Source organism: Dermacentor albipictus, chromosome 10 (genome assembly GCF_038994185.2).
Source record: "Dermacentor albipictus isolate Rhodes 1998 colony chromosome 10, USDA_Dalb.pri_finalv2, whole genome shotgun sequence".
Taxonomy (NCBI): domain Eukaryota; kingdom Metazoa; phylum Arthropoda; class Arachnida; order Ixodida; family Ixodidae; genus Dermacentor; species Dermacentor albipictus.
The window spans coordinates 10,905,772-10,977,620 of NC_091830.1; the positions used below are offsets into that span (position 1 = coordinate 10,905,772).

At 46.0% G+C, this 71,849-nt stretch overlaps 1 protein-coding gene across 1 annotated transcript; it reads right to left on the reverse strand.

Moving 5' to 3' along the window:
* Positions 1 to 15,718: 15,718 nt before the first annotated feature.
* On the reverse strand, positions 15,719 to 46,857 carry LOC135917880 (uncharacterized). Its single transcript, XM_070527839.1, has 5 exons — positions 46,722 to 46,857; positions 34,742 to 34,890; positions 24,064 to 24,146; positions 17,639 to 17,731; positions 15,719 to 15,910 (listed from the first exon to the last, which is right to left on the reverse strand). The coding sequence occupies exons 1-5, from the start codon at positions 46,833 to 46,835 to the stop codon at positions 15,777 to 15,779; spliced, it is 573 nt and encodes a 190-aa protein (XP_070383940.1). The 5' UTR covers positions 46,836 to 46,857; the 3' UTR covers positions 15,719 to 15,776.
* Positions 46,858 to 71,849: the final 24,992 nt, after the last annotated feature.

A 71,849-nucleotide genomic window follows, 5' to 3' on the forward strand; every position in this document is an offset into this window, starting at 1 on the left:
TGTTATCGGTAAAGTATTCTCAATAACTATCAAGGCAAACTGAATAAATTCTAAACAGATAACGCCCATCCTTTGCTGTCTAGAACAGGAAGCCAAAAGTTTGCATGGAAATATAAACGGTCATTGTCAGCTTTAGTGAACAGCTTAACGTTTCTAGAAAGCTATTTGCTTTTTTAGGAGAATATTACGCTCGAAGGTGCATATTTCTTGAAGGAAGCATATTTAGGTAAAGTTTCTTGGTTCATTTTATAGTTTTCTTGAGAACACAGCTATTAGCAAGCACATCTTTAGTGATAGCATAGGGGGTTGTACATATGAGCCGACTAGTTGTTTGTGTGTTCACCACAGCGACACGAACATCGGTGTGGAAAATGACTGCCCTGCTCTTTCCGTGCCACTGGAACATTCTCCGACAGGCACTTCAGGGCTAAAATGGCCGCGGTAGAAGTGGACGGCTGTTCTTATCGAGTGTTCCCTCACGGTATCTAAACCTTCATACGCCACATAGCTCTTGCGTGAGAGGACGTGTACATAAAAATTAAGTTATGTGGTTTATCGCCTAGAAAGTGACCTGATGGTTATAAGAGAAGATAATTAACAACGCTGATCGCATGTTGGGTCACTTACGTCGTGACTTTTCAGCAAGCCCCTTCATCTTTAAAGCTCTTGCTACATAAAACACTCATTCGATATAAATCGGAATACGCCACTCCAGTCTGGGATCCCAGCACTAACAATTTGGTTGCCTCTCTAGAAATGGAGCAGAATCGTTCTGCTCGCTTCATCTGTTCCTGTTATAACCGCACTGCCAGTATAACTTCTATGAAGTCTGATATCTCTCTTCCATCTCTAGCATCCCGCCGAAAAAAAATTCGCTTGAACTTTTTCCATCGGCTTTACGATCGCCCGACCCTCCGTGACGAATTCCTTCTTCAGCCACGTTATATATCTGACCGTGTTGACCATCGCTTTAAGGTTGGTATCGAGCCGTCATACTAAAACATTTCTTTACTCTTTTTTACCTGGAACTTCCCAAGATTGGAATCACCTTCCTTCCGGCATTGTTTCCATTATTGATCACACCTGATTTAAATCTGCCTTAGCTAACATTGTATAATTAGGAGTTACCATGCCTCACCATGCCTTGTCATATTGACTATTTTCATATTATGTTTATTATTATTTTATTGTTATTATGTTATTTTGTACCATGTTTATTCTCTACCCACTCCCCTCAGTAATGCTTCGGCCCTGAGGGTAAATAAATAAATAAATAAATAAATAAATAAATAAATAAATAAATAAATAAATAAATATTGCAGTGAAGGCCATGCCGCTTTTTAGCGATATGAATTCTACCAACTGAGGCTCGTTAACTTCTAAAAGAAGCATGGCATATGAAATTTTGCATTCAGTCTCATCATCCTACGGCCGCCTCAACTACGGCTCGAACCTGCGCTGGAGCGACAACGGCACCGAGCGAACGCAGCACGTGGGTTCGTGGTGTTGCCCAATTACCATTTATCTAATTAATGCGGTAAATTTGGCGTCTTGCTGCATATCTTACAAAGGCGGTAGCCCAGAAAAGATAGGGACGAAGACGAGGCCAGAAAGACGAGCACTGAACTTCGAACAACACGATTGTGAATGGTTCACGGATATATACGTGCTGTATGAGCCAGCGGTTATCATTTGCGCATGTGTAGATATGCCAGCTCTTTGTCTGAAAGTGTTATGGAGGCCGTGCTGACACATCTGTCCCCAAGTCTTGAAATTCGCCTGAATGCGCAGAGGGCGAAGTCTATCAAATTAGGTTAGGGTACGGAAAAGGATACTTTGGGCCAAACTGGGACATGTGTTAACGCTAGGTTAAGGGAGCCCGCACACAATGTAAGAAATGCGTGTGGAGGAAAGGATTTTTGAAGGTTTTCTGAAAAGTCATTGTCTGACTTGCAAGGACTGTTCGCCCGGCCTTGAAAACAATTATATTATCGAGATGAGCAAAAACGCGTGTGGCACGGGAAATTGCAGAATCCGAGCTGATTTCTAGACTTGGGGAAATAAGTGTCAGCATGACCCTCATCATGCTTTCAGACAAAGAGCTGGTATACTGGCGCATGCGCAGGTGATAACCCCTGGCTCGAACAGAACGTACGTATTCGTAAACAAGTCGCAATTGTGTAGGAAGGTCAGCGCTCGCCCTTCTCGCCCTGTCTCCGATCGTGTCGTCTTTTGCGCTGCCGGCTTTTCAAAGACCACTTACCTGAATGTCCTGAAAACTTTTTCGTTAAAGGTGGTGAAACGACATTCACAAATGAGAAGGTTGACGTCTTGAAATTCGGCGAAACAGATGAATGAAGCAGCTACTTCGAAAACGTGTTCACAGAAGGAAGCGACACCATTTGAATTTGAATTCTGAGAATCAAATTTTAAGCGCGTCATGACCTTACAAGAACTTTGTTCTCAGTCTAGCAGCTGCGCTATGAGAAACACGAAACACCCACTTCCATATTGTGAATACGGAAGGAAGCTATAGCATTTCTACGTTCACGCGTTGATCTAAACCAAATTTAAGTGTCATGACCTTGCGTGCATCATGTTAAATTAATGTGTATTGTTTAATTAATGTTAATTAATATGAATTATTGCAAGGAAAAGATGAAAAAACAACTTGCTGCAGGTGGGGAACGATACCAGGTCTTCGCATTACGCGTGCGATGCGTAATGCGAAGAAGTGGGATCATTCCCCACCTACGAAAACTTGTTTTTCATCCACTTTAAATGCCTATAATTGACTATTTTCTTTAATATTTTAACATTTTCATCCAATATCTAAGTACAAGTAATTTCTCCTGTGTTTTCCTTGGTGTCTTTGTTTGTTCGCTTCTCATGATCTGATTAATATAAACCAGGCCCCTCGGTTAATCCCTTTATTCTCATTACACAACGAGGGTCTCGAATCCGGCAGCATTGATGCCTTCAGGTAGCATGTGTGGGTATAGTGATCAGTTGCTTTTACCCAGAAAGATCACGTACTCGTGACGCCTGCGGCCAAAAAGATGTTCCGCATCCGCCGCCAAGGTTTGTGAGTGTTGGCGCTGGCTAATACTTCCAAAGTTAGTTCTTGTACTAACACATACATACCCAAGAAAGTAGGTGGGGAAACCGCGCCGCGGTAGCTAAATTAGGTGGAAAATCGCACGCGTAATGCGAAGACGTGGGATCGTTCACCACAAGCGGCAAGTTGTTTTTCGTTGACTTTCATTGCCATTGGTTGATAATTTTCTTTAATTCATTATTTATGTACAAGTAATTTCCCCTATGTTTTCCTTGGTGTCGTTGTTTGCTGGTTTCTCATGATTCGTTGAAGTTAATAACAGAATTTTTAGATGCCTTATCAAAGTGACTTGCTAATACAAGAATGTAGAGGGTAACGTCAGCACGTGTATACAACCTGAACCAGCTTTAGTTGTTGAACCCAACACTAAAAATTGAGAAGTAACATAGAAGTGGTGTCAAAGCCGTGAATAAGCCTAACAAGCAGCTTCATATGGAGAAAACAAGTTGTAGAATTAGCAGATTTACTGTCATAACGGGGAACTCACACTTGCCTTTTTATATGATACAAGTGTTGCCATTGTTTTTATATTATTACCAGGAGCTTTTCCTGTTTTGCTTTTCCAGATATTTTAGTTTTCTCCTCGGCGCTACCGCAAATGGTGTTTCCAATTTGTCGCACTGGACTCAATTAAAAATTCTTGCTGCTCCTCCGTGCCAAAGGAGTGCGCAAGCAGCGTTGTCATGGAAACAATAATTTTGGGTTGCTAATGCTAAGATTGCCTGTGTCGTCATCATTTACTCAGAAAAGGTGATCATACGAAATTATATGGGAAATTTCGAATTCTATTCATTATAAACCCTGTTAAAGTATAAATATAGGCAATAAAGTGAGCACACTTCTATACCAGATTGTAATGGAAAGGGCAACTAAAGTTAAACGTTACAAAGAAGTGTGGCTAAATAATTTTTGACCGAAACGTGGAAATTGGTTCTATATTTATCATCAACATGAAGGCTGATCGAAATAGTTATTCGATGAGAGCAAGTTATTACTTTCGCGTTACATATTTATCTCCTCAAAGTGATCAAATGCTGATGCGGCCACAATAACTTAACCAAGCGAGATGTTCAATTAAGCCACACTGTTACAAGAAAGTCAGCATAACTAAACCTTTATGTTCATCATAATAGTATCTCTTTAGGGACGACGTATTTGTTATGAAATATTGTCAACCTTATTTGATGCTGCTTTCCAGTTACACTTTGGATGTTCTGTTTTTCAACTGCGTTCATAATGAAAGATTACAGCGAATGCGAAAGCATTCCTTGGGGACAATAAAATTACAAAAATTTAACTGAATACAGAAGAAGCAGAAATCAAATATTGTTTTCAGGTGGATTTATTCATTTATTGACATACCCTCAGGGCCATTACGGCTTTAGTAGGGAGTGGTTACAAGCAAAACGTGTATGTTCAACAAACAGAAGTTAATAAATCATATATACAAAAACAAACAACAAATGGCACCTAGATATACAAAGTTAGCTATGGGGTTGTGAGTACAGATTGAACAATGTGAAAAAAAATGGTAATCTGCGATGGTGGCCGTCAAGGGGGGAAGGTGATTCCACTCATTGGAAGTGTGTGGTACAAATGACTGCAACACAGCGTTGGATCTGCATAATGGAATGCCGACCATATGAATGCGATCTAGTGTAGGCGATACATACGGAGGCGGAAAATGAGTTTCCTGCGTAACAGCGGATTACGAAATATCGTATGAAAAGGCACAGACGGAAATTCTTGCGGCGTGATGACAAGGACGGTAAGGCTATGTTTCGTGGCACTGCTACCCGTGGTTTTGTTATATTTAGAGAGAATGAAAGGAGTAGAGTTGTTCTGAACCATTTCCAGTGAGTGCGTTAGGTTTTTTTTACTTGGATCCCAGATTGAAGCAGCATACTCAGGTTAGGGTGGAATTACAGTATAATTAGAGTCGTATAATACAGTCGTGTTACTATACTTACACGTCCACTTGGGTACCATCTTTCCTGTGACCATTTTTCGCCGCTTTAGAACTACTACAACTTTACCGCTCAATGCAGTACACACTGAGATTTAAAACATTTAAATAAATATATAAAAGATGCAAAAGCGTTTAATGCGAATGTACACATAAACATTTATTGCCTACGCGTAAGTTCTGATATCAGTGCGGGTGCTATATTTCTTAACCTTGTTTTTTACTATTCATGTTTATTTGCGAACCTAAGCGTACTTTTGAAGTTTATATCCTTCTGTAATTCAACATAATGGGTAATATTGTTACGGTGAAGTGAAGGAAGACGTTGAATTGGACTAGAGAAAGACGAAGTCTGGCGGTTGCCTGAACGCCATATCCATCATTTGTAAATATAAGTTATTTTACACTCGTGGGCCTGCTTTCTTCCCGCAACATTTTGGTGGAAGGTGCGGGGTACCACCACGGAACTTCGCAGCGGACGTCATCTACCTGCTGCCACAATGGCAAATCAACCGACACAAGCGACAACGCCTCGGCAGCCCGTGCCCACGGTCATCCTCACTCACCCACGGGACCCGGGAACATTTTGTGGCACGGACAACGTCGACGTCGAGGACTGGCTTACGATGTACGAGCGAGTGTGCGACAACAACAGGTGGGATCCTACAATGATGCTTGCAAACGTAATATTTTATCTGAAGGGAACTGCGAAGCAATGGTATGACACACATGAAGCTGACCTAACGAGCTGGGATGTTTGCAAAGAAAAAATGCGAGACCTGTTCGGCAGACCTGTCGGTCGTCAGCTGGCAGCTAAAAAAGAACTTGCGTGCCGCGCTCAGACGTCCACAGAATCCTATGTCGTGTACATACAGGATGTGCTGGCCCTCTGTCGCAAGGCTGATGACAACATGACCGAGGCAGACAAGATTGGCCATATATTGAAAGGTATTGCAGACGATGCCTTCAATCTCTTGATGTGTAAGGATTGTGCCACTGTGGATGCAATTATTAAGGAGTGCCGGCGCTTCGAACAAGCGAAGGGCCGCCGCGTCACTCAAACTTTCGACCGGTTGCCCAATACCGCCGCGACATCTTCTTGCGAAGACCCGCCGCGGTTCGTTCAGCCCGCAGGACCGGAAGAAATAACGCGCATCGTTCGCCGTGAGCTTGAGGCCATGGCCCCGGCTCCCGTTCGTTCAGACTGTCGGGAAAGCGTACCCGCTATCTCCCTTATACAAGCGGTCGTTCGGGAGGAAATAGCAAGTTTGGGCATTCCATCTCTCTGCTCAGTCCGCCATACCAACACCTACCAAATTTCTCCGACCGCTCGCTCCCGGACGCAAAGCTTTCCACCAGTCCGTCGCAACCCAGCTGAATGGCGCACAGCGGATGATAAACCCATCTGTTTTAATTGTTCCGGTATTGGACACATCGCCCGTCATTGCCGCAACCACTGGTCGTCGCCTCCTCGGTGGTCGTCTTCGAGTCACTACAGCCAAGTACCCGACAATCGCACTTTCTCGCCCTATACGCCGACTAGGAACATCAACGCCGACAGTGCTCCACCAAGATCCAGCCGATCCCCGTCTCCGCAAGGTCGTAGGTCCCGTTCGCCTCTCGTTCACCGCTCTTCGTCCCCTTCTGCAACCGGTCGCTTCGCTTCGGGAAACTAGGTGGTGCAGCTCCCGGAGGTGAAGCTGCAACTCCGACCCGGCCCACAAATCCTCTATTGACCCTGCCTACATGTGGAAACCTGCTGGACATTGAGGTCGATGGCGTTCCTGTTAGATCTCTCGTTGATACAGGAGCGCAGCTTTCAGTTATGAGCGCTGCTCTCCGCCGCCGGCTCAAAAAGGTTCTGACCCCCGCCGTACCGTGCACCGTGCGAGTCGCCGATGGGAGTACGTCACCTGTCCTTGGAATGTGCACAGCACGTGTGACCATTGGGGGCCATTATACCGTTGTTCTATTTATCGTCCTTGAACACTGCCCACACGACCTAATTCTCGGCCTCGACTTCCTTTCGAAACACTCTGCCCAAATTGACTGCTCCGCAGGTGTTGTACAGTTGGACCTGCCGCTTCCTGCCGACGCAACCACTTGTGCTCCACACCGCTTATGTGCTGCTGAATTTGCAAGGCTGTCTCCACAGGCTGCTACAAATGTCCTGCTGACGCCCTGTCCTCCCGTACCTGATGGCGAGTACGTCCTGTCGCCGCTTACTGACGTGGTTTTGTCGCGTAATATTGCCCTACCGAGCACCTTAATTCGGATCCGCGAAAACTGCGCTCGCGTGCCCATCCTCAATTTTGGGTTCTCGTCACATGTTTTGCCACACGGTATCGCCATAGCGCATATCACTCCTTTGGAAGAATTTCAGATTTCTTTTTTGACCTCTGAATCCTTCCTCAGTACGAACGGACCTTTGTCATCCACTCCTTCGTACTCGACGCCTGCGGACGATGTTTCTAAGATGATCGCCCCCGACCTTCCTTCCGAGCAAACAACAGCTCTTCGTCATCTCCTGTCATCTTATCGGGACATCTTTGATTTGGACGACCGTCCACTTGGCCAGACATCTGTTGTCACGCATCGCATCAACACCGGTGACGCCAGCCCCATTCATAGGCGGCCATATCGTGTCTCGGCAACAGAAAGGGCCATCATACAGAAAGAAGTCGACAGGATGATGGACAAGGACATCATTGAACCCTCCAGTAGCCCGTGGGCATCACCGGTTGTCTTAGTAAAGAAAAAAGATAACTCGTGGCGCTTCTGCGTTGACTACCGTCACCTCAACCGGATAACAAAGAAGGATGTTTATCCCTTGCCTCGCATTGATGACGCTCTTGACTGCCTTCACGGATCCCAATACTTTTCATCAATTGACCTCCGCTCCGGCTATTGGCAGATTAGCGTCGATGAGATGGACCGCGAGAAAACCGCCTTTGTCACACCGGACGGTCTGTACCAATTTAAAGTCATGCCCTTTGGATTATGCAATGCGCCAGCTACATTCGAGCGCATGATGGACTCTCTCTTGCGCGGCTTGAAGTGGTCTACATGCCTGTGTTACCTCGACGATGTGATTGTGTTTTCGCCGAACTTTGAGAGCCACCTGCGGCGCCTCACAACCATACTCTCCGTGTTTCGCAGGGCTGGCCTTCAGCTAAACTCCTCCAAGTGCCATTTCGGTCGCCGTGAAATTAACATGCTTGGTCATCTCGTCAACGCCGCCGGAATCCAACCTGATCCACAGAAAGTTCACGCCGTGCGAAATTTTCCTGTACCTTGTTCAACGAACGATGTCCGTAGTTTTCTGGGCTTATGCTCTTATTTTCGGCGATTTGTGAAAAATTTTGCGGACATCGCTCACCCTCTCACTGACCTTCTTAAGAAAGACGCCTCTTTCTCTTGGGGACCGCTACAGGAGAAAGCCTTCTCTACCCTGATTGAGCGGCTTACCACTTCCCCGATTCTCTCCCACTTTGACCCTTCTGCGCCCACTGAAGTACGAACTGACGCGAGTGGTCATGGCATCGGCGCTGTCCTCGCTCAGCGTCAACAGGGCCAAGACCGTGTCATCGCTTACGCTAGCCGCCGCCTTTCCACGCCCGAGCGAAATTACTCCATTACTGAGAGAGAATGTCTCGCGCTCGTATGGGCGGTCGCGAAATTTCGCCCGTACCTTTTCGGTCGGAGCTTCTGCGTTGTCACCGACCATCACGCCCTCTGCTGGCTCTCCTCTTTGAAGGACCCAACTGGACGACTTGCACGTTGGGCATTGCGCCTACAAGAATATACATTTTCTATTATATATAAGTCAGGACGCCTGCATAAAGACGCTGACTGCCTGTCCCGCAATCCCGTGGATCAACCGGACGATACCGATGCAGACTCGGACATCAGTATTCTGTCCCTCTCCGGCTTCCTCCACATTGGCGACGAGCAGCGCAAGGATCCTGTTCTTCGAACACTTATGGAACGCCTAAGCTCCTCGCCCAATGACCCGTCCCTTCGGATGTTCACCTTGCGCGATGGAACTTTATACCGTCGTAGCGTTCGTCCTGACGGCCCGGAGCTCCTCCTAGTCGTCCCCAAGCACCTTCGACTCACCGTGCTCCAGCAACTTCATGACGCTCCTACTGCTGGACATCTGGGCGTCACTCGTACTTACGACCACCTGCGGCGCCGCTTCTTCTGGCCTGGCATTTATCGCTCTGTGCGCCGTTATGTCGCTTCTTGCGACCTGTGTCAGCGCCGGAAGACGCCTGCTATGCCTCCCGCTGGTTTGCTTCAACCCATTGATATACCTACAGAGCCCTTCTTCCGTGTGGGCCTCGACCTCCTTGGTCCGTTTCCAATTTCCATCAAAGGAAACAAATGGATTGCTGTAGCAACCGATTATGCCACTAGATATGCCATCGCACGAGCCCTGCCAACCAGCTGCGCTACAGATGTCGCCGACTTCTTACTAAAAGACGTCATCCTGCACCACGGCGCCCCTCGCCAGTTGCTGACGGATCGCGGCCGCTACTTTCTATCGAAGGTCGTTGATGATCTGCTCCGCTCCTGTTCTACAGAACATCGGATTGCTACCGCGTACCACCCTCAAACGAACGGCCTCACCGAGCGACTCAACCGCACACTCACTGAAATGCTCGCCATGTACGTTTCCAACGATCACCGCGACTGGGACGTCGCTTTACCATACGTCACTTTCGCATACAACTCGTCCCGTCACGACACTGCCGGATTCTCACCATTTTTCCTTTTGTACGGCCGCGACCCCACCTTGCCTTTTGACACGTTGCTACCTTCCGCAGTACAGTCACCCAGCACTGCTTACGCTCGCGATGCTATTGACTTAGCCGCCCAGGCCCGAGATGTCGCCCGTCATCGCCTCACAGTCTCGCAAGCTTCTCAAAAGCGACGCTACGACCTTCGGCACCGAGACCACCATTTTTCACCTGGTTCCCTTGTCCTTCTCTGGACGCCTTCACGTCGTGTCGGCTTGTCGGAAAAATTACTGTCCCGTTTTTCTGGTCCGTACCAGATCTTACGCCAACTGTCCGACGTGACCTACGAGATCGCCCCACTCGGTCAGCCTTCCGTGCCTCCCAACTTAACCAGTGATGTTGTTCACGTCACCAGGCTCAAGCCCTATGTCCCCCCAATAAGTGAGGCTGTTTAACTTGCACCGGGACGGAGCTCCCCCACCGGGAGGGTGATGTTACGGTGAAGTGAAGGAAGACGTTGAATTGGACTAGAGAAAGACGAAGTCTGGCGGTTGCCTGAACGCCATATCCATCATTTGTAAATATAAGTTATTTTACACTCGTGGGCCTGCTTTCTTCCCGCAACAATATTGTTAAGAGGATAATAGATAAGGAATAGTAGTCTGCAACAAGCCTTACTCATGACTCTTTTTCCTCATGAATTTGATATATATGGATGGAATATAGAGTGGGCCATAAAACGGAGCCCTGAAACACACTTGGCCTAACAAGGATGGAGTGGGGAATGGCCATTATTGACTTCAATGGCTTCTCCTTCATTGCTGAGGTATTTTTTACGCAATAAACAAGAATAAGCAAGTGGAGAAATACGCTTGTCTTCTAACACATTCCCACCTTGAAGATCACAGTTACACCCGAATAATTGATACCCTCCTAAACAGAGTTTTCTGGAAGTTCTAAAGGACATGACATTTTACTCGTCGTGATAGGAAAAGCTTTACGTGCATGAGTAGAATAAATTATTTGTCTCAATTTATTTGACGCGTGTACGTTTTGAGATTTGTGTTTATTTTTTATTGATATACATTTTTCGGGCCACCATGTGAACATCACTTCTACGTGAACTGTCCTAGCCTGGTTCGTGAGCTTCGTGGAGAGAAACGTCACGAGAAGTTATCTTTTAAAGCATTCAGAACTTATTCTGAAAGTCCGCCTTTTTTAGCGGAAAATAAAGAAAGAAAAGGTAACGATATCGCTTATTCCGTATGGTGAGTTTACGGAATGCGTAAACCACTCCCTATTCGGTACCGACACATGCACACTGAAATCAACGACGACCAAAGGGATAGCGTAACCGCGTCTAATTCAAGCAAAGTGTGTAGCCATGAACCTTATAAGACTATGAGTCATTGCAATTTTTGCTTGCTTACGGGGGTATGAGCCATTGATGATGACAGTTTTCGACATGCTGTTCTGTATGTTGTATGCGTGATTAGGAAGGATTGAAGCACGGTTCGCTTCCCTTTGCGGAGTGCTTTTAGCCTCTGCCTTACGGGCACGGTGAAATACAGTGTATGAATGGGTGTGTGGATGATTACGGGGGTACGGGTCATTGATGAGGCAGCTTTTGTTCACGGAGAAAAAAATGCACGGAACTCTAGCCATATACAGCTTCGCTGTAAAACGGAGCCTGTCACAACTGACGCCGATAGAAAAAAAGCTGTTCCTGATTAGCGTGACATGCGTGACATTAGCGATGGCTCTTGGTCGCGATGGGCTATGACTTCTCGCAACCTCGGGCTTAGCAGCGTGACACTAAAGCCTCTACGTAACCACGGCGGCTGACGATAACACGCTCTGTAGCAACGACCTCTATATTTTCTTGCCCGTTAATTGATACTTTTGCCTACGGAAAAGGATGTGGACGCCAGAAAACTACTTTATATTGACTTTTATTGCGATAGCAGTTATACATACATTCCAGGCGCATTTATGTCGTCGGCGTCGCCGTAAGGTTTTGTATAAAATCCAAGGGTGATAAAATCGTAGCCTCGCGCCGTATGGTTTGTGCGCGAATGAAAGCGTGCCAGGGCGAGCCCGCGAACGCGGCTTAATCTGGCGTGTGCGAGCGAGGAAGGCTTTAGCAAGGCGGGCCGGAAGCGCGCACTTTCCTGTCGCGCATGGTGCACGAGCCCACCCACGGAGTCGCCTACACCATCTCATAGCGATGCCAAACGGTCTCATTTGATCGCGACGGTGCAAATAGGGATCCAAATTTTCAACTACAGTTGACACCTTCAAGCAACTTTCGCACAGCAGTGACTCGCGGCCGAGAAATTCCATTCAAATCGGGCTCGATCGCGATCGAGAGTGCGGCGTGCCTCACCCGTATTGTCTCTTCCAGTGCACGCCGCCTGAGCTTAAAGGTGACAGTAAAGGCAAATATTAAGTTGAACTAAAGCGATAGATAAATGTTCGAGAACGCCTCACGTGGCAATATTTTCGGGAACAGAGCCTTTGTAATCGAGAAATTGAGGTAAATGCAAAAACACCATTAGAGATTCCCCTAGGACATTGAAGTACGTGTAAGTACATTCAATCCCGATGAAGAAAGCGTTCTTCATTATAGTCATGTCACTAGTACTCGACCACTCTTAATGAAAATATAATTGTATTGAATTATAAGAAGAAAGAAAATGTAACTTTTCTCGCTTCATTTATAGTTCCGAAAAAAGAACTCATCCACGTTACTCCTGACAACGGCGCGGGTGGGCGAGAGGTTTCGTTTTCTCCTCTCCGCGCCGTCGGCGCTGTCACATGTCAATAGTTTCGTTATCACATAATGCTGCGTTGGCTTTGGAGGCTAGCCAAACTCACACAAGCGGCAAGTAGTAGAGAGAATGCGAAGACCGTGTGATGACGCGAGATTCCAGAATTGCCCACGCTACTTGACAGTCGAATCCTGCGCTCTCTCTTGACTCAGTTTCTCTGTGGCCGTGCGTTCGCATATTACGCCAAAAACCATAGCGCCGTCTGTCGGGCACTGTTTTACCCGCCGACGGCAGTAAAGGGCGACGATGGCGTATGCAACGTCAGCACTCCCTGGTTGGGCGGCGGGAGATTTGAATTGTGATAAAGGTATTTGGACCCTTAAGATGCAGTTTTTTGGTAAGCTAATTAAGTATTTTCTTGGCACGAAAGAAGCGCTGCCAGGTTTCTGGAATGGTATTTAAACAGTCAACGCCAACTTAGTATTTTCCTTTAGCGTCCCTCTAAGCAAAAACTGGTAGTCCGGTATTCGGCGCTGACCATGCCCAGAGGATGCGACCAGAAACTTGCACCTGGAAGCCAGGTATTGTTGCAGCTATACCACAGCTCTATATATTTTCAGACAGCTCAAAACAGGGCTTATACCTGGCCGGTTTTACAACGGAAGAGCCGATTTTTGCCTCAAGGTGCTCGATATGCTGGCTTGAACCCCATACTCACACATCATTTGCCATGTTTCCGCTTGTCTCTAAATTGCCATATTATACCTTGCATCAAGAGCTCTTCGTTGGGCGTCCATAAACAGTAACGAACTCAATTGTCGCAAGTGCATTCGTTCTTATTCCTTAAAAACGCGTGCCCCCACTCCCTTTCTTCGTGCCATCTGTATTTTTTCGGAATGTAGGTAACGTTATCTCAGGCGTAAACGATGACTAAATTCCGCGTTGTTGCATAATCCCATCAAAAGAAAATTTCCTGCAGCGAACGAATAAAATTCATCAAAAAACGAGCTTTGTAGAATTCAAACACAGGCTATATACACGGGCATCAAAGAAATCGCTGCACATCCATGGCAATACAGTGCTGCGAACTAGGAGCAACACTAAGATGCACGTGAGTTGTGTTTTCAAGAAAACGCACCAGCTGCCGCTTGTGTGAAGAGTCGCGAGCAAATGAGCGCAGCGGAAAGGTCAACAGCGCTCTGTGCAGCTGTGCACAATCTTTCCGTCGTAGTTTTCAACGAGTGTGTGCTGTGTCTCCAAGTGTATACCACGTGCAATGCAAGTTGGAATACGTTCTACTGAAAAAGGACGAACTGTTCGGTTAGTTGGCCTTGCAAAACTGATGATGGGAAAGGGGAATCAGCGGAAGGAAACACACACACACATACTCTCTCTCTCTCTCTCTCTCTCTATCTCTCTCTCTCTCTCTCTCTCTCTCTCTATATATATATATATATATATATATATATATATATATATATATATATATATAAATTCCGAAACATTACGGAGGAATGCATTGGCGTCCCAGTTACCCATATGCTTCAGTACATGAAACGATGTTTTGTTAGCAAATTAACTGGAATGCCAATGCATTTCTCCGAAAAGTTGTGGAATTTATACCTCGAAATTGCTGTCATCTTGAGAATTCGTTTGAAATGGATCCGACTTGCGAATTCCACGGCTAGAATTTGTAAATTGCAATACGGGCCCTAAGCTTAACGAAGATTAATTGTGACGAAATAAGCATAATGACGAAGTGAGGTTAATAAAGAATATTGAAAAAGGTAAATTAATTTAGGATAAAGAAGATAGTCTAATATGTAGTAATTAAGGTGAGATATAGTTATCCCTATACAAGAATAAATAATGGTAGTTAAGAATATTTATCCTCCTTCATTATAAAATATATTTAGAATATTTAGAAAATGGTGTCATCATACGACAACTTAGCCCAATTAAAGGTTAACAATTCTATTAACAAATTTGGTGTTGAATAGTTATCATAGTTATCATTCATAGTTATCATTCATAGCAACTACAGCCGTACATCAAGCGTAACTGCCATGAAAAACTCGTTGCTGCTTGCTCCTCTCTCAGCCCGGCGTAAGTGCTTTCGCCTTGCTTTATTTCATAAACTATATTTCCACAATTCGTACCTACGCGATAATCTAATATCACCTCCTACCTACATTTCCTCTCGCATCGACCATAGCCACAAGGTTGGAATCATTCAGTGCCGCACCAGAAGCTGTAACGAATCATTCATTCCTAGGACCTCTCAGGAATGGAACCACCTTCCCGGCGCAGTTATCGCAATCAAGGACAACTCAAAGTTTCGTTCGGCATTATCAGACATCATTACTCCCGGATGCAATTAACTAACCACATTTGTTGTTTATTGCTGCTTTTTTTATTTATTTGTGTATATTTTTTTTACCCACTCCCCTCTGTAATACTTCGGTCTTGAGGGTACAACAAAATAAATAAAATAAATATTCGAATAATCTATTAAGTAAACTGTAATTTAATTCATTCATTCCCGACGCCGCCCCAGCTGCGGGGGCCACCGGGAACCTTCTCCATCGGCGTCGCCGCCGCTGGGAGGCGGCTCTCAAAAGTTCGGGGTTGATGACCAGCTCTGGGCCGTCCGGCAAGCGGAAGATGCCGCCCGAGTCCGAGCACTTCGAGCCGCCACCTGAGGCCTCCACAACAAAAACTGCCGGACCACTCTTTTTGATAAAGTTTCTTCTTCTTCCATTAAGCAAACGCCACTATACTACGAATAATGAAGTCTAAATAAGCAATTATGTAATCAATTATTCAAACGTCACCATCATGTGACCACACGCGTTCGGAATGTCAGAGAAGCGTGTGTGGAAGGTAAACGATTGGAAAGAATGCTTATTCACTATCCGTCAAGTCGCACTGGGGAGTTTATGCCATAACAATTTTCATTTATCCGAGTTGCAGTGCAGTAGACTATGTTATAATTACAACAAAACTGACCTGACTCCACTCGTGAAAAGCAGGAGTAAGCTAGTTCTGTTTCAACTAATTCAATAACATTATTTAAGACAGCTTTATCTAAGTAAACACATAAAAATGAATGCTTGGACAATTACTTTTATTACTACATGTATATTCTACGCTTAGACACAATTCTGGCGGCTGGCTGATTAGCAGGACGCCTGCTTGCAGGTACTGTTGTAAAGGATTACACTTGTTCCACCGCAGTAATCGTTGTATACGGTTTGGCATCGACTGGAAACGTTTCGATCTGCTGCGCTCTCCGTCACTGCAAGGTAGCACTCTGAAAGAAGGTAAATAAGGCAAAAGCCATAAAGTTAGTTCATTTCAAAGGTTCTTCTCGTGCTGTGTACTTAATGTGTGGGCACTTTTCAACTTGGTTGACTTGCTCAAATCTAGCTTGCTGTGTTGGTAAGGGGACACAGCAAAATGAAAAAGGCCACACAAACGATATCATCACGGTCGTCTCAGCTGCTAACTACAGTTCAGTGTTTTATAGCGTAAGCCTTCTAGGGCTACACCATTCGAAAATCTGTCTTTCTGTAACGCGTAACACGATGCACTTCATAGGCATACGTTTGGCACTATGTGATATATGTGAGAATAACTTGTGTCTACGCATGGATACTGATATTTATGATTATGACTATATATAGTGAGTACTGGTAACGTATTAAGAGTAATCATGGTTAATAAGACTAACAACGTTAATTACAATGAAGAAAGTAAGCCTAAAGACTCCTAAGACTCATATATGGTAAAAAATGTAATAAAGATTAATTGTGATGAGATTACGTAAGCATAATGCCGAATAATTAATTAATACAGTCAGGCTAATTAAAGGTAATTTAGGCTAAATTAATTTTCGCTTGTATATTAATACCATTCCTCTCTGTAATGCCATTGGTCCCTGAGAGTATCATAAATAAGTAAACCTAGCGTAGAGAAATTTGGGTAAATTATTCAAGCCTATTGAAATACAATTAAGGGTACTTTAGATTCACTCAGTGCTCCGGCCGTAGCTCTGGGATGTAGCTTTAAATAATAATAAATATAACTGAGCCTAACATCAATTGAATAAGGTTAACTTGATTAGGGCTAATCAGGATTAACAAAGGGTAATCAGGATTAATTACGAATACACTACTTAAGCGCAATAAATTTTAATGATGGTAACGATGACAAATTCCTATTGAGTTGCTTAACCCTATTTCAGATTAATCTCGATTACATTAACTTCACCCGAGACGATTAATTCCGACTAATAATTAGGAGCACTAATTAAGTCTTTGCGACAGGTCGTGGCCATACTTGCAGCGCGTTGCCTCATCCTCGACACAGTCAGCCGCGGTGTGCGTAACTCGGCCACTCGATGAATTATTCGTTACTGGCGCTCTTTGGCCGTTGTAGCCCTTGGGCCCTAAAACACTATTAACCATCAATTATACTTTGCATGAGTGCGAGAAGAGCGACTGAAAATAATCCTTACGCGCCGTCTGGGAAGCCCCACTGGGGAATTTCTGCACTAATTCTTACGACAAAGGTCAGTGTGGGCACACGGGTCCACTGCACTGCGCATCTGTTGGCATGATACGAATAATTGGTTACATTTACTCGACTCACTAAAGTGTTAATGCGGTGGTGCGTCTCCCCCAGCGCCGATATTGCAACGATGTTACAGAGCTGTTTGCCAAGAGACTGCACGCCCGCAACATGGATTTCGGCATGCATTCTGCTTATGTGGCATTTTTCGGCTCCTCTATTTGAGGAGCAACGTTGTAGTAATGGCAGGCATGTTGCTACTACGCTATATCAAAAAACAAATACGCATAGCATGCATGCAGGACATCTTAGGTGACACGCATTGCGGAATGGCTCCACTGATTGCTGCTGTCATGCGCTCTAGCAATAAGATTCCTTGTACATTCTTGAAAAAAGTAAAAAAGACCGCTTTCACACGCGATATCTCGCTGTAGGCAGGGCTAATGAGTTGCGATGATGAAATACTTACCGCGGTTTGTAGTTTCATTATTAACTCGAACTATGACAAAGCATGTGCGGTTGTCATCCATGGTGACAATCTTGTGATTCATTGGACCCTCATCTGCAGAGCGCATAAGAAAGAAGGGACGGAACAATGGTTACTGGTAAATGGTTGTAAAAATTTTGAGCTTCACTACTGTAAGAAAATTTTTAGAAATGGCTATGGCTTAGTTAGCACTACTGTAGATTGATCAAATTTTCTTCAGAGTGAAAGGCGATGGTCTAGCAAGAATAAATCCGCTTTTAGTCTTCGTCTCGCAGTGTCGTGTCGTGGGCATTTAAACAAGAAGTGCTGTACGTCTTCTTCAGCGCGTTAACGATGGTACATAGGACTGGCTACGCAGTTATATCCGGGCATATAGTTATACATATATGCAGGTAGTGTACAAAAGTTACACAATTACTATTCTCTGTCAACTTTGGTGGCAGTTTAATGTTATGGTCTATGAAGAATAGGTATGAACACTGATTTTAGATCAAGTCAGGTGTTCGTGGTAAGTCGACAGTACACCTGTCTTAGCAGCAGACGGACATCAGTATGCGTAAGAAGATTTAATGTACTTTCATTTTCGAGCCCCTGCTTTGCAGCAGCGTTCGCTACATAGTTTCCATGAATTACGCAGTTTCCCGGTATGTACTGATGCACTGCAATGTGATATCAAGCGCTGGATTTCCTGTGTTCTTTAAGGCTTTCATATATTAAACGTGCATACAAGGCATTTCGGTCTGTCCTCATTAGTGAAGCGAGGGCCTTTGAATCACTGAAAAGAACCCGTATCTCTGTTATCTCTACTGGCGCTATGAATCGCAAAGGTGAGGGGCCACAGAGTTCGGTGACGGCAGACGGTGTCTGTTAACATAATTTAGACTCTTGTTCTAACATCAGGCCCGGTATGACACTTCCGGATACTGATGAAATTGCAACGATCCACCTGTACACACATCAATATACGCTGAATATAAGGAGTAAGTAAGGTACAGTGCAAGTTGCTGCACAGCTATCATGAAAATATCGTTCTTGCCTATGATTCCCTCAATTGACAATTCTACTTTGGGTTCTTGTAATTTCTGTAATAGTGTTACATGAAACATGCTTTTAGCTTCTAGCGCGAAGTGAAACACGGACACAAAAAGGAGCAGACAGGACGAGCGCTCGTCCTGTCTGCTCCTTTCTGTGTCCGTGTTTCACTTCGCGCTAGAAGCCAAAATCATGTTAGCGTACCAACTCGCCCAACTGTCTATCCTTTTGCAGTGTTACATGATCCAGAGTCAGCTTATGAATTTCACTTTTCTCTTTCGATTAAGAAATGCTTTATCGGATGCTCTTCATTTTGCGTTAGAAATCGGTATGCATGTCTACAAGTTTCAACTGTCCGTATAATTACAAAACGCGGATCACAAGGCTCAACAAGAGGACTCAAAGTTGTTCGGACGACACCAAGACACCCTCCAAGCCCTCTCGCTAATAAACGTTGGAGTGTTTGCTCAGAAGTTCGTTAGACAACATGCTGAATGGGATCTACATAAGCTATTTTTGCCTTTGGGTGCACTGTGATTAAACTTGCAGTAGTGATGAGACTGATCATCCCCATATTTCAGCTAATTGGCGAAGCACGTGTATAAGAAGAATGGCTTCCTTTTCAAGCGTACAGATGGGTGAAGCCCACGACTATTGTCAACGCCAGAAATTTCTGCTGTTTTATTGTCATCAAAGCTTTTTCTTCCAAATGAGGCTGAAAATCCTTCAGCTTCCAGCTAGAGAAAGGAAGTGCTGCCGTATTATCGTAAAAGAGATCACTGCCCCTTTTCGTTTAGGAAGTTGTCAATAATATTGATTCCGTCCTGCAACGTCAATTGTAGGTGATCTAGACATAAACCAGGAGCCCATATCCAGACGTCACCTGTGTACAGTGAAGTCTGTAGACCAGCGGGAAGCGCTTGTGGTAAAGCTGCCCTTATGCAAATGGTGAGAAATGGGCTAACTAAGCTGCCCTGCGGAACACCCTGTGTAACGCTATGATATATACTCTCCCCATCATCGGTTTGCATAAAAATTTTCCTCCCATTTGAGAACTGTGAAGTTTATCTCAGTGATCGTATACTTAGAATAGCCTGAAGTAAGCTAACAAGCACATGTATGTGACTACGATGTCAAGTGCTCTCTGAATATCAAGGAAGATGGTGATCGTCAAACTTCTGCTGCAGCGTTAAGGTTTACCTTTGCGACAAGGCCAAGTGCAGCATCCATAGTGTATTTAACGCAATAAATAAATAAATAAAGTTGGGATAGTTGGTGTTAATGCAGTTGCTGTGACATAGTTACTAGCACGAACAAGACTGACGGTAAAAAGGTGAGACAGGACACCGTGCTCTGTCCTGTCCTACCTTTCTTCCGTTAGTCTTGTTCGCGCTAGTAACTATGTAACAGCAAATCCATAGTGCCACGCCGTTTTCGAAATCATGTCACATAATTAGCTAGCACTTTCGCCTTTTCACTTCACAACGGAAGTCGACTGTCCACCATCTTCTCTATTACCTTACGTAAGCAGCTTGTGACGCTTACAGGTCGGAAGAAGTGTAGACAAAGCGGGGTGTTACAAGGGTTAAGGATTGGGTTTACACGTACGAGTTTCAATGAATCTGGAAGTCTGCTTTATCCAGAAGTCTTTAAGTTGCTCTAAAAGCGCCATTTTACCTGCCGGTCCAAAGGTTTTAAAGATCACATATGTGACGCCATCTGTGCCGACAGCTGTCTTTGTACTGCATGACGAAATTGCACATTTGAACTCATCTAAAATAAGCTTACAAACTGGCTATCTGCTGCTCAAAAACATGCACGCAATCTCTGATTTCTGAGAGCTACAGAAAAATTTGATAGTAAGAAATTTTTGCACCAGGTCTGGCTAGCAGCTTACAAAATTATTGACCTTTACCACACACAATCACATCCATATAACTCAGTCGCGAGAGAACAACGTACTGCTTAGCTTAATTGAAAAGTTTTATAACTGACGTAGAAATGTCCACCGACGTTCTGTTTTCATAAGTAAGAACTAGCTGCAATCGTTTGTTCTTGTTCGTGAGCTCATTCTTTTTAGATAAGATGTCCTCTGTTTAACCACAGGACTCACCCACATTCGCTTGATAATCACTTCAATATACGTTGAAAAAGAAAGCAGATTTTACATAAATCATCGACGAGACACCCACCAAGATTACGCGAGCAGTTCTGGAGGCGAAATTGCGTGTTAGCATTCGTTATTGTATTCCGCTCCGTGGCAAAACCGACAAATGCGAACTGGAGCGTAATTATCTCGGCAACTTCACCAGGCATAACCTGTCGTTTATGTCGACTGGCCGCTATCTCAAGGGTATCGAAAGGCGGGCTAATCAAGCATCGGGAAAAGGCGCCGTTTTCCCTGAATCCCGATTAGGAGTGTGTTTTCGTTGACGTAATCGCGTTACCGCAACAAACCGACGTGATTGCTCCATATGAGCTGCGCGTTCTTTATAGAAGGCGCGAGCAGGCAGACGGATCACTCGAATGTACAATTTACTGTTACAAGCTGCTTCTATATTGGAGAAGGACGAGCAGTAGGCGCTGTTTCAACGAAGACGACGACGATGACTAGTTTGGTGGACGCCGTGTGCCTGGATTGCCTGAGCTATGCGACCTCTCGCTGTGAGCTGCGTGGCTCTGTGAGGGCTTCTTTAATTACTCCAGAACACCTCTCGACACTTCTGCTTGTTTTTGATCATTTGATTGCGAGTTTAGATATCGTTACGGTATTGCGCGCTGCAACAAACTAGGATGAGCATCTAGTTATTTGCGCACAGACGGAACTGTTTCGCCGAGCATAACTGGTCCCAAATATCTTCTAAAGAAGCCTCGCCTACGCATGTTCGTTCCAGTAACTTTTTCAGCTGCGTAGAAACTAATTTCTCTGGTTTTATCGGCCAAAACCATAATCTGATGATGAGGCTCGCCATAGTGTAAGGCTCCTGAATATTTCTGTCAACTAGGATACATTAACGTGCGCTCAATGCATAGCACACGCGCTTTTTTGCATTCTACATTCATTGTAATGCGGCCGCAGCGACGAGCATTGAACTCTCGACTTCGAGCTCAGCAACGCGACGCCATAGTCACTAGGCTGCTACAATGGCGTTACTAGGCCACGCCAAGTCAAGCACATTACGGGTAGATATAGCCGTCGTATCTCCAAATTAATGGAGGTCGGCGAGCCAAACTTTGGCTGCAGGTAGTTCAGTCCCTGAAATGATTATGTCAGAGTTCATTATATTGTGTTTCGATGTCTACTGCAGTTCGACTATAAGTGCTGCAATACGCGTCGAAGAGTGCAGGGCTTCGATTGGAAGAAATAACAAAAATGAACAATCAGCAGAAGATTCTATAAAATCAGGATAATGTATCCGAATTTTTAGAAAGCAGCGTTAGTCGCATTAGTACATATTAACAGAAAAGTCGTTGTGCATGGACATCAAAAAGTTATTTTCGTTAATAGGGATGAACTGTTCGAGTTGAAGTTATCGCGGATAAAGATGTTGTGCTACAGGGGGACTGTACCTTGTAACTTATGCTGGAATTTTGTTCACTCTGGCACCACCCGAGTGAAGTAGAGTTTAGAAGCCTTCAAAACGCATGCAAGGGAGACTAACGCTGAGGGCTTATTTGAACAGAGGTGCACCATCCTTTGGACGCCATTCATCCATTCTCTTCCACTCTTCCAGACGGATGACCATTGAAACTTTAGCTGTGTATCGCTCATGAACTTAAGGAGAAGCTGTAACACGTATGAAAATACAGTATTCATGCTTATGAATAAAAGGAGTAACTGTACTGTAATTAGTTGTAATTATTCTGTGAAGGCGAGTTATTAAGATTGCAAGGCAAGACAAAAAGAATCTCCGAGAAGCTAGTAGAGAATCTGTCGTAGCAGTGTTTGAGTATTTTAGCAAGTGACCCCATGTACTGGCGCACATGAGACTAAGAGAGGAATGCACTCTAATTACAAAAGAGTTCGTAATTCTGAAGTTTGCTAGCAGCGCTTCCGCTTGAATTCATACAAAATAGCTCTATGCCCATGCACCGCAAACTTCCAACGTATAGAAATAAATGTTGCTTGATACTGTTTCTATAAACACGCTTGATTCATTAACGTACATGTCAGCTTTAATATCTCTCATGTGCATAGGTTGAAATCAAAATCACATTACAGGACTCTACTATGGGCTATGAGAGGCTCTATTGAGGAGGCTCCGCAATGAATTCAACCCATCTGGGATTTTTGAGGTACATCCAACATGCATACATATATTTCCGCATTCCGCCTTCAGTGGAATACAGCCGTTGCGCACGGAAATTGTGTGTATCGTGGAACCCACGTCATTGTGTTTAGTGGGAAAATGCACCAGCTGTCTCGGTGACCGCAGAAAGTCAGTGTCAAAACGCTGGAGTGAGGAAACGTGGCGACAGCAGCGAACGAACAGACGTTCGTGCAGCCGCTCGCCTCAACGCGAAGTACGCTTCGAAAACACAGCGCAGTGCGAACTCTCTACCCGTCGCAGATGGCTTTCAAGATAGAGCGGCCTAGCCGGACGCACGAGCACGCCCGGGCCTCCCAAAGTAGAACGCGCCCTCCCGTCTACCTACCATCCCCCCGAAGCCTTTTGCGCGACGGAAGGCGGCGCGCTTCTGCCTCACATTCCGCCGTTGCGTGCGAGAGATTCAGCCATGATCAAAGGCTCACCGTTGCACGATTCCACTCGCACATACAGCATATGGCGCGCGGCGACGATTTTATCGCCCTTGGAGTTTATGCGGAACCTCACGGCGACGCCGACGGCAGAAATACTCCTGGAATAACCATATAATTGCTATCGAAATAAAAGCGGCGAGAGGGAAGAGGCATGAGGAGAATAGCGGAGAGGAGGATGCAGCGGAACCAGGAGGCGGAAAGCGGAGGAGTTCATGGCAAAAGGGCGAGTAGAAAAGCGGAGCGCTGGCAGCGACCAGGCATGCGGAGAGCGCGGAAACAAAACGCTGCCGTAGGCTTCGGACCCGCTGCGCATGCGCTACATAGCCTGCAGCGTTGCCGCCGTTAGAAAATGCGCTCTGTGCTATCCACGCGTTCCTGTGTTCACGATTTCTTTTCTGGACAATGAAGGAAGCAACCGAAAGAAATGCCTGCCGCTGCTGCTAAACGCGTTGCCCGAACACAGGCTCACCTAAACAGGTGCGCTCAAAATTCGCATTAAGGAGTATCGTAATTGTCCGAGAATTACGATTCCGTATATGGTTAAGTATATGCACAGTTTTTAAATATTTTTAAAGCCAGAGATTTTTCTATTAGGCATAAAAAGAAATCTTACTTGGGTCTTCCACGTAAATTACCGCATTTGGCTCCTCGTGATTGCCAGTTGTATCAGCGGTCATATTGACTTTGTAGCTGAAGCTGCAAAATACAAGGAAACATGGTACGAAAATGTTTATATATAAAGATGTTTGACGGTCCGGCGAGGTACCTTCTGATTTTATAATCTTTGACATTGAGCGGAATTGATGCAACCGCGCAAATGATACCAGCGTGAGGACGTTTAGCATATTAGTTTTTGTTTTGTTTTTTACTACAATTGGGATACAGCTTGGTGCGTTTTATTTCATTTGCACATATTCTGTGGTTTATTCTGAATTCAGGGCTAGAGACGTACTGTTTCTATATTTGTTATCGTCTTTATGAAACGCTGAAACATTAGATAAACAAAAAGTGATTTCTCTCTTGAACATATCAGTTGTTGGGGCTTTGAAGTGAAAGCACCACATTGCACTTCATTAGCACGGTGTCCTAATGAATCATTCGCAGCGTTACGAACACAGCATACTGAATACCGTTAATCTGGTAGGCGCACTAGAAACGTGGTTATGATAGCAGAGAATTCAGAATTTCGACAAGTGATTTGTGTCACTCTGTACTGCGCCGAGTCCACAGCATTATGTGCTATCTTCGCAGATAGCGTTGGTCAAATTTGTGCAGTGTGATGAATTTTGAGAGCACTGCATATATTTAAGAAATACCTAACAATACGTTCATCTGAGTAGAATTTGTCCAACTCTCACCAGCCGCAAAACCCCGTGAAGTCAATAAATACATAGGGATATAGTTTGTTTTCAATTCATTTCCTTTGCTACCACCTTTATGACCCACAGCATTACAAAATGGCGCATGAAATAGAAAGCAGGTGTTGAAGCAAAATTTAAAGAACAAGAGATCAATAAAATAATAGAATATAAACGAAGAAACCACTGTAATATTAAGCCAACCCCAAACAAACAAGAAAATTGTATAATTACAAGAATAAGTCAAGCGAACTAGCAAAAAATGACTTACACTATGCAACTTAGTAAACGCACGAAGCAGCCGGTGCCTATATTGTGTCAATTTTATTTGACAGAATTGGTTAATTGCGCTGATGATTCTCAATCAGAAAATGACTCGGCTGCTATAATACAGGCTTTCTAGATTGATGCTGCGTGAGCATATTGAACGCATATTTTGCATATTGAACGCGTCCAATGCAACATATGCGTTTTGCATATTGAATCACGTTCAATGCATATTTTGAACGGAATTACTAGAAGGAAATGTGAAGAACGGCGAGAAGGTGAAATGACGTGGGGGGGGGGGGGCAGACGCGGCTTTCTGGAGAGAGAACGTGTGGCTGTTTATATCGGTGACGCTGCCGTGTAATTCTTCATTGGAGTCATTAAATCGAATAGCGTCTTTCTTTTTCTCAGGTTTCAAGTGTGTGGCCAGATTTCCTTAGAAGGGGTGCCACGTGAAAGAAACGCAATGAACTTTCAATCTGAAGTAGCAGTCGTGCGTTAACTTATTTATATCAGGCTATGGGTATCTTAAAACACGTAGCAGTCTATAGAGACTTCGTAACACGTATGCCAAAAGTATTTCGAATATTGGAAAACCATTAGAGTCTACACGTTAATTGTAAGCCTTATTTTTTCGTCGTGTTGCTTAATATTGAAACAACCACCATCACGATGTCGCCGCCATCACGTTCCAAACGGCATTTTGAGAAACGGTTGTCACTGTTTGTAAATCACTTCTAATGTGCAGTAATGTTTCCAATACCCCATACTGCGACTCTTTATCGTAATAGATAAGGGGTTTGTTAAAGTTTTTAATGGCTTTTGAATTGTGCGACCGCCTTTGACCGTTGTAGCGCGTAGCATCGCGTTACTGTGGGAATTTTTCTCTTTTTTTTCTTCCTGCTTTCATTTCCTTTACCCCTTTAAACTGGCTAACCTCCCTGTCTTTCCTTGCTTTTTGTCTCTCTCTCTCATATTGTAATACACTGAAGTAAACTAAATATATATGAATGTTGGTATTTTGAATAACGAGGTTGACCCTATGTCACACGTATTTCATCACGATTCTCTTTCCAGCAATGTGCATTAGCTTACAATTAGGTAGGCTTAGAACCATGCGTCATTTATTGCACCACGCAGCAGTCAACGCTATGGCGGTAGTGTCGTACTGTCGTGTTGGCGTATAACAGGAGTTGACATAGCTACTGGCAATATGTCGAACTTAAATATTTTTAAATTACTTGGCGATTCTTTCTGCGCCATGCTTGATTCCGGAAGGTATACCAGATTGTGGAGCAACGAATGTTGTGTTTTATCGAAATAAATTACTTGCGGTATTTTTGCCAAGTGCTCTAGGCAACACATTAGGCTGCAAGGAAAACCGAGGGATAATTGGTACGTGGAAGCACAGTAGGTATTTACACGATGTATTTACAAGGAGTAGCAAGCACTGACCAACATGGAAGTCAGCCAACATCAAGCAAGGCATGTCGTTGTCCTGAGAACGGCTAAAGGCCGCTTATGCGTACGCCCCACTAGATCCAAGTGTCGACATCTTGTCCGACTAGCCCGTAGCAATATGTTCAACATCCACGCTTACTTGCAGAAAAGAGTGGCGAGCTTCGGCGATTTCCCCTACCATGGACTCATTGACTGCTACAGCAGTTCGCTCTTACAGTATCTCTCTCGTTTGCTTTCTTCATGCATTGCAGCTGTCTCCCCCAAAACAACTTCTTTATGGCGCGCAATGTATTGCTTACTCTTAGTATTGCTTTATGTGTCCATTCACAGACGCCACTATCAAGGTGCGCGCGAGTGTGTGTCTGAATCATAAAGCTTTACACAAATTATCACGTGCGTATAATTCCCAACATCCCACTGATTAGCGCACCCGGCTCCCAACTGCACATTGCCACAGGCGTTTCCGTTTGACCACTAGCGTTTCTGGTGGACGAAGTTTTCTTTTTGTGTGTCTCGTGGTGGAAATGTAACTGAGGAGATAGTTTGGCGACAACGACAAGGCGGCGTAACGAAAAGGACGGACGGGCCGCCGCAACAGACTCCCTTTCGAGCTTCGAAGGGCTGCTTCAGAAGCAGTTTATAGAATAAGCTAGGTAAGGGTACGTTTCTTATTTCTACAGTTTAAAATGAAAACTGTGATTCCTTGGACTACTGTATTTCCTTATTTGAATATGTGCACATTAAATCTCTTTATCGAATTCAACAGATGGTCACCGAATCTAAAAGGTTTGTGGAAATTACATGCAGGATCTGCACTGGACAAATCGATAGTGCATCTCAGTTTAGCGCTGATACGAGCCGTGGTTGAAGACCTTATTGAGTGGGACGTAACCGTAACATTAATCTCAATTTAGGTATATAACACTGAAATAAAAAAATAAAATTACAACAAGTTGAGTAACATGTTTTTGGGACACAGTAAAATATTCACATTACAGTGGCTCGTAGAAGTAAAAGGTTACATAAATAGGCTCCAGAAACTATACGTAACTATGCGAAGCTGCTAATGACGACGAGCGTTGGTAGCCAAATTAGTTTGAACATATAACCAAAAATCACTCTATGAAACCCTATAAATAAAATACAAGCCTGTTGGTATTTATACCAAATTTATTCAATATAACCATTAGCGCTGCAAATATGTGCGTGTCCGCATGGGGACTGCAAGATGACTGCAAATGTATTGACGAAGGAATGTACTGCATCACATAAAGGAAGAATGGCGGGAAGAAACGTACGACACAGCCCAGTACGTACTGCGCTTTGTCCTTTTTTTGCAATTCGTGCGTTTTTTTTTTTGAGGGACGTTACTTGTTCAATATTGCTACGGAATAGTATTACCGATGACGAAGAGGCGAGCAGTACGAAGACGACGACAACGATTGGAGGCTAGCGCGGGCTGTTGCCTCTTGGCCAAGTGCGGCGTATTACGTTGTAAATATACTTGTGTATAGCTTTTCATTTGCGTCCTCTTACGTAACATATCTGGTGGAGGTGGACGTTCCCTGTACCTCGTCACGGAGCTTCGCAGTGGACGGTACGTCGAGCCTAGCTTCATGGCTCCCGGCGATGACAATTCGACTCAGCCGCCTCCGACCTCTCCTGCCACTTCGACGACCTACATCTCTCTCCCTGCTCCTCGTGATCCTGGCGTATTCTCGGGCAAAGATGGGGACGACGTCGACGACTGGATCAGCCTGTACGAACACGTCAGCCGCAATAACCGGTGGGACCCTACTATCATGCTCGCCAACGTAGTCTTTTACCTCGGTGGCACTCCTCGAGTTTGGTTTCGGACGCACGAAGAGGAGCTCACCAGTTGGGATTCGTTCAAGCAAAAGCTCCGAGACTTGTTCGGCAACCCCTACGGTCACAAACTTGCCGCGCAGAAGGCGCTTTCCGGCCGTGTGCAGACGTCAACAAAGCCCTATGTCACGTACATTCAGGACGTCCTGGCTCTGTGCCGCAAAGTTGATGCACACATGCCTGAGTCAGACAAGGTATCCCACATCCTCAAAGGCATTGCCGATGACGCCTTCAACTTGCTCGTGTTCAACAACGTCGCGACGGTGGATGCTGTTATCAAAGAGTGCCGCCGCCTGGAACTCGCTAAAAGCAGACGTATCGATCAGCAGTTTGCCCGTTTGCCCAACACCCCAGCGACTTCTTCCTGTGCCGACGCTCCTCGTCCCAACAACACCGGCGATATTACCAAGATCGTTCGGCGTGAGATTGAGGCCGCCTATCCGGCTGCCTTCGACTCCAGCCCCACCAACGCACCGGCAGTCACGGTTTCCCTGATCCAGGCAGTTGTCCGCCAGGAGTTCGAAAACATGGGCCTTCACACCATCTGCTCGGCCCATCACCCTGATACCCATCCGGCTTCTTCGATTCCGCCCCGTCCCGCATCGTCTTACCCACCACGTTTCCGCAACCCAGCTGAATGGCGCACTGCTGACGACAAGCCCATTTGTTTTCACTGCCGTCGCATCGGGCACATTTCTCGGCACTGTCGAAGTCGCTGGACTTCCCCGACCCGGTCTGCTTATACTGCCTATTCTCGCCCCTCGGGTGGCCCTTCTCGTCCTTATGCCGCACGCTCCGATAATGCCGCCACTGACTCTCCTGCGCCGAACCGCCCCTATTCTCGTTCACCTTCGCCCCAAGGACGACAATCTCGCTCTCCCCAGCCCCGTCGCTCCTTTTCGCCGACTCCCTTCGGACGCCGCTCCCAGCCGGAAAACTGAATGATGCAGCGCCTCGAGGTGACGCTGCATTGCTCCCTACGCCGCCAAATCCTCCACTGACGTTGCCCACTCATCTGAACCTTCTTGACGTGCATGTCGACGGTGTTCCTGTATCTGCTCTTATAGACACTGGGGCGCATTTGTCGGTAATGAGCGCGGACTTTCGTACCCGCCTGAAAAAAATAATCACGCCCGCCACGACGCTTGTTGTCCGTGTCGCCGATGGCGGAACAGCCCCCGTAATTGGTATGTGTGCCGCCCGCGTCTCCTTCGCCGATCGCTCAACAGTCGTGCTATTCACGGTCATCGCCCACTGTCCCCATGACATCATCCTCGGCTTAGACTTCCTCTCCGCACATTCTGCTCTAATTGATTGTTCCGCCAGTACTCTCCGCCTTGACCTGCCTGTTCTGGATCCCGCTGAACCACACCCCAGTCGCCTCAGTTCCGTCGACTTTGTTCGCTTGCCACCTACGGCACTGACTTACGTTGACCTAGCGTCATCCCCACCAGTGCCCGACGGTCACTATATCGCGGCTCCTATACAAGACGTCCTCCTTACACACGGGATCACGGTACCTCATACCGTTTTATCTATTACGGCTAATTGCGTCTGCCTGCCCGTGGTCAATTTTGGCTTGACGACACAAGTGCTGCCACGCGGGATGTCTCTGGCCCAGCTTTGCTCATTCGAAGACCACTCAATAGCATCTATTGAGGTAGACAGCCATTCAGCCGATCCTCCTCTACCATCTCAGTCGACAACTTGCACCATTGCCGACTTACAGAAAATGATTGCGCCCGACATGCCGTCCGAGCACGCTCGTGAGCTCTACCGCGTTCTGTTTTCCTACAACGATATTTTTGACTTTCACGATCGTCCTTTGGCCCAAACTACAACTGTTAAACATCGCATTAATACCGGCGATGCCCCTCCTATTCATCGCCGCCCGTATCGAGTGTCACCGGTTGAGCGTCAAGTTATTCACGCTGAAGTTCGCAAAATGCTTGCCAATAACATCATAGAACCGTCATGTAGTCCATGGGCGTCACCGGTTGTACTGGTAAAAAAAGAAGGATGGCTCATGGCGCTTTTGCGTGGATTATCGGCACCTTAACAGGGTTACCAAAAAGGACGTGTATCCCCTACCTCGGATCGATGACGCCCTTGACTGCCTCCATGGTGCTCGCTACTTCTCTTCTATTGACCTCCGCTCCGGCTACTGGCAGATTGCTGTGGACGATCTCGACCGCGAGAAGACTGCTTTTGTAACTCCGGACGGTCTTTATCAATTCAAAGTGATGCCGTTTGGTCTATGTAACGCTCCTGCCACTTTTGAACGCATGATGGACTCCCTTCTTCACGGTTTCAAATGGTCCATATGCCTGTGCTACTTGGACGACGTCATAGTATTCTCCCCAACGTTCGCTACGCACCTCGAGCGCCTCTCAGCAGTCCTGGACGTTTTTCGGCGAGCCGGTCTGCAACTCAACGCATCGAAGTGCCAATTCGGCCGTCGCCAGATTACCGTCCTTGGGCATCTCGTTGACGCGAACGGAGTGCAACCGGACCCAGGCAAGATTCATGCTGTTGCGCACTTCCCTGTTCCGAAGTGTGTCAAGGATGTGCGCAGCTTCATCGGCCTTTGTTCCTACTTCCGCCGTTTCGTGAAAAATTTCGCGGCCATCGCACGACCACTAACCGAGCTTTTGAAAAAAGACGCCCCTTTCCAGTGGGGCGATAACGAGGCCTCTGCATTCTCGCATCTAATCGACGTTCTCACAACGCCTCCCGTTCTGGCCCATTTCGATCCTTCTGCGCCTACCGAAGTTCGTACTGATGCCAGCGGTCACGGAATTGGCGCAGTACTGGCACAACGCCAGCGCGGCAACGACCGTGTTATCGCTTACGCCAGCAGGCTCCTCTCACCCGCGGAGCGCAACTATTCCATCACTGAGCGTGAGTGTCTGGCCCTAGTTTGGGCGGTTGCGAAGTTCCGCCCATACTTATATGGCCGACCCTTTTCCGTTATCACAGACCATCACGCGCTTTGTTGGTTATGCTCATTGAAAGACCCTTCAGGAAGACTTGGTCGCTGGGCCTTACGCCTCCAAGAATATTCGTTCTCTGTCACCTACAAATCTGGCCGACTACACAAGGACGCTGACTGCCTGTCTCGCTACCCGGTAGACGAGCCTGACGACGCCGACAGTAGTACCGCCGACGGCCTTTTCTCTGTGTCTGCTTTCGCTAACACCGCCGATGAGCAGTACCGAGACCTATCGCTGCGAGTACTCATCGAGCGTCTGCGCTCTACACCTACCGACGCATCCGTTCGCCGATATGTCCTCCAGGGCGGCATTCTGTACCGAAGGAACATCCTTCCTGACGGATCTGATCTTCTTCTTGTCGTGCCAAAACATCTACGACAGACTGTGCTCTTTGAGATGCATGACGCACCTACTGCAGGACATCTTGGCGTAACCCGCACGTACGACCGCGTCCGCCGCCGCTTCTATTGGCCTGGTCTCGCTCGCTCCGTCCGACAGTATGTTGCTGCCTGCGATACCTGCCAGCGTCGGAAAACACCTCAGGTGCTACCTGCCGGTCATCTCCAGCCGATCACTGTCCCTGTGGAACCGTTCTTTCGTGTTGGATTAGACCTCCTCGGTCCCTTTCCCACGTCATCCTCTGGGAACAAATGGGTAGCCGTCGCAACTGATTACGCCAGCCGATACGCTATCACGCGGGCTCTCCCTACCAGTTGCGCCACTGACGTCGCGGACTTCCTCTTGCGTGACATTATCTTACTTCATGGCGCCCCGCGACAGCTGCTCACTGACCGTGGTCGTAACTTCCTCTCGAAAGTTATCGCCGACATTGTACGTTCCTGCTCCACTCAACACAAGCTGACTACCTCATACCATCCTCAAACCAATGGCCTGACAGAGCGGTTAAACCGTACTCTTACCGATATGCTGTCAAAGTACGTTTCCAAGGACCACCGCGACTGGGACATTGCCCTTCCTTACGTCACATTCGCCTATAATTCTTCCCGGCACGACACCGCCAGATTTTCTCCCTTTTATCTGCTCTACGGTCGCGAACCGACCTTGCCCCTTGACACGGCACTTCCTCCTGCTTCGATCTCAACAAGCGAGTATGCGCGCGACGCCATCGCTCTCGCCGACCATGCACGCCAGCTTGCCCGTGCTCGACTGACGGACTCGCAAACCACTCAGCAGCGTCAGTACAACGCCCGCCACCGTGACGTACAGTTTTCGCCTGGTGCGCTCGTGCTCCTCTGGTCGCCCTCCCGTCACGTCGGACTTTCAGAGAAGCTCCTTTCGCGATACACAGGGCCCTACCGCGTGCTGCGCCAGGTGACGCCTGTGACGTACGAAATTGCCCCTATGAGCTCAACCTCGTCATCTACTGTGGCACCTAGTCATGTCGTGCACGTCAGTAGGCTCAAGGCCTACTACACTGTTTCCAAGTCCGGCCTTTAGTCGCTCCGGGACGGCGCTTTTGCCGCCGGGGGTAGTGCTACGGAATAGTATTACCGATGACGAAGAGGCGAGCAGTACGAAGACGACGACAACGATTGGAGGCTAGCGCGGGCTGTTGCCTCTTGGCCAAGTGCGGCGTATTACGTTGTAAATATACTTGTATATAGCTTTTCATTTGCGTCTTCTTACGTAACAATATGAACCAATTAGTCAACAAAATAATAATTCTACAAATTTGTCCGATATGGGGTCTCTAATTATAGGCATGCGTGTCCTTTTCTTCTTTTGCTCTTGCAAATATATATAATCTAATTTCTTGTCAGTCCGCGTTGTTTGTAAGCAAAAGCCAGCAAAGCCTTCGGGCTGCGGAAATCAGCTTTGAGGAAGTGAAAGAGAGAGAGAGAGAGAGATAATTTATTTCAGAGAAGGCAGAGATGTCAGCCAGAAGAAACGCGCTCTAGCCTGCTACTCTGTGCAGTGGGAGGGAGAACGAGGACATAAAGGTGGGATGAGGAATGATGATGACATACAAAGAGGGATGAGCAATGGTGAAAGCAAGTTCAACATTCTGATGACAAACATTCAGAAATCTGATCCATGAAGCCACTATCGGGTTCCGTATCTAGTCTGTAGTCACCAGTTCAAGTGAATCTAAAAATAAAGGCGCTAAGACGAAGCTGGTGTGTGTGCCTCCCCTGCGTGAGCAGCACAAGTGCCAAACAGAAGCTTTACAGCATGTAAAGAGCTGCGATAAGCGGCTCCAGCAAGGCGAGCACCTGCAGGGTACTTTTAGCGACCGGATTCTGGAGACCATCGAGAATCACATCTACTGACTGTACCAGGTGCTTCAGCATTTTCTTAAAGTTTTCCTTCTCATTGTGTACATCTCCTTGCTTGCCCGTAGTGTCACCGGTTTCATTGGCCCTATCATTCTTGGCTTCATGGTCATGCTGTCATGGCCGTGGGTCTAGAGGGCAACAAAGGCCATTCCGTGTCTGTGTCAGCCTGTGGAGGTGAATGTTGGCCGCGTGCTCTCATCGACCTTGAATTCGCACTAGCGGAAGTGAAAAATTCCGAGAATTGTACGAGCGGGCTCTTCAACTGGACGTAACATGAGAGAACGCACCCCTTGAACTTACAAAGGCTAGAGACAAATTGAGCGAATTAATATACTTAAAATGTGGACAGTGAAATATATTTACTCATTGAACCTCCTGTGACTGAAATCTTGAGTCCTACCTTTATGGTAAAATAATATGAAAGACGAGAGATGAATCATTAAAGGGACCCTAAGGGGAAGCATCAACCAGTTTGGACTTATTGAGTATATATGTTCTTTGAAAACTGGACTTTTGATAATTTTGTCACAATATGTTATTTAGAGAGAAAAATTACGGTGAGGCTTTCACTTTTTGAATTTTTGAAAGCAACCTCCGCGCTATACTTCATGGTGACGTCACAAATTTTCAGGTTTTCTAACTTTTTTTTTCAAATTTGAGCCGTGGTGGACCTTCTGGAATACAATGTAGTCCATCATTTTTGGCATTGTAGAAGAGGAATTTACTCGACGGATTACATTAATTCTCACTCCAGTTTCGCGTTAAATTTTTGTACAGGCAACACGCGCGGTGTACGCTACTTCTGCATTGCTTGTTTTTAGATAATAATTAGTCTCAAAATAGACGAATTATGAATTATATTTAGCAAAACAGAGTAATAATTTTTTAAAAGACAAACCTATTTCTTTCCTACGGTGACTGCGACTAGGCTGTGAAAGTTTGTTATTGTTGTGCCTGCATTTAGGGGTGACATCGAAATAGAAAGGAAAGCTGCAACGGAGTCGGGGCAAGCTTTCTGTGCTCTGGTACGAAATATTCTTAATACTTACTATGTCCCGTTTGGCCATCTTGCTTGTAGCATGTATTCAGTTACATTGTCTCCGACTACTTTCACTTTTTTGCCCGAGATGCAGCGAAACGGAGTGTCATTCTTGTAGTTTCTTTGCAGAACGAAAATCGTCTCGTTCACACATTGCATCTGAAAACGAGAAATTCGCTAATCAGTCTCAAATGAGATGAGCTCAGCGACATGCGACATGCAGGAACGCTTATTTCGAGACACGTGCCCATAAAATATTGCCCTGTTTACAGAGGTCGTAGTGCAGATGGCAAACGTACGTTTAAAATTTCCTCTGGAAAGCAATAAAATAAATTTCGGCCTTTTTAAAGGCCGCTTCGCACTCTACTGCTAACGCTAGAGTACTAGGCAGAGTCCGTGAGAAAGAATAATGGACACAAAGACCGTGCTCTGACATGGTGACTATGTTGCGCTAATCCCTTCAATAAAAAGATCGGCTTTCACTGTTTAGTATACGATAGTGTAGCTCAAGTATAGTGCCGCTGCTGCGTGCTGACATTCATTTCATGAATTAGAATCACGGATTAGATCGTGGGGAGCGTTCGACAAATGCACAAGAATAAAAAAGGAGCATTTGCCTGGAAAGGAGATGGCTAAGACGTGCATGTCCTGTCAGAGGTAATTGGTATTTTGTCTCGTGTAGTGCTGACCACCAAGAAAATTGGTAACCATGGTTTACCAAAACCGTGCAGTTGAATCTGCTGGAGCTCCCGTGTTCTACGACGTACCGCAGAAGTAAAACTTTGTTAGTCTGCAGGCGAACAGGTCAAGAGATACGGGCACCAGTGGCGTAGCAACAGGGGGGGCCGGGGGGGGGGCCGTGGGCCCCGGGTGCAAGGGGCCAGCGCGGGGGGGGGGGTGTCATATACGTCTGAAGACACCCCTCTTTCCGCCGGCTACACCCGGGGGAGGGGGGGAGGGGGTGACAGAAGACCTATGGGCTCCAGGTACCAGACGACCTAGCTACGCCACTGACGGGCACTAGGGGTGAGTCTGCCGCTAGCTGTCTTTTTCTGTACACGCCGATGTATTTTAGTTTTGACAGTTAAGCTATGCCTACAGTTTCAACATTTTTGAAAATTTGCTTAGCACAATATATTTAAATTAGGCAAAGAAACATGCAAATTTTGAATTACTCGTATATTCGTATTATTCTGCAGCAAATGCAAACGATTACCCGTAGTCCTAATGCCGAGTACTTGCCTGGCACCTAACGCCGAGCGGGCCAACTTTTTTTGCTGCAGTGAGTAAATACAAAGCGCAAATTTACGCTGTCTCTCACAGAGACGAATGCCTCGAACGACCGCATTTAGGCGGTGGTTCGATTTGTGCATTACGGCGCATTAAGCGTCGTAATGGACAAATTTACAATTCGTTAAAGCTTGTAGTATCTGAGAAAGAAGAAGCAGCAACGCCGGCGAACATGGAAAATCAGTCTACTGACGAAATCCGTAACGGGGAGCAAGTTTAATTAAGGCCAATATTCGCCATCCGCTCAAGACGAGGATGAAAATTTCTCTTTTCTACAAATTCGGCACTGTTATAACCGAAATAAAAAAAACAATACATACGATACGAAAAAGAACGATGATTACTACGTTTCATACACACATTGGCACTGCACTCCGTTTTAGTTGAACGCTAGCGTAACAGCGGGGTTACAGAAATAGCATTACCGCTCCAGAAAACGAACTTTGCGACAAACAAGCTTTAGTACGCCGGGGCAGCATTGTTTGAGACCCGGCAACCCTAGTCAATGACGCTTTAAATATCGCGTTTGTGTGCTAAAAGTGTAAAAAGTATCGCAGTGATGCCGGGAGCGGGTTGTATCTGTGCATTCCATGTCTGCTGACTTGTGATGAAATTAGCACAAGCCAGCCGCCCACAGCCTCTGGACTCAAACTGCGCGAGCCGTCCATGCCGTCGGCCCTAGCTCTCGTCCTCGCCGATAGGTGGCGCTGCCATCCCGGAGGTTCACAGTGGAGGAAAAGAACTAGAATGCTTACCAGCAAGTATGCGGCCTGTAGGGTGGGCAACACAGCAACAAAGAACGCGAAGCGGAAAGTCAGAGAGGCCGAAATAATCTCATAGGTGGCGGCAATGGAAAAGAAACCTACAATGAGTAACTACTTAAGAGGAAGAAACGAAATCAAGAAAGAAACAATCAATGATAACTCAAAGAGAAGCTCATTATTTTTCGAAGCGAGGTCGGGTTGCCTTAGAACACGCACCTATATAGTGAGATATAAGAAGGAAGAAGAAGCATCTGCTTGCTGCGGTAATGATAGGGAAGCTATGGAGCAGAGAGAGAGAGACAGACAGACAGACAAAGAACTTTATTAATGGTCCTGAGGAACCGGCGTTAGGGTACCCCCCTTTTCAGGGAGTCCCCGTAGCCGTCGCGGGCCGCACCCACGTCGGGGTCGGAAGATCGTGGTCCTCCGCCCTGTCGCAGGCCCTCTGGACAGCCCGTAGTTGCTCTGAGAGGTCGCCGCTCTTAAGGGCTGCCTCCCAGTCGGTTAGAGTGGTTAGCGATGAGCTGCGTAACGCAGGGCATTGCCAGAGCATATGGGACAAGGAGCAGTACGCCTCCCCACAGTCTGGACAGTGGGGTTCTACGTTAGGCGCGAAGTGACTGAATCTGCCCCTGGAGGGAAATGACCCCGTCTGAAGCATGCGAAACGCCGACGATTGTGGTCTATTAAGTTTAGGGTGTGGTAGCGGAAAGGCCCGCCGAGCAAGTTGATAATGTGTCAAGACTTCGTGGAAGGTGAGAAGCGAATCCCTATACAGCCCTAAGTCGCCGCCCGTGAGTCCACCTGAACCGCCGCGGTGTGTAAGACCTCGCGCACAGTCATGGGCCAACTCATTGGCGTTAACAAGCTCAGAGTGTACATTGGTTCCCATATGTGCCGGGAACCATTTGATGCTATGAAAACCAGCAGCCCCCTCGCTGCCGAGGATGGCCGCCGCCTCCTTTGAGATCGAGCCGGAGGCGAAAGCTCGGGCTGCCGATCTGGAGTCTGTAAAGATATTGGAACGTAGAGGGTCCTTCAGTGCTATAGCTATAGCAACTTGCTCGGCTACTGTTGAAGAAACCTTCCGCACGGATGCTGAATTAATGAGAGTGCCATTACAGTCAACCGAAACTACGGCATAGTGATCAGAGCACTCGTACTGGGCGGCATCAACGAAACATGCCAGATTCGGAGTGGCAGCAGCCGCTTTTAACAGGGAACGAGCCCTGGCTACCCGGCGCCCTACATTGTATTGAGGGTGGACGTTACGTGGCATGGGATCTACCTTGAACGTATCTCGGACCATGGGTGATAGGGTCACGTTGCGCTCCGTGATTTCCTGGTGACCGCATCCAACGGATTCGAGGATGCGTCTCCCCGCTCGCGATGATGATAGTCGAATTATTTGAGCCACTCGTTGGGCCTCGATCACCTCTGATAGGGTGTTGTGCATGCCTAGTTGCATGAGACGCGCGGTGCTGGTAGTGAGTGGTAAACCCAGCACGCGCTTGATGCTTTTGCGCATGAGGGCGTCGATTTTGGCCTCATCCCCTTTAGACCAGCGCAACGCGGAGGCTACATAGTTAACGTGGCTCATCAGAAACGCGTGGTAGAGTCTGAGTAGATTGCTCTCGCTTAAACCCCCTCTGCGGTTCGAGACCCTGAGGACAAGCCGAAGCATATTCTCCGTCTTCGAAGTAATGCGGGCTATAGTCTGTGAGTTGCCCCCGCGAGATTCCAGCAAGAGTCCGAGGACCCTGATGGTATCCACTCTGTGAATTTGTTGTCCGTCCTTCGTATAGAGGGCTATGGGAATTTGATCTAAGGGTGTGGAGCACCTAACCCCCCGTCGGGTGGGCCTATACAATAGAAGTTCGGACTTGGTTGGTGACAGACTCAGGCCCGTGTCTAGTAGGAAGTGTTCTGTGATGTCGAGCGCCTCTTGGAGCGCACTCTCAACTGCAGCGTCAGACCCTCCCAAGCACCACACGGTAATATCATCCGCGTAGAGGGCGTGACCCGTTCCTCTTACTGTGGCCAGTCTGTCCGAGAGGCCCTTCATGGCGATGTTAAACAGTAGGGGAGAGATGACCGCCCCTTGCGGGGTGCCTCTCGCTCCCAATGTAAATTCCTTCGATTTGATTTGCCCTATTTTGACAGTGGCCTTGCGATCCCTGAGGAAGGAGCTAACGTACGCATGGAATCGTGGCCCCAGGCCCAGATCTGAGATGGCGTCTAGTACGAACCGGTGCGAGATGTTATCAAAAGCCTTGGACAAGTCTAGAGCAAGGATGCCCCGAGTGTCTCTAGTGTCGACATCAATGATTTGCCTCTTTATAAGTAACATGACGTCCTGTGTGGAGAGTGCCGGCCGAAAGCCGACCATGTTGTGAGGGAATAACTCATTATTTTCTATATGCCTAGATATACGGTTGTGAATGACATGTTCGGCCACCTTACCCACGCAGGACGTGAGCGAGATGGACCGCATGTTCTCCGGCCCAAGAGGTTTGCCTGGTTTCGGGATGAGCACCACTGAGCCTGTCTTCCAGGAGTCGGGGACTAGGCCCGTTTCCCAAATTTTATTGACCTCCCCGGTGAGCAGCGCAACTGATTGTTCGTCCAAGTTTCGGAGGAGCTTATTGGAGATGCCATCCGGGCCCGGCGCAGAGCGACCGTTGAGCGTTTGCAGCACCTCCCAGATTTCGGATTCCGTGAAGGGGGCGTCGAGCTCCCCCACCGCTCCCCCCCGATAACAAGGATAATCCCCGTCACCGGAGTGGCCCAGCGGAAGATACTTTTCGGCCAACTCTTGCAAGAGGACGTGTTCAAATACGCCCGCCGCCTTTTGATTATGAACTATGCGATCGATGGCTAGTCTCTGATTGCTTTTGGTTTGCGAGTCGTCGAGTAAGTGTTTGAGCAGGTTCCATTTGCCCCCCGTTCTCATCTGCCCATCAACCGAGGAGCACACTTCATTCCATTGTTGTTTGGACAGTTCGATGGAATGAGTTTCAATTGTACGATTGAGCTCCGCAATTTTCTTACGAAGCCGGCGGTGGAGTCTGTGCGTTCTCCAGCGGTGCAGGATGGAGTTTTTGGCTTCTAGGAGGTGTGCAAGGCGCGCGTCCATACGATCTACCTTTAGGTCGGTCTTAACCACCTTGGTCACAGCTTGTACGTCCTTCTGTAGTCTTGTGAACAGACTATCGAGATTATCGTAGTCGGTCTGGTCCGCCTTCCGTATTTTCCGGAAGGCATCCCAATCCGTCACTTTAAATTCCCTGGTAGGGGCTGTGCTAATCGTTAGGGTAATCTCCACAATGAAGTGGTCGCTGCCCAGGTTCTCTTGCAAATTTTGCCATCCTGCTCCGGGGGCGTTCTTGACGAACGCCAGGTCCGGAGTGGTGTCTCGGACTACCGACGTGCCGGTTCGCGTCGGGTATTGAGCATCCGTAATCAATTCCAGTGAGCAGTCAGCAACTGCCTGGACAAGGAGATTGCCCTTGGTGGATTGGCGGGGGTATCCCCAGGCATTGTGGGGGGCATTGAAGTCACCCGCTATCACTATGGGGGCTCCCTTGCTCAGGGCCACCGCCTTTGTCATGATCGTGGCGAATGACTGCCGTTGATCCGACGGCGAGCTGTATATGTTTAAAAGAAAGACACTGCTCTTAAGCCAATTGTTAGGGGTAATTTCGACCATAATGATTTCCGCCCTAGTTGTGCCAATTTGTAATTTGTGTACTTGAAAGGAGCACTTCCGTGCGACCAAGGTTGCTAAACCCCGCTTTCCTTCCTCCCGTATCGATACAACCCGGTATCCCGGGAAGGTGGGCGCGTCATCGAGAGTTTCTTGTAAAAGAATTACGTGCGGTTTGACCGCCTGCGCCGAAACGAATTGCTGCAGCGGAGCTTTGCGCCGTTGGAAACTGGCACAGTTCCACTGCCACACAACCAACTTATTGGGATTGACCGCCATGGTGATTGCCTTGGATTGGCCATTCCACCGTCTTGTTGACGGGGACGGCGCTTGCGGGTAAAGGTGCCCGACGGGGCTCCCTCGAAGGCTGTCTAGCCGTAGCTAACGCGGCCTGTGCACTTTCCAGGGACGCCATCCTTTTAAGGAGGACAGTCACGCTTTCAGCGAGCTGCTGAATAGCCCGCTGCATGCTTTCTAAGTCCTTGTTATTGGACTCGGTCTCCATAGAGTCAGCGTCCCCCTCTGGGGGCGCGGCCCTACGTTTACCCGAGCGCGCCTGTGGCTCCCCTGAGGGGGGCACCGGTTGCTTCTCGACTTGCGAGGGGTACGACTTACGGAAAGACTCAAAGTCGGCCCTCATCTGCTGCATTTCTGCTTTGAGTCGAGCGTTCTCTTGCATGAGTTGAGCGACTCTGGGATCAACCTTATGCTCCGGCAATGCTACCTGCGTTACCTTTGAAGCCGGCGTCGTCTGCTTCGACTTGACACGATCGGCCCAGGTTGGCGTTTCCTGGATCCGAACCCGGGAGTTAGAGCGCCCTCGGGAACGAGAGCGCCCTCTGGAGAGGCTGCGTTGTCGACCAGTGGGCGTGACGGAGCGCTCCCTCCTGGGGGCTCCCGCCGCGCTGGAGCCACGTGGCCTGTTCTCCTTGGCCAGCTGTTGCTGCTGGTGCTTGTTGTTGGCGCGCTTACGGCGCCGTCGGCGTCTGCGTACGACGTATGGGACTTGAAAGCGCTGCTTACATGTTTTGTCCGCCGTAAGATGCGGGCCTCCGCAAAGGGCGCACTTCGGCGAACACTGGTGGTCATCGGGTGGTGAGCTTAGTCCGCAGCCCCGGCAATCCTCATTGGTGGGGTTGGGGCAGACGTCCTCGCGATGTACCAAGCCGCCACACGCGTAGCACACCTCGGTTTGGCGTTTGTAGAGCGTGCAGCGCAGAAGGCTGACGCCGCACATGACATAGTTAGGCACTTTCATGCCGTCGAAGAGGACAACCACTGTGGTGGTGTTCTTAATTCGTTTGACTTCCAGAGCCTTCGGGTTACGATGGTTGACAATCATGCGCTGGAGTTGGGCCTCGCTGATGTCTGCGTCGACCCCTCGTATGACCCCTTTGCAGGTGTTGTCTGGGGCCGCTATGTATGCGGCTACTTTGTAGAGTCCTTCGCTTATGCGGATTTGCTGGATTCCTGCATAAGCGGCGGCGTTCTTCTTCTCCGGAGTGGATACGACGAGAACGTTTTGAGTGAAATTAGGGCAGATTACGTCGCCCTCAGTTTCTGTGGGGGCTAGTGCAGCCGCCATGGCCAAGGCTTGAGCCAGCTTGATTTGGCTTATCTTCTTGACGTCAAGCCCGCCCCTTGGGCGGACAATAATTCGTATGTGCTCCCTAGGTAGTCTGGGGAGCCTCGACGAGGCTGCGAGACGTTGCAACACGCCTTGCGGGGCAGCCGTGCGGCAGCCACCCTTCGAGCCCATGTGAGCTCTCTTGCTCGTTGAAACTGGTGTTTCTTGCAGGGCTTTCTTGTGCTTGCCCAACGCTGTCGTCCAGCCTGGGCTGTTGGCTTCTTCGGGGGAGATTGCCTCTCCTAACACCATTTCTACTTCGGGCATAATGCCCCTCTTCGTCGCGTTAGGCCTAAGCCTACCCGCGCCTAGCGTCGCCGCGGCGTGGTCTACACAAAAAGTTGCACAGCTTCCGCGCAAAGGCCACTCACCAAAGGAAGTCCTCAGAAGAAACCGTGTCGAATGGCGTGCATTTCCGTGGTAGGTGACACAAAAAGCAGACCGAAAATATTTACGAAAGCGGGAGCCGATCTTTCCACGTCCGCACTAGTCGGCGCCTTCCGAGAGAGAGAAGTTTAATGATTCGAAATGCCGAGAGGTCGGCCTGAGGTATCTTGCTCTAGCCAGCTACTCGGCATTGGTGGAAGGGGAAGGGGGAAAAGAGGGAAGAAGGAGGCGCATGATCGGTGTCGATGACGATAGAAGGAAGATGATCATACGGCAAGCAATTTGGCATGCTCAAAGTCTGCAATCCAGGCCCGTAATTTTTACAAAGTTCAGTAATGTCTGGATGGCCTTGAAACTCGATTGAGCATCTGGCCAAGGGCCTAAAATAACGTCCAGTGACAACGGTGCGCTGTCGAGACGCGTAAGGTCGCTGTCCAACCTTTCACGCTCTTCCACGTACTTAGGGCAGTCACAAAGCACATGACCTATAGTCTCAGTCACATTGCACACCTCACAGTGTGGAGACTCGGTGCGTCGCATGAGGTGCACGTATCCGCGCGTAAACGCTACCCCCAGCCTTAGTCTGTGCAGAAGACTGGCACAGCTGCGCTAAATTTTCGGTGGTATCCTAAAATAATGGTAGGGTCCAATCTCTGGAGTTGTCTGTGGCGATTATCCGGATTGTCCCAGATTCTTCACATTCTAATAAAAGAAGCTATGGAGCATGTTTTATTAGAATGTGAAGACGTCTGCCCAGCGGTTGATTTAGGCAAAAAAACGGAAACTTACAAAAACGACAAAAAATGGAGACTTACAAAAGCAAAGTTCGCAAAAGGGGATCAGAAAATTTGGTTGTGGGAGTTCATAGTATTTTCTTTTTCTTTTTCTTTTCTTTTTTAACCTAGGTAGGACGTTAGGCAATATAATAGCAAGAGCTTGGTGGCGCAACCCACTGCCCCGTTCCAAAGGGGACGCTCATAACATCCATCCACCATCCTAGTTTCGTTGGCTGTCGAAGTGTTCGAAAGAAGAAGCGCTCTTGGAAAGTCCCCAAAGTTATCCGAACACTCTGTCCTCGAAGTGGCCTGAGACGAAGCGAACGCAGTTTGATACGCTTATTAGCTACGAACAAAGGGAATTCTAAAACAGTGACGCCACATACAATTAAAAGTGGGCGACTGGGACCAGCGCCAATGTTGCCACGCTATTTAGTATGCCACGCTAAGCCGATAGCGTTACATATGGAAAATTACGTGCGTACCCTGAACGGTATGGGTCGTTTAGCATTCTGCCCATGCACTTGCTTTTCTGCGAGACCCGCTAGAACGCAACATGCTAAACTAAAGCTGTTTCTTATCGCCGCGTTATGTGATGCTTAACTCCCACGGAAGGGCGCCCCGGGCGGCGGCTCTTGAAAACAAAAGAAACTACTTTCATTCGAGCTTTTTTGTAATCGTAATTCGTCTTCCGGACGAGCTCCACACTAACTTAAGAAATTAAGTTATGGGGTCTTACTTGCCAAAAGTACACTCTGATTCTGGGGTACGCCCTAGTTGGGGACTCCGGAAGTTTGGACCCCCTGGGGTTCTTTAACGTGCACCAAAATCTAAGCACCCGGGAGTTTTAGCATTTCGCGCCCATTGAAATGTGGCCGCCATGGCCGGGATTTGATCCCGCGACCTCGTGCTTAGCAGCCTAACACCATAGCCACTAAGCAACCACGGCGGATCTATACTAAATTTTGACTAACGCTGATGGCGCCAGAGGCTGTGATTTTCATAGATTGTATGAAAGAATATAATGTATGTGTTTAGTCGATAGAGTTAGCAGTAAGTGAATGATGCGTGAACTGTTGAGTAGTGCTATGGTTGGGGTCAATATGCCTGAGTGAAAAAAAAGATCAAGTTCCTCTTGGGCGAAGAAAATGTTGCAAAGAGATTACATTTATTAGCACAGACTGGCAAGATAACTTGGAGTGAAGGCCAAAGTCAAAACGAGCGCAGCGGGCTTCCCGAAAATGTCGTCATCTCTTTTGATGTACAAAGCACCTGTCAACTACCCCCAGTAGCAAAACACCTCACAGTGCCCTTCTGGGACGAAGATCGAGCAGCGGCGTAGTGTGGGGCGTCATCGCGTACATGGTGCATGACGATGTGGGGGCCAGGAGGACAACTCATATGTCTTGTCGATGATTTGACGCAAGACGCTGCTTGGGTCGTGATAGCACGGGAGGAGTTATGTCCAAACAAAATGTAGAAAGGAGGGTAGCTGGCTGTGTGATGTCGGGAAGAGTTATACGTGAATGTAACGAAAGATAAGGAGGCGTCCCAGTCCCGGTGATCGTCAGACATATACAAAGGAAGCTTGGCTGTGAGCGTACGGTTCAGACGTTCCGCACTCCATTGGATTCGAAATATACGCTGTGGTGGTGTGTCGAGCATGAGCACAGAAGTTCGTCCACAACTTCCGAAAGAAAGTATCGGCCCTGATCAGTGATGAGTTCACAGAGGTGCGTTGATGTAGAAGAAGATCGTCGAGAAAAAAAAAAGTTTGTGACGTCGGTGGCACTGCTGGTCGGTATAGCCCGCAGGATCGCGTACCGCCTGGAGTAAGCTATGGCAACGGCAATTCGTTTGTTACCGAAAGTGGGCACAAGGAAAGGTCCCAGCAAGTCTTATGTAATGCGAGACAAAGGGTCGGTAGGGACAGCAATGGGCTGAAGGGGAACGGCTGGGACCAGGGAAGGCTTCTTTCCACGTTGGCAAAGTTCCCAAGAGGCAATACAGCGTCGGATGGATCGATATAAATCTCGCCTTGAAATGGGCCTAAGCGTTGGCAAGGTTTCAAATACAGTAAGCGCGCCTTCGCGGGTGCAATAAGTTCACATGAATATGGTTATATCGGTTACTGTATAAAAAGTTAAACAATACGCGAATGGCAATATTGTGCAACCGGATGTTCGATGTGAGCCATTTTTCTACAGGGAGGTTTGTGGAGCACGTGATAATTTGTAAATTGTGGTCTTGAACCAGGAGCTACTTGGAACCTGTCTTGGGACTGAATCTGCCAACATGTGCACTCCTAGTTTCGGTGTACCTCTTACTTATATAAGCAGACATTTCATCCGTTACGAATCAACAGGCTAAAACGACGTTTTTCAGGCATTCTGGTGTGTGTGATAACTTCATTTCATTTATTTTTTTTTACCCTCAGTGCCTTACAGCTTTAAAGAGGGAAGTTGGCAAGTTATACAACATGGTCTAGCGCATGCAACAAGCTACAAACGTTTGAATTATGATACTAAAGATGTGGAACAAAGTTCAAGAAAAGTGTACAATGCGAAACTTGGGGAAACCAGAAGTGTATATTAGGAAGCAATGGGAAATCAGGAATAACAACATAGAACGATGGCAGAATTGTTTTACACAAAAGACAGCGGAATAAACTGAACTTCGAAAAAAAAGAAAGAAAGGGTTAAATCATGAACTACGATCCTCAATTATGGGAAACCACCAATTAGAACATGTTTACTAAAAACAAAGAATATTTGTTGGAGTTCCCCTAAACTTCGATGAATCAGTGATGCTTACAATGTTATTTTAGAGGTCATTCCTTTCACGGCAAGTCTTCGATAAAAAAAATGAAATAAGATGTTTTTCAGTTCTACATTGAAAAATATCAACTTAATAAAAGAAGGAATGGAACAGCTCAGCAGGCGTTCTTTTTTCATGAGCCTCGTGTTGTGTGAGGCTTTAGCTATGCTGGTAATTGGTGTAAAATGCACATCGAAAATACATATTTACATATTTTACAAATTACATATTTTATACAATCCCAGTAGGACAAACTCCCTGAAACAAAAGCATTGAATTGTATCGTTAAGCGTCATAAATAAGTTTTCGCATACATGTATTCATGGAGATTAAAGCGCTGATAATTCTGACCGTAAATAAAATTTAAGAATAAACAATGCATGAGCAGTGAAATATTAGTCAGACTTAGCAGCACGCAACTCTCTAATGCTCAGTGACGGAAATGCACCCCGTATTTACCTATACAGAACCTGTACTACTTTTATTCTACTCAAAGCGCATGTTATCTGCATTATAGTACATCAGTGTTATGCTTCACACAAATATTCACAAGCTAACACTAAAAGAGCTGCACTAAGGTCAAAAGACACCTATGCAAACTGTCAAAAATCATACACACTTACATTAGCAAGTATCTGCTCGGGGTAGTGTGTTGAGTTTTCTGCGTAGTCAGTTTCGTTCACATAATCCGCACTTGCTACGGCGAGCATACAGAGAAAGAGTGGAAGAGCAAACATGATGCTACTTGCGTCTTCAACACAGCCGTGCCGAATGCTTCAGCTTTTAGGAAGACATTTTTATACAGAATTAGTTGAATACACAAGCGACGTATGCACTGACGTATTATTAACCTTTAGAATGAACTAAAATACAGCAGCAAAAGCAACATTTTTTCTTCGTTTTTTTTACGGACGCTCTAAAGGACACTCAGCTAAATATGATTGAGCGTCAAAAGAAAAACAATTCAGCTGCACATTATATTGTTTATATTTTTTTCGAGACCTGTGCAGTTTTACCAACTATAGCTTACTGCTTACTAATATCTCTTTCGTTGTGGCAAGAAGCTGGTATTTAGGTAAAATAGAATTTGCGGCGAATTTTACTAAAAAGGTAATTCGGTATTTAAGCAAAACTACAGCTGGCATTAATTTCGATGTGGTGCAAAATATTTGCAATAGCGTTTTGGCATGAGTATGTTTGCGTTTAATACAAAGAACTTCGCCATTGTTTACGTAATGTCAGACCAAGCAAAGATGTACTTTTTGGTTGCTTTCAACCAGGGAGGCCATGTATTTATTTAAATAAGTTCACGCCAGTTCTATACATTCGTCAACGCTAAACTTTTCACTTCATATTTGCTTTGGTATGCAAGCCAAAGCTACAGTTATCGAATTATCACAGGAAAAATTCAGCACCCTTCCATTCTGTGAAGAAGAGTGATCAGCGAAGCTGTACTGTGTGATAAGTATATTGATTTAATAGACACACGTACACATAACTTCGTTGTTGTTTTCCTGTTTTATTTGTCTCACTTCGTCACCATGGTGACCATAGCTTTGTGGTCAATGTGATATACTGCAATCGGTTGCACGTGCACACTAACCACGTTCTTGCTGAATGCTAGAAAGATACACGACCGGTGACGCGTGGTCGGCACGTTCCGTTCAGTGTGACACCTCACTCGAAACCTTTCCAACACGAAGCAGATTAACCACTTTCCATCGGGTCTGGTTAGTTCTACGTTGAAATCTCCTGCAATAGCGGTAGAGGTAGCGTCATTGAGAGTCACCGAACCAAACACGTCCGTCGGAAACGTTTCGATGTCGCTCTTGGACGTAGCCGGAGGGATGTAGAAGGTCGATAAACAAAACGTTGTCATCTTTTGTCCTGACTGCACAAAGGTCGGCACAATCGGAGACGCTGACTTGGTTCACGACGGGCAGTGTGTACGGTGTGACGCCCACTTAGTCATCCTACCCGTAAGTCGCGACGCCGCCGGTTCCGGATTCCACGCTCTTGGCTACAGTTCTCGTTGGCGCTCTTTGAGGCCACGTTATTCTCCTTCAGAGCGCACTATAAGCGTCACGCTGCTAGCACGGCCAGAACGCAATTGCCGATAACGTCGCTAGGCGATGTTGACGTTACGGGAAAGAGGCGTACACATAACGTCGGACTATGAACGCGCCTTAAGCGTTTATGGTCCGTCGTTATGTGTGCGCGGAATACTGTCGGTCTACATACACCGGGCGTGTCGGAGACGGATAGATATCCCATGAGGAGAACGCTCATTCTACACGGCTCGATAGATGCACGAAATATTTTTGAAGAACCTAGCCATATACAGCTTCAGTGTAAGAGTGCCCAGTTCTTTAATGTTTGATGAAATTGCCTTACGAGTTCAGCATGTCGAGGACATGGAATAATACAAGCGGCAGAATGCAGAAATATCTTAATTACGCAGATATGACACACTGGGGAAAGAATGTTTCGTGATGTATTCTATAGTTAGCTCGCTATCCAGCATCGTTCGTGGTTCTGGAAAAAGTTAACATATCGACAAACATGGCTGTATACAGCGAGCAATTGTGTATATGACGTGAGCTTGCGTGTGACGACAGCTGCAAGAGGGCGATGATAGCATTGTGTTGTAGTGCCGGGGAAGACAGAACTGCAAAAAGTGCCAGGTGAAGAAGACTATAGTAATGGTATCACAACTGATTTGTTTTATCCCGGCGAAGAAACGTTGCACCTTCTTGTGTTACGGCCTGAGCCGATCTATAAAATGGTACAATGTCGCACAGCGGCTGCGTAGCGCTAGCTGCTACGAGTAAAGGATTGGAGAATGTGGGCTGATAGGAAGGGCATTTTACTCTAACACACCCACCTATAAAACTTAAGCAGTAGTTGCCACAATGAAGACGATGAAACTATCGTACTCGGGACACCACGCATTTATCATAAATGGCACAATCAATAAAATGCTTTAATTTCCCTGAAACGGTAGTTAAACATTATCCATGGACGACATGGTGCTTCACCTTCAGGACCTTGATGATGGTATTATTGGTTCTTGGGATACACTTCTATACGTAATAAGATAGCAGCTCGCGATAGCACCTCGTAATAAGATAGCACAAGCCCAGTGCAAGAAAAACTGAGAATAGCAATCCATACATGTTTCGTCGACCAACTTCGATACCTATCTTGTATATTTTTGTGAATGCAGAGGTAAAGCTGGCAACCCCGCAAAGTTAAATTGGGAAGATAGGACTGGTGTCTGAGTTTTCCTTGCTATTGCGCACAAAAATGTGGCCAGTGTTGTTGAGTTGCCGGTTAACAGCTTAAAGAACCGCCCCTTATGTGGTTCCCAAACCACACTGCCCGGACCACCCTAACTTTCACTTTGATGTCTCTTATAGTCCCAATGTTACTTTGGGCAGCTAAACCCCGTGATATAGCCAAAATGCGTGGTGCACACATTAGTCATAAAGCGAGAGAATTCAATGTATTCTTTGACTACAATGAAAAAGTGTCTGTATTGAAGAATTGCTTTAAGCTCAAGAAAACAAGTATATCGATCTGTCACGATTACTGTAAGGCTACGCTGACTAAGCGTTCTCATCTTTGGCGGTATGGTAAGCAATTTAAAGATGAGGCACGAAACATTTCACTGGAATATGACCGGCTACGTGTAGACGACAAGATATACGAATGGGACGAAGTAATCTCGCAGGTTGTCGCAATTCATAAATCCCGATCTACACGGACATCTAACCGACCCGAAATGAAAGAACTCCGAATGGTCTTGCTTAATGCTAGAAGTGTTGCCAACAAGTGTAATCAGCTTGAAGACATTCTTTTTCTTCACAACCCTCATATATTTGCCGTAACTGAAACGTGGCTTACACCTAATAATAATGATTACGAAATTATTCCGCCTTCCCACAAAATAATAAGACGCGATCGCGAAGGACGATGGAGGAGGGGGCAAAAAATGAAGTACAATGTGTCGAGCTTGAGGGCATTCGAAACCATGAAAGTGTCTGGTGTAAAATCAATTACAAAATATTTCTACCTTGTTTGGCGTGGTCTACCTGCCACCAAAAATCAATGTGTCACACCTGGAAGCACTGGCCGCTTACCTAGAGCGCATGCTCAAACCAAATCACAAGCTGGTGCTCACTGGCGATTTCAACTTGCCAGGCATAGACTGGAATGTACTCGCTATCTCGGGGCCCGATGATGCTGACAATGCACGCCTACTTCTCGATTCACCTACAAGTATGGCTCGAAACTAGGTTGCATGTACGAAGAACATTTTGACGCCGAAGGCGTTATTTGTGCAGTCATGCGGACAGTGAGCTTAAAGTGTTGAGTTGCTGGAACATGCATGATCTAAGCTCGAAGGAGGCATCATTTTAAGATTTCAAGGGTCATACTGACTTGTCCAAGCCGAAAAAAAACCACCTCGTCATGTTGCATGGTATCGTCTACTGATATGGTAACTGTTCAAAGTTACCGTCTAATGAGTACTTTGTGATGACAGCTTGACTGGCCTTTCGTTAAGAGACTCCTGCAAGAGGATGCGTAACTAGCTCAGGTAAAAACTCCTACAGAAGATTTCATTATATTTTTTCACAACGTCTGAGTTCCCAAATAAAGAATGTGAGTCAAATAATGTTTACTTCTGTGTTCTGTCAGCTTTGCATTATTTACTCAAATATTACATTATCGGCCATAATGACACAGTGGATACGCCATTATGCTAATAGACACTACGTGGTGGGTAGAGAAACACTCCCTTGAGAGCGGTGTCTCGTCGCTCAGAGTAAGGATGGTAAACGCCTTGAATGAGTGTAGCAAAATTATTCCTCCCGACTTGCAGCAAGAATTTTCACATGTAACCAATGTACAGTGCTTAGAACGACCACGTGCACTGTATGTGCCGCTCTGACTTAGCAGAAGTTGGCTCGATGTGCGGGGACATGTCTTTCAGGAGAAAGCATCAACGACACAATGAAGAGAAAGTGGGACAGAAAGGATGAGCGTTGACTAAGAACTGTTGGTTTACTTGAAACATTGCTGAGTAGTGAGAGCAACGGACATGAACATTATTAAGAGCAGCAGGGCAGCGCGTGAAATCCTTTAAGCATATGCCATGGAAAAAGAGAATTTTCTCGGTGGCATCCGATCATCCCGGGCCTTTCTTGACAAAGAAAAAAATGTTTAAACAATGTTCATGTTGCTTATAATACAGTGCCTAGCCTCTAGCGTTATTATTTGTGTTTGGAATTTGAGAGCAAGCTGGTAGCGACAGCAGTTTACAGCTTGCTTTAAAATGCGCTTACGTGTACAATCAGCTTTATAATTATCGTTTTTCAAGTAAACCTATGGTTGTTAGTCCACGCTCATCCTGTGTGTTTCTGGCTATGCACGTTATATCATTCGCTCTGTTTCCTTTAATGTGCAGCCAATATCAACTAGCAGTTTCAAAAATACTGTACATAGCACAACACTATTGTGGTAATTAAGGCACACGAACCTCACAGGCTAAAATACTTTGCATAAGGGGGTCGCGGAATTTTGAGTCTTCTAAACTGCTGAAATGAATGCAGGAGACCTGCACTTCCTGGTCAAATATTTGGGGGATGGCGCAGCCCGGTCTTTCCAGCACGGTAGATCGATAGTTTTCTAATTATGCATGTGCCTTTGGTGGCACGTTTTGTCCCTATCTGAATATTTGGTGGAGGTTTATAACCATAAGAAAAATTTATTTCAGGAACCACAGTAAAACAAATGCTAAGGGGATTGGTAATATGAGTAGTACATTAATATCAAACTGCAATAGTGTTTTTTGTTTTCATACAGAAGCAGGAAGGTTCCTCTTGCGGTGATGAAAGCATTAGTAAACCGGAAAGTTTTCACAGAAAGTTTTAGCACGGGGCCAGCTTTCATGTCGCCGATTCAAATACATGAAGAACGCCCAAACACTTTCGTGAAACAAGCCATGGAGCTACCTGAATTGAATTTGGTGCATTAGAAAGAGAATGCTAAATTCTGGTTACTGTAATAAGTCAAATTTTCACTTAGGGCCTTCTTTGTTTAGACATGCATAGTGCCAGAAATTGATATTTGAGAATATATAAGCAGGGGAGTTTACAATTCTGTAACTGAACACAAAGATAGATCTTTAACTCCCTAAACGGCAACTGTTAGAGAATTTAAAGCGAGCAAGTTGGATGCAGTAATTTATAGCTGAAGTAAATTTGTTACACTATTAATAAGAGTTTTGCAAAAGCCCTACCAAAAAAATGGCGGTGTATATTACATCTATTTCGCTTGCCTTGGATATATTTCAATGTGCGGTTTAAAGGATTGTTACATCAATTTTGAGTATTGAGTTTCCGAGTTGTAAACGGGATAGTACTATCTTGAAATTTTGAAATTCTTCACCCACCTAAAAAATATTAGACCCTCAATTATTATTATGGTTCATCAGTCGCTAGATTTTAATATTTTGTTTGAGATACAACAAATGCAACAAATTTCATGGAATTCACTACATTGTTTCCCGAGATACACAATTTCTCCACATTTTATGTGTTTATGCAGGAGTCGCCGAGCCAAAACTTCTTCAGTTCCAACCAGAGATCGCCGTGACGCTATATACTTTCTACAACACCCACTCATGGCTCTTTAATCGTTTAGTGATTAGAAATCACCAAATTGCTTTCTAGAGTAACCGAAGACAGACCTTCAGGCCCGCTGTGTTCCTTTACGCACCCCCATGGTACACGAGCATTTTTTAGTTTCTCCTGAACAGAATGCATCTACCGCAGCTGTGAATAGAATAGATGACCTCTCGCGAATCAGCTGGACACAAGAGACATTGATCAAACGCAGTGGATGACTTCCAGTTTGGTCCATAAAGGCCATTTCCAATAAAACAGATGCCGCATGAGTGAGCCCGTGCACCAGGGCATTCACTACATGGCTGTAGAACTTTTTCACTGACGCTTATCACGTCAAGCGAGTTCCTGTGGACGTCATATGAAAACGTTGGCGAGAAACGAAGAACATGCCTTTTAGAAAAAGCAAATTCTCCGAGCTTTAAGTCGTGTATAAAGAACAATCAGTTATTTCTAAGAAGTGTTTACACAGGAAGCGGTAGCATATGCGAATGTTGTTGGCCCATTTACGCAGGCAACATTCAGACATTACTACGTAGCGAGGGTTTTCTCGTGCGTTCAGTAGTCGCTAAGTGAGAAAAATGTGCAGATAAAAGTCAGAGGTAGTGCCTCCCAGAACATCAGAAATATTCTCTCTAGAGAAAGACGTACGTCATACTGAGGCTGTCGTTCCTGCGGTGATTATGACGTTGTAAGGGCTGATAACCCAAGTGAATTGGTAGCCGACAACAACATAGCGGGCCACATCTGCGCATGTGGAGCAACAAGGATAGTGATACGTCCTTGGGTTCGCATCCACCCTAAAAGAAAAGTCTAGACCAAGGTGAAGCTTGTGTGACTGTCGCGAAGGGCGGCAATCACGCAAGATAAATGGCGAAGTCAAGTTGCGGATTTACCGGAATGCATGTAACAAAGTAACCATTTCTTTGAAATGTTAGTTCCCAATCAAATAGCACATCTTAACAAGGTATGAATGGCAAGCATTGATTGTGTACTGTCAGCATGTTGCTATAGTTATCAGCTTTAAAAATGATGCTTCAGGTTTTTGTCGATTATTCGCACGTTGCGCAGGATAATACCTTATATAATTATGTTTGCTTGTCATCATGAATAAACTGCAACAAGTCAGCGCTGTGTGCATGTAGCTCTCTCGTGTCCCTGTCTTGTTTTCTTGTGGTGTGTCGTTTTTTTCTAATGAATCACCAACAAGCTGCCACGTTAAGTACTGCACAGGTTGTACAGCAATCATTCGCACTCTTCGGAGAGCCCTGTGCAGACGAAGAAACTTTCCTTCTAAAGCTCCATCTGTGCTTTTAATTTACAACGCTTCATAATGTATTGCATAGTAACAGAATGTTGGTAACTTTATTAATACTGAGCTGTGGACACCACTTTATAATAATATTGATAGCCCCTGTTCATTACTCGAAAACTGTTCGATTCGCTTCTGGCACTATTTGATTCGTATTCGAGTCGGTCTCTAATATCACTATCCGCACACCCCTACTGTTTACCCAAATGCGCTACTTTCAAAGAATGGTGGCTGATCCCTTTAGCTCGTACTCGATTAAATTTGATGCTACAACACATGGCGGAACCAGTAGACGACGGGCTTGTGCGACCATCTGTGACTATTAATGCAATTTCTGTAAGGCCACACACGTCAGCGAACTCACCGCAATTTCCTTCTTTCCTTCCCTCCTCTCTTTCCCTGTTATCTTTGTTCTCCCTTTTCCCATTCCCCCGGTGTAGGGTAGCAAACCGGACGTTATTCTGGTTAACCTCCCTGCCTTCTCCTTATCTTTTTCCCTCCTCCTCCCTTGTCTATCTCTCTCTCTCTCTCCTTGGATGGTAGAGGTATACAACTTCGCTGTAAAAATCTTGTGACGTTTAAGATCTGATGACGCACATTCACATGCTTTTGTCGAAACATTTTCAGGAGACGCAGGTCAGTGTCTCCTACCTAGTTCCCGCGTCGACGAACGTGCGCGCATGTTTCAAACAGGGCAGCTGATAGACGAGTTCATTGTCGTCAAAGCTTTGGTGGTTCACGGGAACGCCGTGGCGTCGGGTGCTCATCATTTACGTCACTCAAAGATTATCCGGGCCCGCTGGCAAGAATCTTCAAATCAGGAACGATTGCTGAAAATTGTGTGATATTAAATTACTTGGTACGGGATAGTGCGAAATATACGAGTCATTATTACATTCCCCTAGATGCTGTATATTACCCAAGACAAAGAAGAAAAAATCATCTGAGTGTTTAGTTTCTGCAGGCCTCTAATATTCTTTACCTACAGTTTATGGCTGACCTACTTGCCCGTCAACTTTCTATGGGAATGTGCTGCCTAACAAAGAGTAATTATTTATGGTAACCTTATTTCTCTGGTGGCACACTCTCTTCACAGCCGTAACCGTCACATTTAATAGTCGCACTTCAATTTAAAAATTACGCATCTCTACCCAATTAAGCATCTCTGAATAGCGTTGTCAAGCTGTTTATTGTGACAGCTTTTACTACCGTCCTCCATTGTCATGTACCCTACATGTGACACAAACAAAGGCACTATTATTATTATTATTATTATTATTATTATTATTATTAATATTATTATTATTATTATTAATTCTATAAAATGAACAAAATGTACGTTTATTTCTATGTTTTATTTCTGTCACCAGTTTATTCCAGAAAAAGCAACATATGTTTATCGAAAAGTCTAGCAGCAAACACATACGCACGCACTCTTTGTCTATCAACAGCTTGGCCGACCAATAGAAGCAACATCCAACTTGCGCATTTTGAAGCGCCAAGTCTGCCAAGACGTCTAACCAGTAGTGCCCAGGAGTTGGCGTGCGCTGGCAAGTGTGGGTTTGGTCTGACCTTAAGATTCGCGTGGTTCGGGCTTGTGCGCGTTCAAAATTAGTTGAAATCAGCGAGACGCGACAGCTACCGCACAGATATGCAGAGTGGCCAAAGTTTAATTACTATGCGGGCGGCTGTCGCCGTAACCGAGCATGAGGAGACGACATTCGCTTTCCTCCGGAAGAATATAATTATGATCAAAATTTGAAGCAGAATTCACTGATCCAAACGCCCTTATTGATTGACGTCAGATATTGGCCAAAACAGCCACGTAACGGAATCTGCTATATTCTGAAATAAAGCGTCCAGTTAAAAGAGCAAGGAGCAGGATTTTGTTGACGACAGGGCGTTTCCGAGAAGGATGACTTCCCACTCCGCTTTTGACCTCGGCGCACCGCGCACGACTGCAAAGGTTGGCTGAGATGCTCCCAGCAGCGAACACGCTGTCCGCGGACTGTGTCTTTTCGCAAAGCCGGTAGGGTGGTTTAGGACGACTCTAAAGGTTGTTTGAACATAGAGTCAATGCATTCGAAGATAACCCATGAGTAATTGTAAAGAACATTCAGATGTCATCGGTTTCATGGTATTCGCATGCGCGCGTCCGTGCGCTTGAGACGTCAAAACATTTAAAAGGGCCGTTCTGAGAATTTCTTCTTGCCTTTAATTTGAAGAAGAATGCATGAAGAGGGAAGCACGGCTCTGGGAAAATGTACATAGTTTTCGTTATTAGTATTTATTATTAGGTTATTAGTGTATTAGAATGCCCCTTTCGGGATATTCAACGTCATCAGGCATCCTTTGCTGAGGTCGGTAATTTAGTGTTGGCACTTTGAAAGACCATCTCACACATCATTTTTCTTGCTGTTATTTAAAATTGTTCGGCTCACAGCAGTTGCTACTAAGTCAATGCGTGTTTCTCGGAATTTCATGAATATTGGCGCTCCTTGTTTTGAAGCACTCAATTTTTATGAGTCCCACATTTAAAGATGTGAATTTATTCTAAAAGAATGGCAGCTTTTCGTTTTTCTGATCAAGCCTCGCCGAGTAAACGCTTTCTATTACCACTGCTGGTTTATTGTTGTCCGGAGGAGTTACAAACAACAGATGAACTTTTCGTGATGAAAATTTCAATTTTCAAATAAGGCCTTTCTATCGACGATACTTCTTTGGGTAACACAAGCCAGGACTGTCAGCAGTACTTCTAACCTCCAATTTTCTTTTGCCGGCCCAGTTTATTTACTCCCCACGGTTTTTTTTTTTGCAGCTCAGAGCACATTTAATTTCACTGGCTTTATCACATATATGTTCCAATGCTTGCATAGATGTTCCAGGTTGTGAGAGAGGAAAGCTTGCCTGCTTGACGGGTTCTCACAGCCCGCACAGACCTTGCACTTTGGCAAACAGAAATACTCAAAATAAAACGACAAAAAAGCTAACAAATCTAAGTAGACGTTACTATAACAAAATTACACCAATACATGTCTCTATACAAGCAAAAATTATAGCAGACAAGAACATTTTGAATGTAACATTAAACTCATAAGAAGAGCTATAACATCAATCAGATTAGCATTATTAGGAATACATGTCTCTATACAAGCGAAAATTATAGCAGACAAGAACATTTTGAATGTAACATTAAACTCATATGACAAGCTATAACTTCAATCAGATAAGCATTATTAGGAAGCGCTTAAAACCGTTTTCGATATATCTCACTTTTGTTCAAAGCGGAAGAAATTTTTCGCATTATTCATTAAACCATTCTTAGGACATCAAATAGCTAACCTTGTGACATTTCCTTTCTTCTACCAATGAGTGTTCTGTAACCTTATGGGCAAAAAATTTCAGTCTTTCAATATTGGCTGTGCAGCTGATTAGCCTTGTTAGTTTTCGGGATTGCTCTCTAATTATCAACGGCCGTGGAAATAGGCGAGACCCGTTTCACAAAGGTAATTTGAAGCGTATAACGCTTACCTTGAGCTCAAATCGCGTTCACTGCGCACCCGTTTAGGAGCGATGGAAAGCCGTGGTTATCACATTGTTATAACAAAATTTTTTGTCGTGCTGTTTTCCTTAGAGCGGCGTTGGCTACGAGGCTGTTACTCGGCACTCCAATTAGTGGAAGGGCTGCCAGAAAATTGTTCCGAAATTTTACATCCGCACATGACGCGCCAACTAGCCCAACGTCGATCCCTTAGGCACATAGTATTGCCACAATGCAGGATCGCACCGGTGTATTCCTGCTTGCTTCGGGAGCATTTTGCAGTGAGTGCAACTGCGCATATCACTACACATTTGCGGCCGCACCTGAACGGCCCTAGTTCCTGAGGCAGCGTGGCATTTTGGCCGATCTGTGGACGCGTTCTTTAGTAATGACAAACAAAAAAAAGCTGGCGTTGTTGGTGCGATTTCAAAATGGGAAAGACAGCACGATAAGATAAGAACTATGCACACAATCGCCGACTCTCAACTAATTATATTACCGCGGAAATTGAAGGTTTCGTTCGAATGTAAAGGTTGTATACATGTATCGAATGCTGTGGTTGCGTATAAAATAGGGAGGATCCAGTGGGAACACTTGCGGCTCAATACGGTGAAGACATGAAGAGGAAAACAAAGCCAATGCGACGTGAAGAAAAAAGCAGCAGTGCGTCCCGGACGAGCGTGTCACGCATAGCATGGCAGCTCTCAGTGGGGTCACGGGAGGCCGGCCAACAGCGCTCACGCCCTTTTGTGTCCGGGTGGTACGTCGCGTACGCGAAGTCGTTGACAAAATGGCTTGCGTCTCGATCGAGCATCTGGGGCATGCGCTACCACTAGCGGGGGGGTGCTGTGATTGAGCTGTGACTTAGCGAGTGCTGTGATTGAGCTAGTCGCCACGGATTGCAGCAACTAGTTCAACTGCATGAACTTCGCATAGAATCTGTCTTGCGTACGTCGCTCGATTTTTTTCCCTCTTTGCGCTCTCGAAAACTATGGCTTCGTGATCAGTTTCTGTTTCTGCGAGGAGTCAGTCGCTCAGGCAGGGTGCGATTGAGACACCACCTATTTGAATACGTCGTGGCACGTGAGCGGTCACGAAGAATTTGTGAGTCTGAACCAGAAGAACAGTGAGACATAAACGCTGCAATACGTGCAACGAGCCTTCAGACCAATATTTTGAACTGGGTTAAATCAGAGCCATGAATACGTATCGATGTCTTCCACTCGATTCTATGCGACTTTTATCATCCACCGTTCACAGCCGACTGCTTCTATTAATAAAGCGGATGGAGCATAGCTCTTCCCTATGATGAAGCGCGAAACCCGAGAAAAGTACTAGCATCGAGAAAGGCTTCGCTTTAAAATCCTGGCCCGGTGCTTTGTAGCTTCTTTGCGTTGCCGCTTTTCATGATTTGGTGTCTGAGCTCGGGTCTATAAGATCACTCTGCGGCCGGCAAACACTTCTTCAGGTAGCACTGTCGCTTAGGAGTAACCTTCAGCGCATGCGTGTGTACAGAGCGTCTCTTGAACTTTTCCAGTGACGCTTTTTACTTCGTGGCAATTCATGCGAACTTCACCTGCGAAATTTCTGAAGAAAGAAAATGCATTGATAAATAAAGATATGGCGGTTGAAGAAAAAGAGAAGGAGAAGCGGCTTTCGAAAGGTTCCTAGGCAGCTTGAAGCCGACAGCATCCTGAAAGGTCTTACGCACCTCCGTAAACAATACTCACACGTCACAGCACAGGAAGTTATTTCTCCGGCGCGAAGCGACTGCACAGATAAGATCACACATGCATGTGTGCTAGAGTGATTTGACGTTCGAGCTCATAAACGTCACAGTTACCCTTCTAGAAAAATAACTTTCCGCTCTGAGGCCAGCTTCATAAGTACTAACCTGTTCTTGCTTCCCTGTAAAGTGTTGAACATTAACCTTATATGTTGTTTTCAACAGAAGGAAATCGTAGATACCATAGGATGTGCGAATATTCGACACTCCGAGTACAAATTGAATAGTCCTGGCTAATTCATATTCATTATTAGAAGTTCTCGAGTATGCGTTGCTTTTATTAGTTAAGCGACAGAAACACTTATTGGTGCCCGGAGGGAGAGAGAAAGATGGACGTGAGGATTCCTCTGAATGATTCTGGTGCAGGATAACTTTGGTTAAAAGACGACAAATGCTTTTCAAGGGAGATTTTATTGCGGATCCTGAGCATATATCTACACCATTCCAAATCCGCAGAGAGGGCGAAGGTTCACTACCACCTGCTGACTACGTCAGGCATTCAAGCTATTTCTCTCCGCCTGTATGTGCGTCTGCAAGAGCACAATTGCTACAGATGGCCAACTGGTAGGTCGTTGTAAAGAAATGTGACACGCACCCACCTTGCTGTCGTCTTTTTGATCAGACTGTTGTCGTGTATCGCCATTGCAATAGCTTGACCAGGGAAATCATAGAAGCTACCGAGGTCACACGGACAGGATGTGATTGCGTCAACTGGCCGTCAGTGGCTTTAAACAAAGTATGAATTCTTGACATAGTCTGCACACGGCAGTGTACCTTCGTCTTCTCTGCGTAACCAGATCGGTACATATTTATGCTCAGGATTCTCAATAAAATCTTTGATGAAACCGCTTGTCCTAACTCGACTTGTCCCTCGTCCTTACTGCGCTATGTTACGTGCATTACGACGAACAAACAACATCCCCAAACCTATTTCATTCTAACTATGGTTGTCGCTTGAAGGCACCCATGTGTGAGCGAGCGCGTGGGGCAGGTAACTTCTGGTGAATACCTTCTAGTCAGTTTTTAAGGATGGTTCACTTTTATACAACCTATATTCGAATTTGTTCCGATTTATTATTTTAACGGTCGTATCATTTTTTCATTCCTTTAAGCAATGCTGAGGACTGCAGTATAACACTTTACTCCTACAGCGAACACAACACTTGTACGGGCACTGTACGTGCATGTGGTAACAAGTTGTTTCTTTGTTTCGCATCATAGCCGTGATTCCTCAGACAATTTAAACCAGCTGTTTATTATTTACAAGGTCCTAAAATATTCGGGTGCATAAAGGGGAACGGTGTTACATACATGTGGGAATGTTTATAGGCCTGTTATCCCCTTTTATGAAAGGGACCTAAGCTTCGTATCTGATGTCACTTCAAAATGAGAAAATATTTCATACTCGATTAGACATACACGGTCGTTTTTGTCGAATACTTGTATTGCATTCGACTTGAAAATTTCATTATTCGGGCACCCCTACGAAGTAGGTACCGCTTATGTCCGCTGATGGCAGAATGACAGCGGACAGAAGCATGTCTATGAAAGAAGCATGTAGCATGAACGTTGGGATATTCTACACAAATGCGCCCACGCGCACACCACACGCACCCCACACGCCCCCACACGCACATAAGCTCACGGTTAGGCCGCAGTTCTTTTTTTTTCAGAAAGCCTTCCACCCACTTTTACGGCGCGATGTAGTGATGATGAGCATGGAGAGATGAGAACATGAATTGAACACGTAGCGCTAAGACTAATGCCACCGCCGCGCGTGGGAGCGGTCAGATCAGCCACAACTTAAACTGACAGGAAACGCTGAACGAATGCGTTGATATGTGAAACGGGAACGATTTCCAAGCCACGACCACGGCGGTCAGAAGGAACTTCAGCAGGAATGACACTGTAGTCCACATGCTAGGCTTGTTCTGAAATGAAGCGGGAGCCTAGAAAACGTGTCGGGAACTCACGCAAGCTAGAAGCACGAACTGGTGTCCAGAGTGGCACCTAATCTCAAGAACGAAAAAAAAACGTCGCAGCGAGACGTGTCACCACGTTGCGCGCGGTCTTGTTGACAGGCTTCAACACTGAGGCCAGCGCATTGTCGACATTCATCAAGCCCCGCAGGGTCGCCTGCGCCAGCATGCGCTTGGTGTGTTGCAACAACACGTACCTGAGTACATGATGGCTGGACCCTCCCACACTTAATCGTGCGCGGCTTAGCCGTACCTGGAGAGTAAATACCACTGTAAGGTCACTCTGACTGTTCGTGTTCTTAAGTGTCACGAATTGGCCACGTGCTTTGTGTATAGAGAGGGGGTTCACTTCCCCCCCCCATGTCCGCGGGGCAACCGTTTCTGTGTTAGGTGGGGTCACAGGGACCGCGCGGTGTTGGGTGACGCGTCGCGGCAGGTCCCAGGAGGGCGAGTGCCGGTTCCGGGAAGTCAGTATTGTGCGCACGGTGTTGGCAGTCCGCCGACGGTCACACGATTCCACACAGACCAGCCTTCAAAGGGACCGCTGTACACGGTATTGTGGGTCTGGCTCCCGAGTACCTGACTAATTGGAGGCGCCGCCGAGGTAAAGAAGGGCTTTGCAACTTTGACCCCGTGCCGCATATGCGGAGCAGGGATCTATTCTTCTACGCGTCCGGAATGCCATCGCCAGCCTTGTTGTCGGGTGCGACTGTCTGTGTGGTGTCGAAGCCCAGCTTACAGTGCACACGCTGTAGAGATGCGGTGCACACGTGAAGAGTCCATTCGGACGGCGGCCTCTTCTAAACACGCACTCGGAGAACTTTGCCTTGTAGACAATAAGGTTGAAGGACAAGGAGGGCCATCAGTCTCCCACGCGTACAAACTTTAAGTACAGCTGCACTACGTGGTGTCGATGCCCCTGCTTCCGAGACATTTGCGGCCTAGAGATGCCCTTGGGATTTGAGGCGACCTAGCGATAACTTGTTCGGGCCTGGCGTGTTTTGCTGAGCCCGTCACTAACTACGGAGAAATGAGAGGGCAACGGACTTATAGGGAAGAAGGAAAATGGCTTTGTTTTCCAATATGTTTATTTTTAAGAGTAAGCCAATCCCTGTGGGTTGTGGCTTAACAAACTGTTGACTCTGATTGGCAACTGAACCTGTGGGATGGGCCAACGGCCGTACCGCCTCTTTTTCTTTGTATATTTGGGCTATAAAAATCGGGACGACATGCTGTCCCTCAGACTTGGCTGAAATCAGGATTGCTGATAGATCAGTGAGCCTCCGTACTATGTACGTTAAAACGAGTCTGGGCTCTAACAGTCATTGAGACAGTCGAAGAGTGAGACTTTGTTTCTCAATTGTTCAAGTTTGTAATGTATTTGTTTTACCTGCCATGTATATAGAAAAGTTTACCTATAAATATTTCTTGTACATCTGATCTCATGGCTTCCTGCCTGCGTTTGATCAACAACTGCCGATCATCGTCCGAGAAGCTTCAAGTTCCAACTGAGAAGCGAGGACAACAGAGAACGAACGAAACTTTACTATCACTAACATTATTGAACTACAAAGCTTACAAACGGGAAAGTTGCCATACCAATATGTGAATCACCACATTGCAATGTGCAAAAAAAAAGAACGAAAAACTAGGCAGACAACAATTAAACTCTGCCATCAACGATAAGCGACCTGTTTTCAGATCAAATGACTTATTAATAATAGTAACAAGTAAACAGAACCGCCAATACAGGCGCGCATTCGCCCAGCCGCGCCCAGAAGCGTCGATCTGCTCTTCTTGAGGAACTTGCGTGACGCGGATTCAATTCCGCCCGCACACGAGAAACGTCAATTTTTCAAGAGTGTGGCATATACCAATACCTGGCGACTGACCGAAAATGGGCTCACACAAAGTGACACATACCTGACACATACAAAGTGACACATACCAAGTTGTTTGTCACGACACAGATCCAAAGGCGTATACCAAGTGGCCCAAGTATGTTAAGGAGCATAGATACAAACAAGCATGCCAAAAAGCGGCCGAAGTTCCCAAATAATGCTTATCTCGTTTAAGAAATTGGGAGGACGCTTGGAGAGTCGAAAGCGATAACGTTTTCTGGTCCCGTTGACGCGCCGACACCGGATATTCGAAGACACGGGGCCCAATAGAAAACAATGGTGGGCCGATCCCGGCGCCAGTGCGAGCAGAGCAATTCATTTATTTCATTTGATTTATTCATACTGTCAGCCCAACTTTGGGCTATTATAGGAGTGGTAGGTCACAATACAAGCAAATATATATTTACACGATAAAGAAAATAACGTACACTTTGGGGAATGCACTGATAGTAGCACCATGGCAAATACAGCATGTAATATAATCCCCAGGTGTACAGCATAACCATTTGGCCGAGTTATGGTATGCGTACACATGTGCTTTTGACATTTTCAAGAAAGTCGCGTAAAGATGACGTCCTTACTATTGAGTCTGATAATAGATTCTATTGTTTTATTGCTCTCGGAAAGAAGCTATATTTAAAACAATCGTTGCGAGTAGTAGGAGGAGGGATATACATACTGTGGTGGGGAGGAAATAATTACTACGAGATAAGGGAAAATTGTCATCTTTATCAATTTTAACATGACCATGAATAATAAGAAAAGCAAACTTCAAACGGTCATACTCAGTTCTAGACTCTAGAGAGGGAAGTTCAGCAAGTTCACATAACTGGGTAAGAGAGTGGGAACGACGATATTTGGTGAAAATAAACTGCGCAGAAGCCGCTCAATTTTATCCACGTTTTATATGCCAGGCATTTTACTTCAGGGGCAGCATTAAACAGATTTCTTCTAAGCGACCACAAGGCTTTCTGGGCTTTGGTAGATGCCTAATCAACGTGTTCATTCCAACGCAAATCCGAGGTAAGGTTCAAACCCAAGTATTTAAATGTTGACACTCTATTTAACGCGACGCCTTCAATGGAATAAGCGTAATCAACAATACTTTGTTTTATAGTGATAGACATGTAAACTGTTTTGTCAGAGTTCAAAACCATTTGCCAGCTGTCACACCAACTTTTTACCTTTTGCAAATTTGAATTTATGTCCATCTGATCGGCAGGGGATTCAATATGGTTTTATAATGCAGCTGCGTATAACAGCTGTGTCTTACCAGTACTCACGTACGGGGCAGAAACCTTGAGGCTTACGAAAAGGGTTCTACTCAAATTGAGGACGACGCAACGAGCTATGGAAAGAAGAATGATAGGTGTAACGTTAAGGGATAAGAAAAGAGCAGATTGGGTGAGGGAACAAACGCAAGTTATTGACATCTTAGTTGAAATCAAGAAAAAGAAATGGGCGTGGGCAGGACATGTAATGAAGAGGGAAGATAACCGATGGTCATTAAGGGTTATGGACTGGATTCCAAGGGAAGGGAAGCGTAGCAGGGGACGGCAGAAAGTTAGGTGGGCGGACGAGATTAAGAAGTTTGCAGGGACAACATGGCCACAATTAGTACATGACCGGGGTAGTTGGAGAAGTATGGGAAAGGCTTTTGCCCTACAGTGGGCGTAACGAGGCTGATGATGATGAAGAAAAGATTGTAATGTGACATTATAGAACATATTTTTATATTCTTTGATTAGCCCTTTTAATTCGCGACACATACTAGAAATGCAGCTTTGTCAATTGGCCGGCAATATTTGAAGACTCCTTTCGCTTCGGTTTTAGGTTTCTTTTTGCATAAATAATCTCTCTGGTTATCCAGGAATTTTTTCGTTTAGTTTTTAAACGTTTGGGGACAAAGCTTTCCACACAGTGCTCGACCATGTTTGAAAAGAAGTTCCCTAGCTCGTCCATGCTTGCGCTGGAGTGGACAAGACCTAGGAACTTATCTAACGAGACTTCGAGGTAATCTAAAATTGATACATCAACGGCTAATGTAAAATTCAAGAACGGTATTTTTCATGCATGGAAGAGTTTGCGCAGAGCCAATATAAAGATGTCACTACCATTTTGTGGTCCGAAATATCATCCTCGATGTTACAGCTCATAATGAAAGAACATAGGCGATTTGAAACAAAAACAAAATCTAAGAGCGTTGAAATTTCCGTGCCCACTCTTGTGAAGCCAGGCACAATTTGAGTCAGGTTATAATTAAATGCAATATTTAATATCTTATCACAACTTCGTACATCGGTTCCTCCTGAAGAATTCGACGCCCAATCAATTCCAGCCAAATTAAAATCGTCCGCAAGGCATATGTTGTCATCTGGATGCACGTGCAAATTCATAAAGGTTTCCAAGTTTTCTCGTACTTATACAGAGTAGTTGGGAAGCCGGTACACACCACCGATTAGCAAATTACCGTCATTCAAGGTAGTTTTAATCCAGACTGTTTCGAGATTGCTTGGATCATTAAGTACCGTAAAAGGAATGTCGCTTTTCAGAAGCATAGCTACCCCACCCCCTCTAGTGCGGCGATCCTTTCTTATTATGGGATACCGAGAGGCGTTGCTTCGACATCAGTCACATCCGGGTTCAGCCATGTTTCTGTTATTACCATTGCATCTGTATCGTGCTCTATTACAATGTTTTCTAGGCTATCTTGTTTGTTAAGTACGCTACTTGCATTTAGGTTAATGATCTTAAAGCATGCAGATTGATTTTGGTCGAGTCAGTCGGCACCCGAAGCCGAACGAAGCGCTGCCGCAGGACCCGGGTGCGCGTATCGGCAGCTGTTAACCTCATCCCAGGCGTAAGGCACATTGTAAACTTTTTCTTGTCAAAAGCCCATGTAACCTTGGCTCCGGTTTTCCTCTCCTCAGTTGTCGACTTCCACAAGTGTTTCCGAGCAGTAGCAACTCTTTTAGAAAAATATTCTTGCACACAGAACGGGGTTCCCTTTAATGTTGAGCATTTTTTAAACATTTTATATTTTCCCTTGACGACCCCTACTCGGAGTATCACTGGTCGACGTGTTCCTGGGACCTTCGTGCCCACCTTATGAATTCTTTCGATAGAGTTAAGGTTTTGTTTTAAGATGTTTCCAAACACATCGTCATTAACCTTTCGCAGCAGTATTTCCTCATTTGAAGTCTGGCCTCTTCTATTCCTCTAACAATAATGTTATTGCGCTTTGAACGATTTTCGAGGTCGTCTATTCGTTCTGACATCTGAAGGAATTGATCGTCAAGATTTCTCACACAACCTTCAACAATAACAAGTTTGGTGTTGGCGTCTTCTACGCACTGTAGTTTAGATTCGATTGTTTCCAGTCGTTTCTGGACAACCGAAATCACTGTCTCTGAGGTTAACTGCTTTACCTGAATTTCAGAAATTTTAGCAAGGATTTCTTTCTGCGTGTTTAGCATCTCTTTCACCATATCCTGAAGAGGCCCAGGATTCTCTCCGACATCTCCTGATAGTTTTAGAAGTAGGCATGCTACTGATAAACAATCACTCGCGCAATTTACAAGCGTGTGTGGACATGGCAACACCAATATGCAAGGATAATTACTATGAAAGCCGTATTTTCGGTCGCCAACCTGCGCAAAAAGCGGAGTGTCAGGCGGCATAGCCACGGCCACGCAAACATCTGCAGAAACTACCACAGTGGGCACGTTGTACGCAGGCCCGCGACGATGGCAAGCGGTGCTCCCACAGGCCGCAGCAAAAGAAAGGATCCCAAAAAGCACCTGCACAAAAAACGGAGTGTCAGGCGAAATAGCCACGGTGGTGTTGCCTTGTCCAATGGCTCATACCCCCGTAAGGCAGAGGTAGCAAATAGTGACTCATCAATGGTTTATACCGCCGTAAAGAAGCAAAAGGGTGTTTGTGTTTCCGCGTAACAGAGTTATGTTTTCTCGTCTATTCAAATTACAATCCGACGCTATCCTGTCTTTAGGTTGTGTGTAAGTCGTGCTTTGCAAATTTTGTGACGCATTTGACTTTGAGGAAGTCAGTTAGTTCAGTAACGTCTCTGCGCAACGCAAGGGGCCTGCGTGGATTGCAATGCGCGTTTCGGAATTATTTTTCTTATATTGACATTGCCGACGGCGCCAACGCCGACGCCGGATTTTTTACGACACTCACCGTCCTCGTGGAATTATGCGGTCATTGTGATTCAGTGTTCGTATCGTCTTTCATAGAAATAAACATTCTCTAAAGTGCCCCTAACGCTCACGCGATAACAACGAGATAACTGATGCCTTTACCAGCGTCTTATTCCACAACGTTATTCCACAGCGCAGGTTCTAGCATAGCGAGATGTAGTGCCACAGTTCGGAACTTGCTTGACTAAACCGCCTTGATAAAGGTTCTTGTTGGTAGTAGTTTATTTGAAGGGTTCTATTCAGGTCGCAGCCGCGCTGTCTGGAGTAATTTCACTTCATAAAAATCCTAATTGAGGCTCTGTGATACTGAAATTAATTTATCCGCTTGTTCATGTAAAAACGTGCAAAGAAAAAAATTTATGCGACGCTGTCATATAAACAACAACTTTCACCTAAAAATACTGACAGTTAACTGCTTCGACAGTCATTAAACTTATATGTGCAGTACAACAATAACATCGCGGTGGACTCCTTCCAGCGCTCCGCTCAGGGAGGCGTTGAAGTTCAGCAGCAAAGTCATCAAAAAATGTTGGCGACGGCAGTCCTGCAATGTCAAGACGTGTTCGGGGCAGTCTTCCGTGTGACAGTATGGCTGGGGCAATTCTTGAGGCAGCGTGCAGCGGTATATACCGTGATACCGGCACCGTGATATTGTGCTGTATCTTGATGCAAAGATTGCTTCTCTACTACGGCAACTGGCAGGAAACTACTTTAGATGTGGTTGAATCTTTCTAGGAGTTCGTTCGATTTATGATAGTAGACTGAAAAGTGTTTCATAAGAATGACGTGTTCCTCAACCATATTCATGAACTCTCTGGCTGTGAAGTGGGGCCCGTTGTCGCAAACAATCTCGCCTGGATATGCTCTCGTGCGAAGACAAAAAACAGAAAAAGAAGAGTGATGGCATACCTGTAGTCTTGTGGAGCCATCTTCAAGGGTCCAACTATATGAATAGCAACTATATGAATAGCCGAGGCCATGGGTGCTCTGGTAGAGGTACATTTTAATAGAACGGGAGCTGTCCTCACACCCTAATCAGCCGTTCGGCATACGACGCAGCTGCTAATTTCGTTTTCGACTTGTTTGTCCATGCCCGGCCACCAAAAGCATTCACGGAGGCACGTCCTCGTTCGGACAGTTCCAGGATGAGCCTCATGAGCCGTTCATTCACTTATGGCGTGACAGATACGGAGATGACCAGTCATTCTCCTCACAAAAGCAAGTTTCCGATGATGAGAACCTCTTCGCGCACCCGGAAGAAGGCTGAAGTTCAGAAGATAGTAATTTGTGTGCAGGCCACAATGATAGTATGAAACCCTTGACATGCTTCATTGTGCTACCCTGGCTAATTGCCTGTTCCAGTTGCTGTTCCAGCAACGACACAACCTCGTCATATGTAGGATCCTCCTAGGGAGATGAAATAGTAATATGGCATAGGATATCTAAGACTTAACTTTGTGAACCCTTACTACTCCAAAGTGTAGTTATAGCGCAGAAGACGTTGGATGGGGGGGGGAGACAACTGCAAGAGGATGTCTTCCAGATGCTTGCTATGACAGAAGAAGTGCAAGAGCTTGGTGTTCCACACGTAGTGTGAAAAGGCGCCCCCAAAGGTATATGTGTTATTGTTCGCATGCACCGACACATGCAAGTGCCTCGCATTCTCATAACGAATATTTATGTTCCGCTGGAGATAGAGTGAAACAAGCGAAAGTTATGGTGCATAGATTATATACGTCGATTTGTTGGAGAACAGCACCAAGGCCACAGTCACAAGCGTCTGTAGGGACAAAAACGGGTAGAGTGGGGTGGATCATTTGAAGCCTTTGGCTGAAGGACAGTAGAAATTTGCCTTATAGAAGCTAGCGTCCACAGTGTCGCTCGGAAGAAAATGTTGGTCTCTCCGCAGTAGTATTCGCTTTAGTTTCACTATGTCAGCAAGACATGGCACAAATGCAGCATACTATTCTACCAATCAAAGAAAGGAACGCAAACTTGCAGTGTTTTTTGGTGCAGGAGTGTTCACGATAGCACCTAGCTTTGCTGGAAGCTGCGCGATACCCTGATCTGTTACATTTATCGCCCCCCAAAAAATAGCTCTTGCACGCAGAATTAACATTTTTCGTTCAGATTGAGGCCAGCAGCTTTGATTTTAGACAAAACAGTGGCAAGGTGTGCGAGATGCTCTTCCTTACTTTTGCCAAACACGATGACGCCGTCTATATAAAAAAATGCTTCGGCACAGCCCTTGAGGATATGGAACACCATCTCCTGAAAAGCTGCAGGGGCTGACTAATCCAATGTACAACCGTTTGAACTGACAGAGTCCTTGGTGAGAGGTGAAAGAAGTCAAGTAGCAGCTTTCAGGTTGCAGCAGTTCCTGAAGGTATGCCGATGCAAGGTCCAATTTCGAGTAGTACGTGGCTCCTACGAGAATGTGCAGCAGCTTCGCAGTGTGAGGAAAAGAAAAGGCTTCCGCGAAAATAGCTTTATTCTGTTTACAAGGATCAACGCGGAACCAAAATCTATTTTATTTTTGATAACAATGGGTGACACCCACTTGGACGCTTTAATCGTTTTGATGACATGTAATTTTCAAGATAAGGGAGCAGTTCTGAAGCTTGAGGTGTCAGTGCAAGAGTGAGCCGTGGTAGTTTCGACGCCAGAGTTGAAACTCCGGACTCTTGCATGACATGATCAAAGAATGCTTTGGCGAGGCCGAGCTCTCGGTAGAAAAGTGATACCGATTCTGAGGACAGTGAATGAGGAAAACTTGACAGTGCCAAAACCTGTGAATGCTGTGCAGAATGTGGATTTTCAGCGGTTCCTGGCGCTGCTGAAGTCTCGAGGCAGCGCAGGGTGGACCCTGCGACGTGAAGGTCTAGTGCCTTGATAGCATGGGCACCACGCAGAATCTTGCTGAACGACGTAGCGATGCAGTTGTTAACCATAACCTCCGATGAGAAGCATCTCAGCATTAGATGGTTTCTGAAATAATTTACTAGCTTCACTTGAGGGATCGGCAGGTAGAATTTTTTTATGGAGCTACTTGAACATACTCTCAGTAAGGATCATAACCGATGAGCCTGAGTCTAGAAGAAATGTACATGGTATCGGTACGGAGACACTCTTGTACGAGACAAGCGAACCTGAGAAACAACACCAACATTTAAAACTACTGCTTGGTCAGGCGAATGGCCCGCGACTCTTCTAACAGCAGGACATGGACACCGCAGGTTGCACACGGGAAGAAAATATCCAGAGCATCTAGAAAACAAAGAGCTTTGTTTTCCCGCCCGGAGAATGCGAGTAAAAGACGCGATGCTGGGTGGAACCACGGCGAAAATAATGGGGCCACCAACTGCGCGCGATATCCGACTTTTCAGAACGGTCGGGCAGGTGGCTATAGCGCGGAATTTGCTCATGAGCGCGGGACGCACTAGAGAGGGCCGTGTATTGAGTCGGAGACTCGCTCAAAGTCTGTATTATGTCGGAGCGAGCCCAAAGAAACTCATGGCACAGGTTATGTGCAGGGGTCGTATGCTAGAGAAGGAGACCATGGAACATATCTTTCATTTTGGATATTATATTTAGCAATGTGATGTTGACCTCTAATTTTTATTCAAGCCTGACCACACTATACATATAGTTACCGCTAAACTTAATTCTGCATCTGCGCGTCAACTAAAAGCTACAGTAGTTGCTCCAATAACCTATGCTGCGTACACAAGACATTTATTACTATTATTAAATTTGTGTAGGGAGAGGTTGGCGCCTCGTAGAGGCCCCATCTACTTCTCTGTTGCGACGTGCAATGAGAAGAGGAACACTTTCCGAAGAATAAAGTAACGTCGATACAAAATCCCTTAACAACCAATTGTTGCGAGTTTTTCAAAAGTCTTTAGGCAAAAGTTGCACTTTCACAATCCAAGTTCTCAGGAGAGAACCCAAGCCTAGTGCAGTCCATTTGCGATGTTCGAAATATGGTTGTTACCAAGGAGTGATTAATATGTAGAATCGACCAATTCATTAACAATACCGCGCCAGCGTCGACTACCCGACCGGCAAGCGCTTTCTAACTGCGCGAGGCGACGGGATCAGTAAGACCTTCTTGGTCCTTTGCTGATCTCTCTCGCTCTCGGGGATCTCATCGGTTCGCGTTTATCGGCCGGCCAGTCGACGCTCGCGTGGTACTGTTAAATATCGGCTGACTGCACGCAAGATGTGGCGACACTCTAAAAATGCACGGTGTTTTGTCCAATGCAAACGACGACTTTAGCGGCTAATTCAGGAATAGCACACTTTTCTTATTCGTGCTTGAGCCTA

What these genes read in the sequence shown, in the direction of transcription:
- LOC135917880 (XM_070527839.1), bottom strand. Translation starts at nt 46,835, where the DNA reads ATGTTTGCTCTTCCACTCTTTCTCTGTATGCTCGCCGTAGCAAGTGCG. An exon ending in CCGAGCAGATACTTGCTAAT is followed by an intron (nt 34,891 to 46,721) that starts GTAAGTGTGTAT and finishes TCTCGTTTTCAG; the next exon opens with ATGCAATGTGTGAACGAGAC. An exon ending in TAATGAAACTACAAACCGCG is followed by an intron (nt 15,911 to 17,638) that starts GTAAGTATTTCA and finishes ACCTTCTTTCAG; the next exon opens with AGTGCTACCTTGCAGTGACG.